The 72,089-nt window shown below is 38.9% G+C and overlaps 2 protein-coding genes across 2 annotated transcripts; one reads left to right on the top strand and one right to left on the bottom strand.

The window, feature by feature from the left end:
• Positions 1-25,363: 25,363 nt before the first annotated feature.
• On the bottom strand, positions 25,364-49,702 carry LOC139725353 (uncharacterized). The gene is made up of 16 exons (XM_071636440.1): positions 49,635-49,702; positions 46,117-46,287; positions 45,326-45,434; positions 43,720-44,050; positions 42,515-43,623; positions 41,641-41,858; positions 40,675-40,750; positions 36,835-36,978; positions 34,857-34,966; positions 33,247-33,352; positions 32,254-32,391; positions 30,296-30,501; positions 28,947-29,088; positions 27,407-27,600; positions 26,712-26,821; positions 25,364-25,975 (listed from the first exon to the last, which is right to left on the bottom strand). Exons 2-16 carry the CDS (start codon positions 46,263-46,265, stop codon positions 25,797-25,799), a joined length of 3,321 nt encoding a protein of 1,106 aa, XP_071492541.1. The 5' UTR covers positions 46,266-46,287; positions 49,635-49,702; the 3' UTR covers positions 25,364-25,796.
• A 305-nt stretch (positions 49,703-50,007) lies between these two features.
• Positions 50,008-72,017, top strand: LOC139725352 (coatomer subunit beta-like; the record flags this gene model as incomplete). Its single annotated transcript, XM_071636439.1, is given in 17 exon segments — positions 50,008-50,045; positions 57,261-57,382; positions 58,362-58,480; positions 59,206-59,316; positions 60,999-61,168; positions 61,750-61,864; positions 62,126-62,218; positions 62,839-62,976; positions 63,412-63,531; positions 65,631-65,738; positions 66,441-66,587; positions 67,065-67,210; positions 68,568-68,716; positions 71,455-71,574; positions 71,893-71,918; positions 71,920-71,956; positions 71,959-72,017. Coding segments are annotated over 16 exon segments (1,752 nt in total), but the record flags the coding sequence as incomplete, so codon positions are not given.
• Between the last annotated feature and the right edge of the window lie 72 nt (positions 72,018-72,089).

The following is a 72,089-nucleotide window of genomic DNA, read 5'->3' as shown; positions in this document are numbered from 1 at the left end:
ATCTACGCACGCAGGGTACAACAAACGCACCAACGGCCAACAAAGACATCATTGCAAGTAGCATATTAGTAATGGTAAACATTACGGCCTGTGTGACCAAACATTTGAAGTGGCGACTACGATACCGAGTTTACACAACTGTGAAATTTCTATGATTAATGAGGGTCGATTTGATTACTGAGTACAATTATCAAACGGATACTATGGCGTGCAGCATGCATCGAACGTAATTCTCCAGCGTCACGACTTTCCCTTCTTTACCTAATTTGAAGTAGTGGTGTCATATTTCGTATTGAAAACCAAATGGAAGTCCGGAAGGTAGAGAGCAAGGCATTTTACAAATATTTCGGGCGGAGTTTTGCCCGGTATTTCTATCAAGTGGCATATGGTTACGCAAACGCTATCCATGGCTATCAAGTAAAGGGGAGTCTTGAGTTACTCAAATATTTTATCAGTTGACGAGCATATGTCTACAACTCCCCAGTCAAATCAGTTGAGAAAAAGGTCGGAAATATGCATATTATGATAATATCATATTTGAGTCTTTCTATCGAGATATTTTATGCATTTTCATTTTGTTGAACTGTCTGCGCTTGATGTGAATATCCAAGACATCAAGAACTTCCCAAAATGGGATAGAAAGCAATTAAGTAAGAGACGAATATGAAGAGGGAGAAACTGATAAGAAACATATAAGATAGGGGCGGGATAAGGAAATGGGGAGAGAGATGGAGGGACAGGAGAGAGAGAGAGTGTGTGTAAGACGGAGAGAGGCCCGGGACGAAGGAATCAGCGGAAGGAGAGGAAGGATTTACTCTACTTTTTTTTTCGCAAATAAGAATGAATTAAAGACTTGAAATCCTGTCTCTTATTGCTCCCAACAAACACATAACGTTTGCAGAACGTTTCGTCAACGTTTTTACGAGATTCCGTACATCTTCGTCAATCAAAACGGACGTATCATCAAGCCAAAGTTTGGACTTAGCACTTACAGCAAAGCACAGGTTTTTTGAAAAACGTTTTCAAAGATCAGAATGGGCGTTACAAAATGAAACGTTCTTTAAAAAACGTTTGTAAACGTTATCGGAATTCACAAAATTATTAAACGTCCGGTACTTAACGTGTACTGAACGTTTTTCCCGGACCTATTTTCTGCTGAAGGTTTATTAAACGTGTTAAAAACGTCCAATTCCAAGTTTGCAAGATTACTTGATGGAAATTATGCTTTGATTTTTCAGTAGGCAAGATGGGGGGGGGGGGGATAAGAAGAAAAGATGATTCAGTGGGTTATACAATTGAGTCAGGTGCATCGCTATGTCTGTGCATAAACTATTGGCATATTGAAGCTCTCAGTTAGGGCTGAAATTTACATTAACAAAAAATGCAGCACTCAAAACAGAGCAGGTCTATAAGCAGCAACAGAATATTTGAATAAGTAGTGATTAAATTTTCGAGTGTTAAGTCGCTCTATAATGAATATTTAGGATTCAATAGTGGTCGTGTGTGAAGCGTGTGCTTATTGAATTAACCAGAATAATTCAGTACTGACTTACAGGGCCTGCTTAAGTCATGTGCTCACTTTTGCATCCAACCTAGCGGAGAGCATATTCATAAAATGTTCCTGTAATGAATTAAATTCTATACGCACGATTTGTTCATGATAGCTTGCCATTAAATGGGCTTGCCCTATCTAGCAACATCTGATGCAGTTTAAGCATATTTTTTTTTTACGTGTAGCGCTTAAAGTTTGAGGGAGCAGATAAAAAAAAAAGTCGTTGCTCGGCTGTACGAAAAGAAATACCATGAATCTTAATACATTACAGAAACAATATGGATTAATATGGAAACTTTGCAGAAGCAGTTTGTAATGACAATTATGCCAAATATGGCAAATAATAGTTCCAATTGTATAGAGTTAGGAAATACGCCCTGTAGAGGAATTTCAGCTTGCGTGCAGTGGACCACGGAAAAAGCTGAAGGTCGTTTATTGTTCTCTTTCTAAGCTACATAAAATCACCTGTTAGATGTGGAGTGGAAGGTATGATTGGATGTTATGCACACCTGTATTCCCTTGAGTAGGCAAGAACCATAGATACCTTCGCTATTTGTGAACACCAAATACTATTACCGCAGTGTCTGCGTGGAAATTTCCCACAGTAACGTTCAAATATGTTCATAATCCAACGAGCATACAAAAAATTATGTATTTTCTATAGGTTTATGGGGTACACAATGCAGTATGAAATAGTACGTCTTGTAGACTGTAAACAGCCACAAGTTGTCGCAATCTTGTTTCGTGGCTAGAACGGATTCCTCTTTTCATCGAGAAAAAGTAGATAAGCTGTTCGTAAGTTCGAAAGTACGGGCATATTAAATTAATTTTAAAAAGCGCTTATATACGGCATAAAGTTTTGAGAGTTACGGTAGAAGTCAGCGATACCGCATATCCCTTTGTTATCACAACCCAACTAGTCTATCACTTGGCTTTATACTGATTAGATGTCAAAACATCTTCCATATTGCAGACACTCAAACACGTACACACCAGTCACGCATGCACACACACACGTTGCGTAAACCGCTTACGAATATGAAAACATCAGTCATTCTTGGCACTTCAAATAAATCGAATGCTAGAAGCGGTTTTACACTGTAGCTCTTAAACTTGACTGATTGAAAAGGAAAACATTCATTGCTACTGAAGCCGAAAATTTTCGGAGCCCGCTTCACTCATTAAAATCCCGCGGAATGGATGTGAAACGCGGGCGTAATTCGCCAAACGACGACTTTCTGTGCACATCACTCACTTATGTATCGAAAAAACCGGCGCTGATATGTGCCCAATCCATTCTCAAGTCAATGGCCTATGACAGAAGAATCCAACTTGATAATAGATGAATACCATGCGTTTAACACATTAAAACTTACCCATTTTCATGATTACCCGCTCCGTAAATGCTGAATATGATCACACTCTCTTCACAAGAGCTCGCAGGAGGCATCGTTAGAAACGAATTTTCCATCTATTACGGGAAAACACGCTGTGTGCTGTGGCCTCCTCCTCCACAAATGGGTTAGCCGAGAGCACAAGTGAAGCGGGAGCTGAAAAAAGTGTCAGATGTAAGTTGTGAGGCCAGCCCAACAATTTTCATAATAGAATCCTCTCAGTGAGCCAACTCCATTCAACAAAGAGAGATAAACAATGCCTAGTCTCTTATTTCGAGACCCGTAATGGTTGCCTCATTCAATGCATTCTGTAGGCCCCATACGTACGTATGTATATCCAACTGTGGACTCATTTAATGAGTGACGAACTCTGGCTTGGCTATGAACACATTGTAACGCACCAACAAAGTCAGGTTCGCATAAATTGCTAGTTTGAATGCGCGGTATCATTAACAGGAAACAGGTGTGACATACTCTCTTTCACTACAAAGACAAACATTTTCATAATTATTCATGCTGATTTTGGAGTGTGAACCGTCTTTTATATTGTTTGTTTTGCGTCTTCGTAAAATAAACAAATCATCGAGCTGGTGACATATATATATATATATATATATATATATATATATATATATATAATGCGCACTTGACACATCCGTGTTTGCAGACACAAAATTAACATGATTGATTTCCATTCTTGTCAGAGTAAAAGATCTATATAGTGTAGTATCCAGTACTATAGCAGTAAATAGTATAGTATAGTATACAGTATAGGCCTATATGGTACATCTGGTGACAGATAGCGATATTGCTACAATGAAGTAAACTTGTGTTCAACATAAGAAAGATTTACATCATTTTCTGTAATAAGACATTTTGATGTCAATATCAATGTAAAAAATAATGGCACTCCCCAATATGTACAATGGTGACATATCGTACGCTAATAATGTCTCGTGTGTAATACAGGTAATGATGTATGCAGCCTATATTATAAGCTTTAAGCAGACAATCCATGAAGCCTGATACGATCGATATCTACTCACAATGGCCTGAACGTGATGTGATTGTTCTCGTTACTATTTTGTTTAGTCTTAATTCTTGAAGCAGCGATCGATTACGCAAATCGGATCAGTAGCTACAGTAGCTGTTGCTCGCATATTCGTGTCGTTTGCCGTGGTCGAATCCCGGGGGTCGAATATTAAAGGATGTGATGATACCGTAAATGAAGTCAACGCAATTAAGACAGCAAAGATTACACTAATCACACACCCGTGGTATCTTAATTAGCTTGATGATCAAACTAAATTGATTTGAGTCCTGTCAAGCCAGCAATCATGTGAAAGAAGTCACTTTAAAATCCAATTAAAATCGACTGCTAAACTGCACGGTTGTGCTGTTGACGAGCGGCGTTTTCCTCCAGAACGTTGTTGCCCTACACTTGTCAACTGAATTCCCTTCAAACTCAAAATACTGACCATTAAGGCCCTTGTATGTATAATAACGACGTTTACAGTGGGTCAGTGAAAATAGGTTTACCTCAGAAACGGCGATACAGAACCTTTATTCTCTGCTTGCTGAGAGAAAATGTAAGAAAAGACCATGCAAATACGCGAAAGGTTCTACGGTGTGCATCGGCTTCGGAAAGTAAAATATGGAAGAAAAATCAGACACCTTCAAACCAACTGTCAAGGTATATTTGACGCAAAGGTTAGGCGAAGTCACAAAAAGCTATGAATCTCATCTTACTCATTCATTAAAAATGCATTCGTTGTACAACCCTCTTTAAAGGTCAGAGAAGATAGAGAAGAATGACAGAAAAGGGGGAAAATAATGTAGGTCGGAGGCAGAGGAGGCTTTTTTTCATTAAACACTATTAGTAAAACCAGAAATCTTCGCGAATTTCACGAGGAGCCAAGATCCGCAAATTAGAAATGCACGCGAAAGTTCTTGTCTACACTATTATTATATTGATTGAATACCAGTTGCAATTCGCGAAAATTTCATGCAGCGAAAAAAAAACAAAAAAAACATCGACTCCAATTCGCCAAAGTTTCATGTAGCGAAAAATTTCCGCTTTTACCGTATACATCTGAATACATGACCTAGTTCCAATAAGCATGTTCCTTCCCCTTTTGTGCTTCCCGTATTAATAGGTAAGGACCTCCACGATGGCCAAGAAGTCATAATGGTATATGGACGTAAAATGAGATTCCGGCTGCGAGATGTCTGAAACACGTTTGGTTTAACCAAAGATTTGAATGGGTGTCAGTGTGGCGACTCTCCCCCTTGGCGCCATCACAACATCAACCACGAACATGACGAAAGGGTGTCTTTCTCAGAAGAGTGACAAAGAAAAGAGTGGGATGATGGGGTGGGGGTGCTGGGGGGAAGCATTTCGTCTTTAAAACACTAGTAGGGCCTATGATATACCTACATAATCATGTTCCTTGCTCTTGGTGCTTCCTCAAAACAACAACGACAAAAAATACAGTTAAGGTTCTCCAAAGATGGTCAAGAAAATGATAGTGATGTCTGGACGCAGCATGAAAATCGACCATCCGGCTGCGAGATGTATGAAACACGTTTCACATAACCAAAGATTTGGGTGTCACTGTGGCGCCTCTTGCCCGCGGCGCCATCACAACATCAACAACGAAAGGGTGTCTTTCTCAGAAGTACTCTTCAGTGGCACCCGCAAGTTTCTCCCTATATTCAGTGCCCCCACGGTAATCCTGTCAAACTCAGTTGTTTGTTGAACCGGACAATCATTAGAGATCCCAGTTGGTTAAAGCGTTCTTATTATTTGACCTACACGAGTTGCTTCGTGTTACACAGAGTATTAATGACAATCGTTTTACGACCTCCACTCACAAGCAACCAAACAATCGTTATTTACATTCGGCGACGGTCTCACGTTTAAAAATCTAAATGCATCTAAATGCTAAGGTCATGAATTTATGGGACATACACATCGAAGAGCAAGAGAAATGGCGTTTGCTTTTTTTCTGCGTACATTTTTTGTCAAGTAATCAATTCAATAGTTGCTAATGCCTATTTGAAGCACTGTCAGCAAAAAATAACAGGGAACTGCATGTGACTGATTTGTTTGTTTGTTTGTTTGCTTGCTTTTATTTCTGCATTCAATCAGATGCAATTTGAATACAAACTTCAAAAAGTACAAAGATAAAGAATAGCAAGTGCAGTGAAATAAATCGATAACAGTACATAAATAGATTCACATAGGTGATTGCATTGAGCAATGTAGATACACAGAAACATAAAATAAAATATACAGTATTTTTCAGTAAACAACAGAGATAATTGAATGCAGGAGACCACCATCATAAGCGATTAAGCTTGAAATGGATGGAGGCCTCATAAAATGACTATCCAACGACATAACTCTCTTGGAGGAAGGTGATCAGGTGAGTGCAGTGCAGTTGCAGGTGAGAGTGCAAGATGCAGTTGGAGGAAGAAAATATAGATTGACAATTAGATGACAATCTATACTATAAATATTTGTTAGCTCAATTGGTTTGGAGAATATAATTGTATCAAATATCGTTTAAGTGAAGCTTTCAAAGAATAAATACTTGAACAAGACTTTATATTATCCGGGAGATTATTCCAAATATCCGGACCCGAATGTCTTATAGATTTATGTGTCACTAATAATTTGGGATTCAAAAGGTGGAAATTTCTACATATACGAGTAGGGTACGAATGGACAGAAGTATTGAACCTAAACATGTTATCAAACGATGATGGAAGTTGATGATGTATATATTTGAACATAATTACTGCTACTTGAATAATATTCAAATCAAAAACCTTCAATGTTTTAAGCTCATGAAATAAAGAATCAGTATGAGCCAGAAAATGCGATCCTGTACAAATACGTATAACTTTCTTTTGTAATTTAAATATAGAATTTATTTTGGTAGAGCCGCAAGTACCCCATACAACATTGCAATAACTTATATATGGGAGAATTAAGGAATTATATAATAGAAATAAAGTTGAACGAGGAAGAAAGAACTTCAGCTTGGAAATTATCCCTATATTTCTAGAAATACACGTTGTAACATGATGTAAATGCTCATTCCAAGTCAAACTTTCATCTATATATACTCCTAAAAATTTTGAATTCATTTTCTTTTCTAATGGGATATCATCAATGTTAATATGTATCAACGTATCTTCATTATGAGAATGAAGTTTGAAATGAATAAAATGAGTCTTTTTTATATTCAAAGAAAGTTTATTAGACTTAAACCAATTTGATACTTTACTAATTTCAATATTTAAAGTGTCATTTAAAATCTTAAGATCTTTATGAGAATAAAATATATTTGTATCATGATGGATGTCACAACGAATAAAAAATATCATCAAATTCGTATCATGATGGATGTCACAACGAATAAAAAATAATCATCGTGTGTTATGATGAGACAAGAAAATGAGAATGCAATCACAGGGGTCGCTCAGAAGGTGGTTATTTCTTACATTCTTTCTTGTCTATAGAATTAACGAAGAAACTGTTGAGACAACCTTTATATATTTTGCGAAACGTGAGGATTTGTAAACTCTCTATAGATCACCTTTTTATACAAATACCGGTTTGTCTTTATTCTGATTTCAGACTGATACAAGTCGTCTGGCAGATTCACGCTTCGTTAAAGCGTTGTATTGTGCTGCTGTGTAAAACAACTGCTCCTTGAGAAATTGTAAATCCCAAAGGAGTTAAATGTATGGTATAGTATATATTAGTTGAGGTGAGAATTCTTTTTGCGAGATATTTAGAAACCACTCTATGAAATGTTAAGAAGCCTACTACTTTATTCTAAGAGGACTTAGAATTATTTTGTTGAAAATAACAAAGTAAAACAAAGGGATCCTAATAAAAGGTAGGTCCCACCGCACTTTTATTAGGATTCATTTGTTTAGGATATCTCAGCTATTTCAGAACCAATTTTCATCGAATAAACTCTGAATTTCCCTTAGAATTATAAGCTCTTTCATATTTCATAAGAGGTTTCCTGACTCTGAAAAAAAAAAACATCATCGAAAAACGTTGGAAACCTCAAACCCCATCTCAACTGGAACTGGACCATCCCTTTAAAGTAGCCTACTTGTTACTGGTATGGTACATTATGGTACACCGTGTTTACACCATCGCGTGTGTCAATGAAAGCTATGATCAGTAAAAGAGCAGAAAAGAGTAAGATCTCTCTCAGTTACATAATATACGCACATACATAATACACACATTCATACATGCATACACTTACACATACAAACATGCAAACATGCACACGTGCTCATATGAATATGCACACACAATACATGCATGTTATAGAGTGTAATCATTATACGGTAGCCCTGCCCATTATACTTTTGCTCATTCATAACATTAGGCGCCTGAATCTAATCACTCACTTAACACGATAAAATTATGAATCTTTTCACACGGAAATTAGAACACCTTGTTAAGACATGATACTATAGGTTTTCCCGGCCAATTTCGCACATTTGTCAGTCCATTTGATAAAAGGTTCATTCAATTCAGCGAAAATCCTTGTCACTGCACATTCTGTCATTCAAAATTGCAACTTGTTCATTCAATTTAGCGTTTCGATCAATGAAATTCGCACATGTGTCTTTCGAATTCGTAAAACAGGCATTCAAATTAGCACGTGCTCTTCAGTCATTCAAATTCGCCAGCACTGGCAGAAAATGGTATTTCAGTCATTCAATTTCGCGTATGGGCAGTCAAATTCCAAACATGTTCATTCAAATTGGCGTAATGTTATTTCAATTTTGAAAATGTGAGAACCGTGATTTATACGTATTTGAATATGAATTTTTGTTTCATTCACACACTGTCAAGTATATAGCAAAGGTATCTTTGACCATAAATAACTCAAGTTTTTTTTTATCTGTAATGCAACGCCCCTCTTCTTTCATACATGTTATCAGAACTATGCATGCACCAGTACCATAGATTCACTTCACTTTCTTATCTCCAGTCATGGCAGCACGAGTTAGATAAAGGCGCATTTCTCAAGAAGACAGGGAAAGAATCATAGAAACAATTGAGGGTAATAACCTTGACAAATTGGTGGCTATAAGAGCTGATCCAAGAACTTTATTCCTAATGATGATTAACGCAATATAGCACCCAAATAATGAAACCTGTAGATGAAAGAAATAATCACGATGTAAATTGAAACCTCCTTCTCCCAATTAATGTCAAAACAAACTTAAGAGTAATGTATCTGTGAAGGAAATAATGCTATCGAACATTTTAAACAGATACACATACATTGTATTTTGAAATTACTGTTGCAAAGATGATATCAGAATAAAGAATGAACACGAAAATAAATGTTATGATGCTTGCAAACAATATCTATGATGAAGGAAAATGAAAAAAAAAAGGAATGAAAGCATAAACGCGTCTGCTAAATTGACTGCAGTAAATGCGAAATTGGATGCCCAAGAATGAATTCGAATGAACGAGCGCAGCGTATACGTGATCACGTGACTATATCATGCTAAATTGAATGAACGATTTTCGAAATGGTGCTTATTTTACGAATTTGTATTGAAAAAGTGCTGATTCGAATGATGTTAAAGGTAATTTGAATGCTCCAAAATGAATTTGAATGAAAAGAGTATAAAATTGAAATACCGAACATGCTATCTATATAGGCTAAATTGTGCTAAATTGAATGCAGCAATTAGGAATTGGACTGAAAAAAAAGTACGAAATTGGCCGGGAAAAACTATATCATTTGAATGTCGGCGTTGCTATAGCAGACTGCAGATTCATGTGATGGAAATCTATGTGGAACATAAAAAAATTGCAATCGAAGAAGAACGTCGAGAATACCCAACGAAATTGATTTAAAGGATGGGCCTCCTCAGCACAGAACTACAAATAGACGAGAAATAAACTTATTCAAACACAAAGAACCATTGCAGTGAATTACAAGTGGAGCATTTCACCGTCCGGGCCTTTATAGGCCTACCATCTTAAACTTAATAATATTCACTTATGGATCTATAGTAAGTTAATTCTTAACAAGAAAGAGCAAGTTGTTGGCCCTTTGATTTAAGTTCAAAAGTTCAAAGTTTCCATCAAATAAACAAGGATATCACATACAATGTATAAACAGAAAATATTTGTAATAATTGCAAAAACGTGAATTAACAAAATGCATGTGAAAGTGAGTAACAAAATGGAGAAAATAAAATTGTATTTTTTGTATATTATACAAAGTACAAATTAGATACTCAATAAAGATGGGAATGGAAAAATGGAGGGTCCCACTTAAAAGCGTAGCTTGTGCGACATGGGACCCTTGAGCGAAATTATCAGTACAATCCTCAAACAATGAACAGATAAAAGTAAAGATAAACTCAAGTACTGATCAAATATCATACTTGCCAGAGTGGATTTAACGTCAGTTGATGTGTGACAATTCCTGGGAAATGCATAGGCCTAAATGCCTCAAATTATGCTGCGTGTGTGTGCAGTATGTGCTCCTATTCCTCGTCCTTGGGGTGTGTTTGCGCGAGTGTGTGTGAGAGACACAATAACCAGAGCAAAATATACATATATCTATCCAGTAAGTTCCTCCAATAAGTGTTTTCGCTCTTCAGAAACAACATGCAACCTAAAACTGAGTGGATATTTTGTACTGGTAATACTTATGTGTGAATGCTCACAAGAATGAAAACAACGAGTGTGTCCATAACGTATAGCTATAGTTATTCTCATTGGTTGAATACGCATCACGTGGCATGAATCGTTTTTTTTTTATTGTCATATGCACTAAATCCATTGGAAATCAATGTTATATCTACCTGTATCTTAATACAACAAACATATAGTACATATTATGCTCTGTTATTCACCTCAATCCTACACTATAAACATCAAACGAAATTCAAATGTTTATTCGAAATGATTCTGCTGGTATATAGGCCTATGTGTAGGTTGCATGGTGTGGTATGTTGGCTCATATATTTTTTATGTGACGCTACGCACGATTATAACTGACAACAACGATTGGTACTGGTACCTAGATCCTTATATCGTGTCGTTTAGATTATAAAGACCGTTTATTTGGTACATGCTGTTCAAATTAACTTTTACAAAAGATAGAATGGATTGAAACAAAAATGAATGTGAGAATTCAATTCAATTCAATTCAATTCATTTATTTTTCATTCTTCTTTTTCCAACAAAACATAACGCATAATATATTTGGAATTACATCTTTTACATAAACATTCGACTTTGTAAAAGATAAATGATACAAATAAACAAAAGAATGCATACTGGCAAAAAAGTACAAAGTTATGCTTCAGTTGAGAAAAAAAAGAACTGAGAGGTCCACTAAAAAGCAAGCTTGTATGTTGTGAACCACTCAATTCATCAGAATCGGACCAGGGAGGTGAGACGAAAAGATTAGAAAAATATTCAAGTCAAATCTCACATTTTTCCATCTACTGTGCAGTAGTTAGCTGAGGTGATGATGTCAAATTACTTTCCCGTTGGTTTGTGCACGAAAAATATAAGAAAATCATTTTTTCTGTACATACTATATACTCAACCAACCCGTAAAGCAAGCAAGCAAACAAACAAACAAAAAACAAACAAACAAACAAACAAACAAACAAACAAACAAACAGACTGGTTATTGCAGCATACCAAGAATCTGATGGGAGCAGGAAGGACATCGGGTCATGATATGGAATCATCTCGTTAAATTATAGTATGTTATTCGGTTACCAGGTTCACTACGATTTTGATACATGCTTCTATTCGCTCCTGTTCGCTCTGTACGGAACAGTAGGCACCTGTACGGTGCATAATATGATTTGAGCATTTTTGTTGAGGCTTCGTTTTGAAACGTTTTAGGCGTGCTTGCTAGTCTATGCGACGCTTCATTTTGAAAATTAATCATCTAAATTAGAAACGTAACGAACAATTCAGGCGAAAATATAGTCTCGCTGTAATTAAAGCAGCAGTCAATATAGAGCGCAGCCTTGGCAAGACTATATCAAAGGCAATTAATATTGGGTTATATAGGCGTAAGTCGAATTGATTCTAATTCATCTGTTGTTCCCGTGATTAATCATCTTTATTCTACACCCAGCAAAGAAAATATATCTAGGTTTTCCCACTTTCGCACTTTCGTCAGTCCAATTCCTAATTGCTGCATTCAATTTAGTAAACTGTAGTGTAGACGACATTTTCGGTAGTTCAATTTTATGATCTCTTCATTCAAATTCATTTTAGAGCATTCAAATTATCTTTAGCCTCATTCTAATTAACACTTTTTCAAGTGAAACTCCTAAAACAAGCACCATCTCGTTATTCGTTCATTCAATTTAGAATGATATAGTCACGTGATCATGGGCATGCTATATACACTCGTTCATTCAAATTCATTTTTGGGCATCCAATTTAACATCTTTTGCAGTCAATCTTTATCACGCATGTTTATGCTTTGGTTCTTTCTTTCTTTCTTTCTTTCTTTTTTCAGCATAGTCATTGTTTTGCGAGCGTCATTACATTTCATGTTTTCGTATTCATTTTAGAGATTTTGGCAACAGTTTTTTTCTTTTCTTCAATGTGCTTAGTGAGTCTTCCAGTCCGAAGATAATGCATCATTTTTTTTGGCCACAACTTATCTGGCCGTTGAGCGCTTTATTCCGAGTGTGTCGGCCAGTTCTAGATAGTCAGGGTTATGATCATCAAATGTTCCTAGAATTCTTTTTCTGTCTTCTTGAGAAATACGTCTATATCTAACTTGTGCTGTCATGACTGTGAGAGAATGAAGTCAGTCTGTAGTATTGGTACACGTAGGCCTAGAATGACAAGCATGAAAGAAAAGGGGCGTCACAGAACAACAAACTCGAGTTATATAGAGTCAAAAATAATTCATATGATACTTTTACTGCTTAACAGTGCGTGGAAGAAACAAAAAGTCACATATTATACGCGTTTAAATGTTATCACATTTTCAAAAAAGAAATGGCGTGACGTTAATTTGAATACACATGTTTGGAATTTGACTGCCCATACGCGAAATTGAATGACTGAAATACCCCTTTCGACCAGTGCTGGCGAATTTGAATGACTGAAGAGCACGTGCCAATTTGAATGCCCGTTTTACGAATTCGAAAGGCACATGTGCAAATTTCAATGATCGAAATGCTAAATTGAACGACCAACTTGCAATTTTGAATGACAGAATGTGCAGTGACGAGGATTTTTGCTAAATTGAATGAACCTTTTATCAAATGGACTGACAAAAGTGCGAAATTGGCCCGGAAAACCTATATTAACTAGCCCTCTAATGAAAAAGTTAGCAAATTTTTAGCGAAAATGTTTCAGTAAAACAATTTGGCATTTAAGTTTCTGCATTCTTCTACATTTTGTGTGAAAGTGCGAATGGTGTATTTGGTTACGCATGAGTAAGCACAAAGACAAAATTTTCACTTTTCAAAAATCACAGAGACATTTTTGTAAACAAGTTACACATCTTGGACATATCGTTAAATGAATAGAGCATATAGATAATTTTCACCATATTAGCAGTGCATTTTTAACGCATCTTTAAAATAATTTGACTCAACCATGATATCAGGACTCACTTTTATGTTCACACAACATGTGCTGTTACATGTTGGTAATGTGATATCTGATGTCAATTCCCTAAAAAAAATGCATGGATTTTGCAATCTTTGGTGGTTGTACAAAGACATTTTTGACCCCAATCGTGAAAAAAACAAAACCCTGAAAATGTCAGGATAAATGTGAGTGGTCAAAGGACGGATGATGACTATACAACACTTTACATACATTATCACAAACAAAATTTGTCCAAATCATTTCTCAGATGCCCAACATGACTCTTGTGACTTTTGAGAAATGATCATTTGTCTGCTAACGTGTACTCACTGCTCATCTATACCTGACTAGAAAGGTCATTCGCATTTTCACACAGAGGAAAGTATATACAGTCAATACGTGCATTAACATCCATGCAAATTATCATTTTGCAAAAGACCTTTTCGTTAAAAAATTAGGACGGAGCTAATTTTTTTTTTTGTGCTTATTAAATGGCTAATGGAATCTACACGTGTATGCAATCTCCCTCTTTCTTCGTCTTTCTCTCGCTATCTTCCTCTTTGTTTATTCTCACTTTTTTCCAACTCTCATAACAATGTACATGATTCAAAGGAGAAAAAAAATTATACATAAATTCCATTACCAAAATATACATAATCATACATAAGAAGAAGAATTACAAACAAACTAAGATACGGAAGTCTAGCTAACCCGAAAAAAAGACATCCTGGACAAATCTGAACACTAAGTCGCGGTCATGCAGTAAGAGTATAATGATATGAATGCATGAAGAAAGTGAAAAGGAAGCTGCTTAAAAACAAATATTACATAAATGAGATCTAACATGACTATTCTAAAGACTCCATTTTTTGGTTCTCTTCCTCTCTTATAGGTCGTATACATTTGAGATAGATCTGCTAGAGGATCCTTCGATACTCTAGAATTTCCAAATTCTTTTCTTGCAAGTCAATAAACATCCCCAAAATAATAATGTGCAGCATTATCATGTAATTAGCACGCATTGCAATGGAACGATTTAGCAGGGATGAGACTTTCAAAGAGAGATGTCACCCGCATCTCTGCTATCGATTTTCTCATTGTTACGCAACATTCTGGTTCGATTACCGGTGCCCGTGCCCGTGCGCCTGACCAATTAACATAATTGAGTGTGAATCCAATTTACACATTTGATAGTCCTGCATTGTGCTTGGCATCTGAATCATAAAAGACGGATTAACCAGTATACGGGGAATGTTTCCTTCTCGAGTAATCTTACATAAGTTTATTTATTGTGGCGACGACTCGTCGGAATATCAGTGAGGAATTCTGCTTATTGAAATTCATGACCCATCAGAATAAGCTACTACATAGGTCTATGCGTTACATTTAGATATGAATATAAAGGCCACCACCATTTCAAGCATTAGGCTTACGATATGCGGTCTGTATTTCTCCCTTCGTGAAAAGTCCTTGTTTTTTAGACATTGATTCGTCGTATTTCGTAACAAATTTGCAAGTTGTGTTTATGTTGTATTCTGTTGTCAGTGCTGTTGAAAATTATTATCAATGCTGTCATTTTGTACTGAAATGTTGAAGAATGCAGTTACAAAACCAAACCAAACTGGAACGGCCCAACAAAGTATAACCGAAAATCCACACTGAACGATTCAAGGTGTAGGCAAAGTATCTCACGGGCAAAAGCCCTCACATATACAAAGATGATATATCTCACGCGCTGTTTATGGTCCTTAAAAACAAGCAAATAAACTAACAGACAGACAGATATAGACAAACAAGAAGTAGGGGGAATCAATTAACGACCTAAAAAGGAACTAGTCATCCCAGTGTGTAGTTTGCCCGCTTAGATTAATACATGTATATCTCGCAGTGGTGCTGATTCTATATCATACAACTGAAATTTTACTGAAAGAAAGAAAGCACTTTAAAGTTGCTGGTTTCTTTTTGGGCGTTATTGTATATTTTCCATAAATGGAGAAGGGAGTGGGAGGGACGTTCATAGTTTTGCTTTACGGTGATTTATCTTAGCGCCTTTTTAAATTTACCAAAGAGTGAGATATACGTTCGCCCAGTTGTACTTACTCCCTTCACTAGCATTAGTGAATCCGTTCTGTGTGATTCCCTCAGTACACTCGGAATGACTGCACATTGCCGAAGTCTTGATGAATATGATCGCATTTATCCCCACCTTTTCGGGTTCTTCTTCTTCTTCTTCTTTTTTTTTTTGTCCCGCACCTCTCTTTCCCTCGAGAAATCAAGAAATTACGTGAACTTCACCCAAAGTGACACGAAAAGCACTCAGCATGCTCGATTTAAAATCGTACAATCAGACCATATCATTATGTGCCGTCTCTGCATAACGTGCAATTTCCTGGTCGTTCCGGAGCAGTATAAAAAAATCACAAAACGCAAATATTTATGCAGCGCCTTACGGCAATGTCAAAGCGTTGTTTTCATTATAATTATTATCTTTTCTTTTTGGCGTCACATCTCCCGACTTAAGCTGGTATTGGAGGCGGATGCTATTATGACTTGCGGAAATAGACAAATTACATCATTTCTGATTATTTCCTTTCCGGAAAGAGACAAGCGGACGTTGGGCCTGTTACAAAGAAACACATCCCAAATCATCCACATGATCAGCTAAGGATGATGAACAAAAATTCTATACGTAATTTCTAAAAGCACCACACTCTGACCCTCCTAACTACTCTGATTCAAAAATTTGATTAGAATGATGATGAAATGATTTCTTTTTTTATTATCGTGGAAGTCTGTAGCTTTCATGTGTTTCGTAATAGCAAATAGTTTGATTATAACCATTTTACTAATCATTGCTAGATAATGATTACTTCGAATTAGATTACATTCTAATGTTCAGACTAGATAAATAAATGAATACATGACGAATAAACTGATGTATACATCGTTGTCGAGTTCTGAATCAGTATATAATCGGAGGGAGGACGTCTATTTATTGATGGTGTATACAGTGACGCACATATTACTTTGGCAACAGTTTATCAACACACACACACTCTCTAATACAACAACAGCAACAGCAGCAGCAGCAACTACAACCCCAAATTTCTCAGCAAAAAGAAAATCCGCGCAATTTCTATGCTGCGCCAAAGACTATATACAATCTTATCCAATGATATTCAACTCTCATCGCAGGACCAAACAATGTTAAATAAAACTGAACATCAAGCAAATATTCAATTGACGGAATTGGGTTTCGAATAATTTTTGTAAGTTGTTGTTACAGATACTGCCGATTAAAGATAATAGTGACAGCTAAATTTGCAAAAGCTATGAAAAATTAAGGAAGAAAATATTTATGTATGTAATTTAGACGGGTGTAAAACTATAACCATTTAAAAAAAGAATACGCTGTAAACGATCACGTTCATTAAGGTGAAACTTTTCGCAGAAACGATATAAGTTTACTGTTGCAATATGACTCATGATAATTCGCTTATGATACCGGGGATACTATACGTATAGTTTGCTGATATTCAACATTAAGCATTCGTAAGAGTACGTTTACGCGACATTACAGTTCTAGTCATTCCCTGCTGATGTATGTGGTGCATGATAAAACTGGATTGCATTATTACAAAAACAAACAAACAAACAAACAAAAAAACCTAGCAGTGAGAACATTTTGTTCACGATTCACTTATCAAATGCTTATTCGTTTGATTGGTAGAGTGGAGGCGATAAATTCTAGATTTCAGGCTGCTATTACAACGCAATTAAGTTAGTCAGGACATTGTGATGTGTGTGACGTATGGAACCTCCCACTGCACTTAATATAAGCCCAAACTGTAATGCATTACGCTGGTTTTTCGTCGATTATCTTCTGTACGGAAGCTTGATCACAAAAAAAAATTAAACGTGAAGTTTCGGGGGAAAATACTTGAATTCCTTGAATTGGATGTAGCATACTCGACAATCTGGCGCTTACAATAATTTTCATGCTCAAAGATGAATTCGCTCTCACTCTTATTATCAGGACGATGTGTAAGCAAGTGGAAAATCCAGTCGATCCCAGAGGTTAATATACTAGACACACTTTAGTACATCGATGATAATAATATAGGCTTTAATCATAATTTCTACACGACTGGACAGGAAGAGGAAACGTGAGTAATTACTTCCTATATACCTGTGATGCCTCATTTCATTTTTCTAATTTCGTTAAAAACAGAATTGTACAGATACGGCACTCGGGTTTGAATAGATGGAGCGTGTAACCGTAAAGTGTTTGTCGGTATAATTCCAACGCGGGTCAATTTGACAATATTTTCACCGTGATCATTAATATGAAGAGATAGATTAAAGAGGGGGAGGGGGTGAGGTACTTTAATTCAATACACACATACACTCACACACTCACGCACACACACACACACACACACGCAAACACACACACAATGCACACACAACACTTTGTTTATATAATTCTTTATTCGAATTTCGTTCAATTTCATATCACAAATTTCACGTTTACAGAAACAAAAACAAAACATTATACAAAGATAGAAAACATTATACACAAATATTGTACAATCACACACACGCACAGAGACAGACACACACATACCTACACTCACATATACTGTCACAATACACACCACCTCATCACAAGTAGATTCACCAATAGCTTCCTCGTCCTGCTCTCCCATTACACCACCCATAACTCACTACTAGTATACAAGATTTATGCAAGCAGTGACTCGTAAAATAGAGACTTAATCAGAAATCTACGTCCCAGGCATCCTACGTGGTGCACTCGTTTCACGGGCTTCCACAGCCACAGAAGAATCATTATGCTCCCGGTAAAACAGTGATAAACTGTATACTGTAGCCTACGCAAGAGATAATTGTGCAATAATTAGTTTTTATCACACACACAAAAAACCCACAAACAAACAAACAAACAAACAAACAAACAAACAAACAAACAAACAAACAAACAAACAAACAAACCAACTAACCAACCAACAAACAAACAAACTACCGTACATGCAGTACTCGCCTACTATACCCCTAAACTATGCATGCTGTAAAAACGTTACCATGTGGGTCTCACATTTATGTGAACTACAACTGTATTATACAAGATCCGTAACACACATGTTTGTAATTACATAATGAACACACACACACACACACACGCACACACACGTACACACACACACACACACACAAACACACACACACAGAGTATACACAAAAAGTACTTCCCCATCAAAACAATTAACTTCTAAACGAAAAGATTTCAAACAAAATATATAATTTTGCAGGGATATTTTTACACTTTTGACTAACTTCTCTCTGAAAATGAGAATGATCCATTGAGTCACGTATGAGCGAGCAAACATCAAAATACATGCTCAACATAAAGGCGTGAGATTTTTTTTTTTTTTTTTGGGGGGGGGGGGGGCGTTATGAAACAAACATACTTCCATTTCTCTGACTCTCAGAACAGTGAGCTTTTCCAAAGTAGTCATTCTTTGTTTTTCATTATCTCACAAAGATTCTTGTCATTGCGCCCTCTTAACTAAGAACCGCGCGTGCCACTCCTTTATGAATTAAGTTGTTTAGTGTTTTTTTTTTTCAACTTTGCCCTGCACGTGGATATACCTACGCGATAAGACCTATAAAGCCATCGTAATGAGCGGTCAAATCATTGTTGATCTTGAGATCTTTAGAAAGGGTCAAAGTGTGCTGTCACACACAAAATCATGAATGGCTAGAAATGAGAAGACATGAATGAAAAAGAAACACAGAATAAAGAATACAAAAGAATACAAAAAAAAATCAGTACAGATACAGAAGGTGATCCGAGAGGATACTTGAATCACCTAATTACAACAACGTTTGCTCTCAAATAAGTCATGTGTATACAGATGTTGTTTTTTGTATGGTATAATACGTATGGATAAGCTTTAAGGTAGAACATAATCAATCAACGATTGTCGCTGTTAACATGATGTTAAGATTTCGTATCCTTTTCTGTTCCCAGGTTTCTGTTCAAAACCTCGTAAGGCGATATAGTAGACCATGAATCAGACCTGTTTATTAGATTACACGAAAGTTGGTGTCCTTTCGAAACCAACCCGTTTGTTCATCTTCTCTAGTGCATGAAGAAGTGCAGGGTTAGTCAACTATTGTTGCAATGCAATCATATTGATCTGAGAAAAAAAATAATAAAGTGATCCCTTCACATTTTCTGTAAGTGCTCAAGGCTTTTTGTCCAATATGTGTGCCTTCGTTCTTTCGATACCAATCCTCCCCCCCCCCCTTCACTGGATGATAACGAAATGTCCGTGGTTAACTAACTATAGGTAATTGTTACGTACAAGTGTAGGACTGGATATGAAACCAAATGAAAAAAAGTAAACACGATCCCATCTAATTTTCTGTAAGTGCTCTATCAAGGCTTCCTCTTTCTAATAGCTCTTGTAAGCGCCAATCTGAAGGACGCAAAGGTCATAGATTGATTATTATGATAAAGTCTCACGGAGGTCACGTGTAGCAGAAAAAGGGCCATGTCCTTTCGCAGCCAGCCCAGTTCTTGTCATCCTGTTCAGAGGATAATAGCAAAGCATTTAAATGATTGCCTACAGTCCACTTCCAAAAGGTGGAGGTTGTTAGTTTGTTGTTATGCGACTATATACACGCACATCCCCCTTTCAGACAAAAGAGTTCTCGTAAATGGACATATTTACGAGGTTTTTATGTGTCTGGATGCTAGTATATCCTAAAACGACATGTATTCATGTCTGAATGTTCTCACGGTCAAGCATTACATCAAGCGATCATCAAACCTTAAAGGGATGGGATCATTTTGGTTGAGAGGGGACTTCACGTTTTTAAATTTCTTTTTTTTTTTTTTAATAAAGATAATGAGAAACCAATTATTAAATTTCATGAATTTGAATAGAACATGCCCGTCCCAACTTTGATTAGGATCACTTTGTTTTTGGCCCGGGAGATCTCATCCATTTCAAAACTGATTTTCATCAAATGAGCTTTGAATTCCTTTTCATCTCTAAGCATTATTTTCGTGCAGATGGCCGTTTTCCATTCTCTCTGTTCCCTCAACACGTTTGGTATATCCCATGACTCTCTTGTTATTGTTTTAGTTGTTATGTAAGTCCATGTTCACGTCCTAGTCAATGTCCATATTAAATTATGCCACATCTGCCCTTGTCCCTGTTTTTGTACCTTCAAATCTCATAATTCTGTATATATGTATAACGTTCACTTATGAGTGATAAACTCGCCACATTTTTTTTTCATTTTCTAGAAATGTGCCTGCATTAAAACGATCGTGTTATTATTTATACTCATGTATATTGTATGCAGGAAATAAATATCATCACACTGAACTGATCTATATAATTTCTTACAGGTTTCAAACATTTCAACAGCAACAACAACACACACACTTCTGATACATAGTGTATAATGATGTATACAATAATGTACACGTATCTACATGTATATATATACAATGTATAAATATACAAATTTTGTATATTATGTACAAACAGGTAGATGTAAATACACATACATGTATGTAACTATGATGCATGTTTGATGGTTACCCGTGGTCACAATGTCACCCGAGTCTTTACAGACTGGAATCAGTGAGGCTTCCTTGATTTATACAATAATTCTGCCATATTGTTCTCCTCATGTTTCACTGAATGATCTATTACTTTATTTTGTTCTTAATTTTAATTTTCATGTACAAAAAAAAAAGAGCTTCTCTTGTTTGTTTGTACATTTTCCATCTGAGAAGATAGCTGGATAGCCCATATTCAGCTATGCTAACCTGGTCTTCCATGGGGTCTATGTCCTTCTCATTATCATACCATCATACAAAATTCATCACCCATGGGAACAGTATAATACAATGCAGTACAAAAACTAAGAGGAGAGGTTGTTTGCAAGATGATAAAATTATTCATACAGTATTTGACAAAATGTTGAATAAGGACACCACATTAGCTTGACACAGTGCTACAGAGTGCCACAGTGAAGGTCTCACAAATGACATTACGGATGTAGATGTTGTGGCCGACAGTTCAAGGGAGGTTTTCAACACACACGGACAATCAGGAACGACTTGTGAGTAACATGCATCTCAAAAAACGAAAGTCAATTCCAGATGGGGCGAAGCTGTTTTGGGACATGAAAAATGCAGTCAACCTTGCCTAAGTCAAATCTATTTGAACTGAAGCAATAGCTTTGACTCAGAGAAAATTTGACTCGTGAGGGATTAGAATCAATTATAGAATATAAAGAGAAGATGGCTTGAAAAGACCTTTGACTTTGGCATTATTCAATTTATGTGACATCGAGGTAAGCAAGGCAGACTGTACGTTATACATTTTATTTTCAGGGAGTCTAAGGCAGAATAATTGGGAAGACTTAGCCACTCCTAGCTTTCTGTAGTTTAGGGTCAAAGATTTTGAATAGAAATGTGCACAGTATAAAAGTAATTACTAGTATTCTGTGCACATTGTGATGTTCATCGATTCAACTTTGTACTTTTTGTTTTTTAACCCTAACTAGGCCGGGGGGGGGGGGGGGGGGGGGGGGATCCGAGGCCCCCCCCCCTCGATGTTCCGCGCGATGTATCGCTAACGCGAAAAGCTATCGCCACGAAGTTTCATGGCTTTTTTTCTTTCGAGTCTCCTGCATCTTTTGACACCAAATTTGCAATGCCCGGACGCGTGGTTCCAAAGTTGCGCATAAATATGTATGTGCATGTCAGACCAAAAATTGCTCAAAAAACGTGAATTTGTGTACAATTTCAATGCAAACTGTGCTTACAGGCAAATTTCATAAAAGCATGATTATTTGGGGGTTTTATTGACTAAAATCAATTAATAACATAGTTTCTTGTTCAAAACAATGAAAAACATAAAGTCGAAAAATCATAGAAATACATAAGAAATTAAAAAAACAATAAAATACTTAAGAAATTTTTTCTGATGGCACAACTTTTTTTCTCTTATATTTGCTCAGGACACACACAAAAAAAATGTGCTCATTTTGAGCATTATTAAGTGAGTTACACCAAATTGTCTGATTTCAGGCATCATTATGCATAAATTAGCATAATTTAGCATAAATGATAATTTTTTTTTTTTACATTTAACTTTGTGGTACTTTAGACTACATCATAGGCAATGTGTGTGCCAATTTTCGCCGCGATCGCGATAGGGTAACAATGCATTTAAGATAGGGTAAGTGTCAATTCGTGAAAATAACAGCTTATACAGTACTCAGATTAGACACACATGAAAGACAATCAAGCAAGAGAATAAAGACTTGTTCTTGACATGTTCTGCAGGCATCAGTTATTATTCAAATCGCAGCAACTACATCATTCACACATCATATTATGCACATCTCATCTGTTAGTTTGGTTTAGTAACAATTTGATGGTCATTAAAAATAAACATCAACACCACCCCACCCCCACTACTTTGATAGCAATGACTTACCACAAATCTACTCCGACCAAATGTATGTACTACACTATGTACAACAGGTTATATCCATCAATCCATTCTTTTCTTGTTATAGATTAATCAATAAAACAAAACAAATCTAATGCCACAGCTGTTCTGTCCTTTGTGCGTGCAAAAACAATATAAAGTGTAATGCATGGACATATACAATGCATTTGCAGTGTTACAATCTCCCAGGATGCATAATTTTCATGGTATATCTTCAAAGTTTTGATAAAGGAAAACCCTGCTATTACAAAGTCACTGGGAGCACTCATTTTACCTCATTGTAATTGGACCCTCGTAATCTTCCAGCCATATACGTGTATAGTACATTTAGACTGCGATGGAAAATGGGAACAGCTGAATTCACCTATAAAAGGTGGTGCCTCGCTTGTAAGCAAGCCTGTTATAGCGGCGTTTTCCCTTAAACAACTTTAATCCTTTGCAATGTTTGTAGGTACAGAGGAAAAAATATTCTGACAGATATAAACTACTATCAACCTTGCCAAAGTCGAATCTACATTTATTTGGACTGAAGAAATAGCTTAGACTTTGAAAAAATTCGACCTATGAGGGATTAAAATCGCTAGCATATAAGAGCAATGGACTTGAAAAGACCTTCGACTTTAACAACTTATGCAAGGTTGACTGCGTGCCTACACATGGAGATTGTTAAACGTCTGCTCTTCAGACCTGCATGATCATTTCTGGCACGAGTCGGAAAGAGAACAAAAGCCGGCACTGGGGATAAACTCAAGCCATATAAGGGCTGCCAGCCATTCACCAATCAAATCAGGGAGTTCCTTGTGTGCAACATGCATCTCAATGTGCACAAAATAAAAATTATGCAGCACTTGATTCCCAAAATCTGGGCGATTTCTATATTCTTTCATCCATACTTGAAGAGATATCAAAGTTTTAGGAAGTATCCTGCAGAGTGATAGAGACTCGTCAACCCTGCTGTATCATTCTCCTCGCTATCATATTACCCAGTGACCTTGTCTTTTTCTCTTGGAAAATACCTGACTGTTGCAAAGGGCCCTTATCGGCCTGTTAACCAAGTTGTCAGGGGCCTCCTGCACATGGAACACAGGTATCATTTTCATTTGCTTTCAAACTAATGGTACCAAACATATCATATTACAAATGAAATGAGAAAACGTGTGCAATGCAAATCTGGTACAGCCTAGAAATGAATTGATTGTACATTTTGTGATAAAGTACTGGGGGTGTCAGTATCTGTATAAATGAAAAATATAAATTCCGGCTATACAATGTAATAATGATAGCAATAATAACAGCTAGACTTTATCCAAGCTTCACATACTCTTGTTTGTTTGTGTGTGTGTGTGTGTGTGTGTTTGGCATGTCAAAGTCTGAAAAAATGCTTTAAATTTTCTATCGCACCCATATGATGTGGACATCACTGCAAAGAAACGGCAGGAGTCCATGAATCACCCAGCAGCTGGATGACTAAAAACTATTCCATGCTTTGATGGACTCTGGGCACATTCACATCCTATTCATCTACATGTACTCTGAACAGCTTTGAAAATTTCTGCAGAATGGTGCAGGCACTGTTACATCACAAGATGAAATAAGTTCAAGTATACACACGTACAAGGGAATATTGTTATGATGAGCTGTCAGGGACCACTGAAACTTCCTATGTTACAATCAGTTTTATAGGTATATCAGGGATAAAAAGGAAAGAATATAAAAGGAATGGCACCTTCAAAATTATCTCACAATACCAGGTATCTTGCTTTATCCGACCTCATTACTATGCAGTTCAACTGTATCAACAAACCACCATCTGAGACACCATCACAAAGTGTTTACTGTAGTGAGACAGGTCATTTTCAACAACAGTATGGAACATTTTGTTAAATGACCTAATTTCTTATGAACGGTAACCTTGAGAGTGGTTTCAGGCTTCAATTAAATACTTGATTAGCAGCAAAACTGATCAGAGAAAACACACACTACTGTAATCCATCACTTGCACATTTAACCCCCCCCCCCCCCCACACACACACACAAAAGAGAAACTGTTAAGTGTTTATACATACATATAAAACATTACATTTAAAAGTATTTTGCTAGTCTTAAGTGCATTTACACTGAAATATCTTAAAAGATTGAATGGTTATATAAAATATAACATTTGTACAATATTTACAATTTACAGTGTACCAAAGTGTGTGGATATGATACCATACACAAATAACACCCTGGCAAAAAACATCACAAAGAAGTTTGCAAATTAACCAGAGCATTACCTGTATGATCAGTCGTCTAAACTCCTTGCCTAAACATATCCTACACAAGCTTGCTGAAAATGGCGACTCTTCTGTCAAACACAGCTCGGGATAGTCTTGATTCAAGCTTGGATAGTCTTGATTCAAGCCTGCAGTAAATTTCAGGAAGTCTGAAAGACACACTGAATTCCCACTACTGTGTCCATATAAGATACAAGTTCATAATTCCACAATAATCGACGCATGTACCCAATATCAATTCCATAAAATGGTTGAATACAGGTAAAAATAGTTTATAAAAATACAGCTTCAAAACTGCAACTTTTTGAAGAAGGTGAGGGAAAAAAAAAGAGTAAGAGATAGGGAGGTGCCTCATCGTAAATGGTTGATAATGGGTGAGTCCCAGACGGCTGAACTGGTGCGTTTGAAAAACCGCGCCCTCTTCTTGGCAAACATGACCTCGAGGTCGGGGGGATCGATCATCGGGAAGAGGGCGGTGAAGTTGGGCGGGTGGTAGTGCTGATTGATCAGAGCCGTCTTTAGTGAGCCACCTGCAGACAGTGCAGAAACATGTGACACATATGTCAGCGTCTTGAATATGCATTGATGTAAATTAAGTGTAACATGTTCAGCCCACGTGGAGCTGAAAGTTTCGGACTGACTATGGCACTCAAGGGGAGGAATGATGTTCGGTTGCTGTTACTCCAAGAAAGTTTGGTGGTGATCTGTTTGGTGTCACCGATGATATGTGTGACATGTTGAGTTGCCACCATTTTTTCCTCCCCTCCATAACAGTCAGCGACATAAAAAGAGAATACAGCAATACACAAAACAAAATTTGCTAAGTATCAAAAGGAGAGGATTTCTCCAAATTCTGTGTGATTTACCATCAGATTATGATTATGAATGAGTCCATTGTACAGTTATAGTATATAGTATTATACACTATATGTGATCATTTGGAACATAGGATTGGAAAGAATGAATATCTCACCCCCCCCCCCCCCCCATAAAAAAGGGTGAAAATACACATCAGAAACATAGAAGAGATAAATAAAAGGGTCATATCTAAAGAATAAATGACACAATGATATAGAAATTTTAAATAACTTTACAGACTTGCATGCTCTTTAGTAGCAGCTACAGAAATAGTACTATGTAAAGAAAGGGTTATTTCACACAGAAATGAAAAGCTGTGAAATGAGGATTCTCTGGCATGACCATGTGACCTAAGTGAATGAAATCTAAAGAGGAGCAGGACATTACAGTAGGGGAGTTGACACAAACCTTGGGCCCAGCTGGGGATCTTCTTCTTAGGAGCCTCTTCGTCATCTGTGCTGTCATCACTATGCATGTCATCGATCCCATAATTTTGATCTGATGCGGCAACATAGATTCTGTCACGAATAGAAATGGAAGAACGGACTTAAATGGACCTAATCTCAGTTTGAGCCATCTCATACCAGCTAATAAACAACAAAAGACTTGTCTATTAAATATCCAAAAGATAATTGAAAAAGTTACTCTCTGAGTGTCAAAGTGCAACAAAAGTAAACTCTGAACTTTTCAGTGAAATAATCAATCTCAAATTCTGTGGTATTCCTGCAATAAAGAGATGATGTCCTACCTACCAACCTAGGGGCTGCTAATTTTGACACAGCAATGCTATTTGATTTTGAAATGGCTGAGATATCCAAAATAAAGTGATACTAATGATAAGATGGGACACACCTGTTTATTAGAACCCCTTTGTTTTACTTTGTTTTTGCACATCTCAGCCATTTAAAGACAGATTTCCATCAAACAAACTTTGAATTCCTCTTAGAATTTTATGCTCTTTAACATTTGATAAAGTGGTTTCTAAGTATCTTGCAAAAAGTAAAAAGCTGAATCCTCATCTCAACCAACACTATACCATCCCTTAAATCTGTAAGGGAGGTTCCTGCTGGATCAGAGAGCATAGGTAGGTAGGTTTGTCTCACCTCTGAGGAGTCAGGTCATATGACTGCGGCGAGTTCTCCACCTTCTCCTTGTTGAAGGTGGAGTTGAGGGTGCTGCTCGTGTTGTGCTGCTGCTGGTTGAGTGACGTGTTCAGCTTCAGGATGTTGGCCTTCAGACGCTCGTGTTCCTGACGCATCTTTTCTTTCTCCATGATGGACTTGAGATGGGATTCCTCCTGATTAACACAAGGGGGAGGGGAGGACGGGTCAGGACGGATTTTATGCCCATTTGGAACTTACATGGATTATATCACATGGTCTACAGCATCAAATCATATCAAAAATGTTGATAGATCACATACCGTCGCTGGGGCGACAAGACCTTGTATCTACAAAATGTCAAATGTTCAGGAGAGCAAAAAAAAAAAACAAAACATGGCAGCCAAAGCACTGTATCCAATGGGATAGACATTCCTTTGACATGCCGTGGTGGCTTCACTTTTTGGGTAAGACATCTAGGATTTGGACAGGACATCACTTATCTGATTATCTGACCATCAATCCAAAAAAGTCATTTTCAGCAAAATTGCAGATAAAAGGTCTTGTCACCCCAGCGACGATATATATTCCTACAGGTACTATCCCATTATATCGTAGTCCTTGGGACTGGCAATTTTGTTCTGTTATATCAGAATGATGCAACAACCTAAAGGAAATTTTCCTGCCATACACTTCAACAATTATAATTTTGAAACCTATTTTTTTGTTTGTTTGTTTTTCACTTCATTGTATTAACAACAAGGTACTATCCCTGTATTTCATACATATGTGATCATAGATTATGGTTGATTCACCTGGGTTTGAAAATAAAATCACACTCTGATCACAGATCATGTCCCTCTATTAAGCATACCATGTATTGACAGATTTCATTTGAAAATGAGGCTAAGAGATCAAGCAATGCTTCCTTTTCATATTTGTGTTGCAGTGAACATATAGTGCCACCACATATTAACTTCTTTTATGCATAAATTCTGTCACTACCATTGGATCCGGGAAACTCTGTGTCAGAGGCAGCATGGCAAAAGCAAAAAATAGTACAAACTCACTGCTCTGGGTGGGTGAAATGCCAAGAGCAGTTACTTGCGTCTGCTTTTATTACTCATGACAATGATAGGTAAAATATTGAGCAAGGCTTTGCTGCTTTGTGAGCCCAAAGATATTTCATGTACTGTACTTATCCTGATGGCTTCATAAAAATTTGAGCCATACAAGCATCCTAAATATAAGGTTGACTTATACTGTGTGTAGGTTCAATAGTGCTTTTCTTAGGAATGTATAGTGCATCTTTGGTTGGAGATTGATTAATATCTGGTAATCAAACTGATTTTAACTTCAATAGACAGACCAAAAAATTAACATCAGACACAAGAGAACATCATGATGTTCAAAAATTAGGAATAGTGACCTGGTGCTACGTCCCGACTTCCTTCCGACGCGCTGCTCTATCTCTTTTGTTGAAGTGATTTGCAACTTTTGATGAGGAACACGTATAAAACCTCTAAATCTCTGACTGACTCACCTCCTGTCTCTTCTTCTCCCTAACCGCCCGCTCGGCGGCAATCTGGCGTTGCCTCTCGGCCTCTTCACGGGCCTTCTTCTCCTTCTCCCGATTCTCAGCCTCAAGGACTCTGCGCCTCTCAATTTCTTTCTTTTCTCTCTCCCTGGAGGATGCAAATGATGAAAAATATTTACAATATGAGACACATGCATATATATATATATATCATCACCTTTTCCTGCATGACAGAATGTGGATTATTCTGAGCGCAATAGGTCTTTCTATTGCTTGACATACAGTCCTACCTCTCCTATCCTGCCTCCCTTTATCTGGATGCGATCTCGGCATGATTAAAAAAAAAAAAATTTCCCACTTCTAATAATTACAGGGGAAAGGGGGATCTCACACTCATACAAAATTTCTACACAAACTCACATGAATTACATATCATACTCAACAAAATTAACATACATTCACATCTAATTTTCATCTAAATAACATGCATTCAGACATTCACTACCCCAAAATCATCGCAAGAACGTGGACAGAAAACTTTTCATTTTCAGGGCACAGTACAGATGATCGTTCTTCTGCAGCTGTGTGTATCAAACATTGAGTCTCCCATATCCGGCCAAATCCCTTATCTGGATTAGCGCTGGTCCCAACTTGTCCAGATAGGCAAGGTTGGGCTGTAATTTGGGCTCGCATGTTATGTTTTAAAATTAATCTTAACCTTACAATGACCTTAAATGAAACTCACAATGAAAAGGGCACATAAAAACTAAGCTAAAAGTGTTCTCTCTCGTTTTTGTTTTGCAAACACTCACAATAATGCTTACAGCACTTCAGACACACAATTTTCTGTAAACTTGCAGGATGTGTTACAGTATCATCAATATACTGCCAGATATACTATTTGAAAAATGAATTCAGGGTATTGTTTGATTACAAATTTCAAATGTTCTTGGGTTTTATTCATATGTTCAAGCACAAAGTATACATACTTTTGTGGGGGGCATAAAAAAAAGAGACACATAATTGGTGCTTGCTTGTACTGTAAGGCATATGTACAAAAGTGAGATCATTTTGTACTTGAAATACACCAAATGTAGGTTTCTACAGTCAGGGTAATACAAACAATAGTTTTCAAACTTTCCCAGACGGTCACTGGAGCTAGGGCTCTCCAAATATTTTCACAGGCAAATTCTTATTCACATAACCTGCATGATAGTGGATATCAGTTGACCCTTGACAAGCAGGCAAGGGAGTTTGTAGCCACCTGGTCAGCTGATTGATGGGTTACTGTCACCCAGGGACTTTCCTCCAATCCACCATTCCACCACCCTCCACCTTTGACCTTTGACCCTCACCTCTCCTCCTTCAGCTTCTGCTGCTCCTTCTCCCTGGCCAGGGCCTGCTCCCGCTTACGCACCATCTCCTCCAGCCGCTGCTTCTCCTGCCGCAGCCGTTGCTGCTCCACCTGTCTGCGGGCCTCCTCCGCTCGACGCTGGCGCTCCTGCTCCTCGTACTCCTTCTTGCGCTCCAGCATCTGCAAGTGCCGACGCTCTGACTCCTCCTATTGAGGGAGAAGAAGAAGGGGGTTAATGGGGTCATTGGTGATCAAGAGTGCACAGTCAACCTTGCATAAGTCGAATAATCGCCCAAGTCCAAGGTTTTTTCAAGCCCTCTTCTCCTTATATTCTATCATTTTTAATCCCTCATAAGTCAAAGTTTCTTTAACCCTAACTAGGCCGGGCTATTTAGGTAGTTGATAGAGCCCGGGGGGGGGGGGCCTCCCAGGCCCCCCCTCCAGATCTCGGCCGTCGACCGCGCAATCGCGACGAAAATTGGCACACACATTGCCTATGATGTAAGCTAAAATACCATGAAGTTAATTTTTCAAAAAATCATCATTTATGCTAAATTATGGTAATTTATGCATAATGATGCATGAAATCAGACTATTTGGTATAAATCACAAAATAAAGCTCAAAACAGGCACATTTTTTGTGTAAATATTCTTTTTAGTGTCCTTAGCAAATGTTGTGAAAAAAATTGTGATATCAGAAAAAATTCTTAAGTATTTTATTGTTTTTTTGAATTTCTTATGTATTTCTTTGTTTTTTCGATGAAATTCGTCCACGACATCGCTCCAAACAAGAAAATATGTTATTCATTGATTTTAATCAATTAAACATCAAAATAATCATGCTTTTATGAAATTTGACTGTAAGCACAGTTTGCATTGAAATTGTACACGAATTCACGTTTTTGAGCAATTTTTGGTCTGACATGCATGTACATATTGATGCATAACTTCGGAACCACGCGCCCGGGCGTCGCAAATTTGGTGCCAAAAGATGCGGGAAACTCGACAGAAAAAAGTCATGAAACGTCGCTTTTTGCGATTGCGATACATCGCGCGGAACGTCGAGGGGGGGGGGCCTCGGAGCCCCCCCCCCCCCCCCGGCCTAGTTAGGGTTAAGTCAAAGCTATTTCTTCAGTCCAAATAGATTCCCCTTTTGCAAAGTTGACTGTATATTCATGCATTATTATGGGGTTTGTACAGTAGAAAAGATTGCGATCAATGCAGACAGACATCAAGCAATCTGTAGAGTGAAGTTGATGCTGCGGTAACTGCAATCATTGCAAGTTAAAGGGGAAAGTGACCCCAATATACATGTGGATTGAGTAAATGCAGTAGTATTAGTGGAAGACATCAGTGAAGGTTTCAGGAAAATCAGGCAATCCCTTTTAAAAAGTTACACATTTTTAAAGTTTCGGAACTGCCACTACTGGATTAGACTTTGACAGTTTGTGGAGTCATATGAAAAACAATGTAAAGAAAATGTAAAGAGAATTCCTCAAAATATTATTTTTTATAAAATGTGCACATTCGCTCAAGTTGTGACTAATATAATTATGTTAAGGGTAATATCATTTCCCTGCATTTTGAAAGAGGTAAGTCAGGTGTTCTTTCATTACAATACAAAAGTAAATTTTTTTTGAATACTCTTCATATTTTGATTTGATTTGATTTTGTTTGATTAATTCTCTCTATGCCCTGTAATGTTCATCATAAAGACGCCACAAACTGCAGTAGTCTTCCTATCCAGCAATTGAGGCACCACAATTTTATAAATTCATAACCTTTGAAAAATTGTCCGATTTTCCTCAAACTTTCACTGATGTGTCCTAATTTTGCTGCATTCACTCAATCTACATCATGTATATTGGGGTTTCATTCCCCTTTAACGACAACGGAGAGCATTCTTTTGACACCAGCCTCCAAGAACAGAGGAGCCATCTTCCTCGCCAAGGAGCTCACCTGCTCCTTGTGCTTCTTTATCTTCATCTCCAGCTCGAGTTTTCGACGCTCCTCCGCCTCGGCCTTCTTCTTCTCCATGGCCTGCCTCTTCTGCAGCTCTTCCTTCTTACGTTCTTCCTTCTGTCTCTCCGTCAGCATCTGCAGGTAATGAGTTAGTTTCTCGGCCTTGGTGATTTGTGATTTCATTCAAAATAAAAATTGCATTTTCCGATGTCATGCAGCAGCAGTATTGTACGCAGTGAAGTTTTAGGAAATAGGGCAAACAAAATTTTACATGGAAATTGTTAAAATGATGAAATAATAAGAACTCAAAGCATGATGCATAATTTTTTGTTTAGAAAAAAGGAAGTAAATCATGTCATCAACTCAAAGGAAAAGAAAGCAATCAGCAAAAACATGAAAATTGTGTGTTACATTAAGATTTTGTGCAATTTTGCAAACATGCGGAGGAAAAATAAATGAAAGAAAAGGGAGAAAGTGAGTTACTAGATACACACATCAATTTCATTCATAAATGATCTGCCTATGTACATTCCATGATCATAGTGATGAAGCAGTAGAAATTCATAAAAGTTCCCTGCACAATGAGATGATAAAACTAGCAAAAATTGATCTGAGTCTAAAATTGCATGGAAAGAACATTTACTCTCTTGTGATAGAGTGTTAGCATGTGTATAAAGTTCATAATTCCAGTATTCCACAGTGATTGCTATGTGCCAACTCAGCAAAAAAAATGTCCACATAAATGACAAAACTGAATCTACAGTGCTGAAAAAAACTACCTACATACCATGAATCTTGTACCCTTACCTGTGATAAGCCTACGTTATACTGGTGCAAACTCGGAAAGTAGGAAAGTAAATGATCGCTTGAAAATATTTAGAGACCAATATCTCAATATAGCGTCTCGTGAAATAAGGTCATTACTGTCTGTTCCCTACCTCATAAAAACACGTACAAAAACAAATTTTTTTTCTTAGGTCTGTGGCTTACCTGCTTCTGCTCATATCTCTCTTCCATTTTTTGCTTCTTTTCCATTTGCAGTTGTAAGTTCTGTTGCCTCGCTTCTTGGACCCGCTTCATCCTTTCTTCTCGTTTCCTGGTGAACAACAGCACAAGAGGGTGTCGGTTTAAATATACTGCTTTTACTACCAACACACTGACTCGATCACTTTATGCAGACATTCTTCTTTTCTGTCCATTACACTGCACTCCCATTATAATGAATACAGTCATAAAGAAATTCTCATTAAATTGAAGTAAAAATTCAGGTCACAAAATAATCACCCATATTATATCTATTTATATATATTTTACTCTTCATTTTACTGTTCAACAAAATTTCTATATGTGACCATGCACCACAAAACAAAAAGTCGCACCCCTTGATTTTAAGTGAGGACTCAAAAAGGTGAAATGGTTCAACCTAGTCAATCTTGAGTTTTTCATATTTTCTGAAAGAGCTATCCTTCGTCTACATTATTCTTCAGTTTGGTATATTAACATGAATGGGAAAGTGTGTTTTTAGCAGTTTTTCTGCAACCCTTTCTGGGGGAAGAGTAGAATGATCAGGTTTGTCTTAGAGGCCGCTTTTCTTGTCTTGAAATCCTTTGCGCAATCTTCACATTCAAGTCTAATAACTTTTGAAAGGATGACGCTACTGCTTTGAAAGTTAGCATTAATCATGGGCAGAATGTGCTAATAGAACATGCTTAATTACAGCTTAATCTGATTATCTCTTCATTGTTGCTGCTCCCGTGGTTTACATCCTGTGTTTTGTCCCTTTCATGGCACAGCTAGCATGGCTTGGTAAAGATTAAGTGCTTGAATAGACACTGTACTTCAGAGCCTCTTTTATCAATTCACACTTTTCCAGAGTGTTTGCTTTCTTTCCTGTATTTAGGTAGGTTAGGGGAGTCCATTTGAATTGAGTTATACATCATTTTAAAGCGTAGCGTCTGGTCTTTCAGAATCTGCCCTTCACTGAAAATCCATGTCGGGCCACTTTTTTATTGGTTTTGTGGTGCAGAGTCACATATAATGGAAAGAAAACTAGTGGTCCTAAGGACTTAACTATAAAGGGAGTCACCTACCTGTATCATTCAAGTAAAAAGTTACACAGGGCTAAGATAATATAGTAGTTATTGTCCCGGTTTGTTTGTTTGTTTGTTTGTTTGTGTGTGTGTGTGTGTTTTTTTTTTTTTCCTTTTTTTTGGGGGGGGGGTGAGGGGTCACAATATCTACTCTGTACTGACCGTTTTGAAAGTGGAGTTAATTTGTAAATGGTATTAATGTCACATAGATTTCATCTATATAAAGATGCAAGGAGTTTTACAAAATATGATATCAAAGGAACATGCAATTGTGTCTTCTTAGCTGTGCGTGTCATTTCAAACAGTTGAGCTATTATTTAACCTACACTGACTTGTACTAAAAAATTCTGAGACAATAAAATGTATTATACATAAGAGGTTGTGATTTGAACCATCTGCTGGCTTACTATTAGACACAACCTTGTAACAAAATGCTCCTGACATGGCGCTCCCATGGACCTAAACCATCCCTACCAAGTCTGAGTTTGCTATTAAACTCGGGCAGCTCACCTCTTGACCTCCTCCCTCTTTTTCTTGTTGGCCTCTTCAATCTTCCGCCGATGCTCCTCCTCCTTCCGGCGCTTCTCCATCATCTGGGCCTTCATGCTTTCCTGCTGCTCCTGGAGAGGATGGAGGGAGTGGGTGTTTGTGGGGAAGAAGGCGGTCATTCTCACATACTTTGCTCTATCATCACAACATAAAATACTTTGATAAATCTTTGAAGGCTTCCATGGCAGTAGAACATTGGGTGGTAAAAGGCTTATCGGTGCACCACATATTCTTTCTAGGGTATATGTTTGGCCCTGAAAAGGGTCTATCTAGTCCCGTCGTTTCGGCAAGCATGTTCCGACTGTTCTTTTTTCATACTTTGTCGCGTGGAAACCTTCATAGATTTTGCTCAATGTAATACCAATGTGGTACATCAAAAACATGCAATCATCTTATTATGATTGTTCCACATAAATCTTACATCATTTACACTACTGCAAGTGACTGTGTCAATAGTGGGCAATATTGTAAAGTGTAAACACATGAAATCCAAACAAAATTGTGAAAACAAAAGACTGTCTTCATCTACGGTTAATATTCACTGTCTATATCAGCAAATGCAATGCAATTCCCATTCATATCTTTATTGACTTTCATAATTAAGTTCAAATCAAACAAGTGGTTTACGTCCACTTTGACGAGATAAGTGTCATAAAAAAACAGGCAAAAAGTAAAGTTTGGACAGTTATTGTAGTGTAGTAATGACCTCATAACTTTTACTGGGGAAGAGGTTGCATTTGTTAACTACTTTTATATCCCTCATGTAAAGTTTCTTGCCATACGATTATACAGAGCACGAAAATGGTGTAGTTTTATTAGCTAGCTACGAGCAGCTGGATGCGGTGCAAAGAGTTACTAGCCAGCGTGATATAGTACTTTTTGGGAATCTACGATCTGCACCCAATAGTGATCGTGTGATCGATATCTACAATTCTCACTTTAGAATGCACACAGTGTGCGTAGTAGCGATACTTTAGTTAGCGACAGTCCTGTGGTTTGAAGCTAGCTAGCGCTAGCGCGGTGCGCGACGGCATTACAGAAATCTGTGGTGCGATGGCGTGTGTGTGTATTGAACGTTAGTGTGATCAATGCAGTTCAGCTCAATTGACAAAGTGACTGCTTCAAGTAACAGAGGAATGATTGCAGCAGGACAACATATCAGGTACAAATTAGGAATGAATGAAAACTGATTTTGAAGATGATCTGGGTAACGAAGCCGCTTTAGGCCTACTTCTAGTCCTCGACCTCCTCGATCTTTCGGAGTTTTGCACGCTGTAGTGTAGCTCGTGCGTAGGAATCAACAACGGTTTAATACACGGTGGCCTATACAGTGCAGCGGTGTCGTTCGCTACGCGCTGCACGCACTGCTGCTGCACTGCCACGGCCTAACGTTAGATTTAACGTTAAACCTACACATTTTTCCAAAAGGGAACCTTGTCATCACTCTAGTAAAATGCTCTGGAGGGATATAAAACAAATATCGACTGCTTCCTTTCAGGCCATGGTAAAACTATTTGACCTCGGTGATTTCTCAACAGTGCCATGTCCCTCGACTTCGTCTCGGGACATGGCATTGTTGAGAAATCACCTGGGTGTAAATAGTTTTACCATCTCCCTCTGTAGCAGTTGATATTTGTATACTATACACTGAATATGATACTTAAATTTTGCAAAAACTGATGGGAGAGCTACGAGGCAATGATATCATCTGTATCTTCTCTTCTTTGCATTTAGTTCCTACCAATGCCACTGGTCTGCTGAAAAACATACAAAAGTTTCAATTCTCCATTTTATGATATTTTGAGACTGAATCTTATACAACTGAATGTCATGACATGTCTATCTCAGTTTGCTTGATCTATTCATGTCAACTTGAAAATGGGGAAAGCCACCGCACTTTAAACAGCTTGCCATAGGTCATACAATTTGCTGCACGTACCTTGAGGGTTTTCTTCTGTGGAGTATTCCTCTGGATGAACGAGGTGATGACACCAGTCATGTTGCTAGGCGTGCCTGTAATGATGCTCGCCTTCTTCTTGGCATTCAGGGTGTTCAAGAATGATTTTGGATGCGGACGCACAACCTATTGAAAGAAAGAATCCTTCAGACTGCAATATCACATCACTATTTCATTCATCTGAACTTTTAGATGAGAGATAAATCAGTGTACAAATTAAATACTTTTTACTTAAAAAAATAATAATAGCATGACAATATGACATAAACTGCATTTTAGTCATCTTTTATCATTGATGCAGACTGGAGAAATTGGAAATATTATTTAAAGGCAATCGGTCGTCGCAGGCGATTCGCAGCTCAGTAGAAAAGCACGACAAGCTGCTCCTCCCGTTATTGTACCCCCGTACGTACCGAATGCCGAACACGACGCTACGCAGCGCACCAGCGAAAACCAGATGGGGCACGAGAGCCGTGCGAGCCGTCCACTGTAATTTCAACATGGACGCCCGAATACCTACCGAATGGGGCCGAATGGGTGCACGCACAAAACCGCACAACAGCCATGTGCATGAAAATCTCTCCTACGGGTCCCCGTCGCGACACAACAGTAGAGCTGTGTGGTGTACGTACGTACGTATCTGGCTGCAGTCTCTGTTTATTTGCACTATGGTGCCAATTTCAGCAATCTAAGCAATAATATTTTAAAATGTCTGAAAATATTATATAACAATATTTTAAATCATTCATATATTACGTTGTTTAATATTTGGTATTTATAAATATGCTTTGATGAAGAAATATTAAAACTCTAAACTTCATGTATAGCAAGTTGCAATGCTCATGGCCATATGGCGGGTTGTTTTGATCTCATTGGCAATTGTCTGCTGCGTCAGCTGTGTTACAGTATGTTGGGCCGGATCGGAACATAACAAAGTTGGTATAAAGTCGTCGGTACCGGTATGTCAATATCGATAATGTGTGTGGTATGCGTGTACTGTTTCGGATTAGCCTTGGCTTTGGTTTAGTAATGAAACCTCACAATGGAGATCAAAACAGCCGTCCAACTCGAGTAAAACGTATCTACTTGTTTGACGCTATCGACGAGTGGAGAACGCAGAGAGACGTGTTCTTAGCATGCTTAGGACAGGGAGGTTTCCTCTCACCTCCCTGCTTAGGACAAGTAAGAGACCAGTGGCAGAGGGGGAAGCTTCAGCGTCAGTGTGCCGATGAAAAATTTGCTTTCCACTTGCTGGAGGTGCATGAACAGTTTTGCAGGAATTTAGAATGTGCAAATTCATGTTACGGCATGCACAGTGGAATTGTAATGCCACGGCTTACGCCAATCAAGCAACCCCAGCTGACCAAGTCAACAACTTCAAGGAATCCAGATCCAGATGATGTGTAAGTAACGTTAGAAGTCTATTACATGAATCAATGATTGAAGTGGAATGGCTTTTTCTAATCTATCTTTAACTGCTAGGGCCTTTGCGTTTCATCGACAAGTAGGCCTATTTTTCTATGTATAATTCCGCGAAAAACTTCTCTAAGTTCTCATTTATGTCAAATTATGATAACGCCGTAATCGAAATGACATTTGCTGGGTCAGTTTATCGCTTCTTAAAAACTGACCCAGCAGTAGGCAGCAAATGTCATTAGTCAGGGAATCGCAAGTAGTGGTAAGTTTTTTGTCATCACAGTATTGAGAATTTAAAGTATTTCATGTGCAAATGTAGAATCTAGATAGATACAGAGAGGTCACTTTCCTGAGCAGCTAGCGTCAACAATCCACGTTAAATTTGCATAGCCAGATTTCATGGCTGCGATTCAAATACTGTTTGTCCCCATTGATTTAACTGTATAGCAAAGTCTCCTCTTTCATCATATTTAGGGGCCCTACATTTTAAGTTTGGTTAAGGAATTTTGATAAAGATTGTAATTTTCATAAGCTTGGCAAAAGTTTCAGGCATCTATGTTGCATTTATAGTCAAACTTCCAATGCATTTGGTCCAATAATTTGAAACCAAATTCAAGTGATCCAGTGAAGTGTACATCTTTTCATGTGAATTTCTACAAGTATGTTGAAATGTAAATTCTGAAGAAAAAAAAATTGATCCTTTACAGTTGAAATTCGTTAAAGTTTGGTTACACCGACAGTGTCAGGTCAGTGGTAGTAACTACAGAGTTACAGTAGTGTACGTACAATACCCTTGTACGTGAAAGTTACAGTTTTATTTACCTTCACATCTTCATATAGGAGTGTCTAATAGGGATGTTGATTGGTGTGGAAGTTGTTGATGAACAACAGTTCATAAGAATCCATTGTTTTAATTCTAATACAGATATTGGTCATAGGTCAAGGGGCAATATGAACCTATCAGTTTGTAACATGCTAATATGTACAGGTATGAGCTTCATCACGTACGATTAATTGGTATCCGTGGCACATCCCTTATTTGTTGATCAAAGGTACGCCTCTGATTGGTATTTTAATCAGTGTTTGGTAGAAAGCTAACCCATTACAATGGCTTTGTGATGTTACACTGAGTTGACTATGGACAAAGGTCTACTGTCCGCGATTTTCATTAATTTGTAGGGCATTTTTCACACATAACCTCAAATACTGATACCTGTGATAGGTTTATTTATAATGGTTATCCTTCACACTGTATTGTTGAGACAATAGTGTTCTGTTTGTTTGTGTAAGAGGGAGATAGACAATAATTTCTTTATGCTCCTGTCTGAAGAAGGCATTACATCTTATTTGTCATGTACTTATCTATGAGTTTTAATGTTCACTTTGTGTGTGTGTGTGTGTGTGTGTGTGTGTGTGTGTGTGTGTGTCTTTTTTTTAAAGATTATTCACACCAGGCTAAGCTGACAGAACTATAACTGTGAGTTTACCTAGTCAAATGAAAGGGTTTCGGCATTGCTTCTTACATATAGTATATTCCAGGCAGGTGATACAACGCTCCCCTTCTTCATATTAGTTAGTAAAACAATGAAGAGTGCAAAAATACTGCATAAATGTGCAGTGCAACTGTGGCCGTTGGCCGTTGGCCCTGCACGGGCACAGTCGCTTCCCCGTCCTGAATTTATGTACACACGCCAGGGCAAGTACATGATACAGGCAGGGTCTCCGACCCAATCGTCCGCGTTCAGAATAGACAACTCGGCGGTAATATCCGCTACCCATGACGATGTGTCATCGTCCATGATGGCCACCCTATCTATTATAATGTGGTCTGCACTCACTAATCTGATCTGATCTGATGATTACAGTATAGTTGACGAGTGACGACGATCGACGATGCGATGAAGAGAATGCGAACATCACTCACATCACTCACATTACACAAAACGTACTGTCCCGCGCTCAGCAAGCGATCGCGAGCAATCGAGATACTATAGCGCGATATATTGCTTTAGGGATGTCTTGCGCACACACACATTTCGCTTCGTAGCAACAGGGAGGTGAGAGGAGTCTCACCTCCCTGGTAGCAACTTCGGAAGCGAGTTTACGTGCTGCCGCCCGCGGCTGAAATATGTCCATGTATCCTCGCGACTGGGTGTCTTTAACTTCCGTTTTTCGATAAATTAGGCAATGTTCAACAAATAATTCTCACAATGTAAGTCATATCCATGCTCAAAAGAAAAGGGAGAGACCATCATCTCATTTCATACTTATTTTACAGCATTCATAATTCAGATTTCTTGGTGTACATTCTTCCTGCAACTTATGCACAGTAATCTACAACACTTGCAAAGACTTTGAACTCATAAAAGATATCTCCATTCATGGTCAAGATGTATGCACACTGACCTTTGAAGGTGGACAGTCCGGAGAGGGGGTCTTGTCAATGATGTTGTCTGAGCTGCTGCTGCTGGATGACCCAGGGCTGCAGAGTTTTAAAAAGTTTACGAATACACAATGAATCAAATAATTATGTATACAACTGAAAACTTCTATTCTGATTACCCAGTCAGGAATGGTAAACACAAATATAAGTGTAACAAACTATCACACATAATGTGATATACCCTGTTGGGAAAGATAGAAAGATGCACAATAAAATGATGTTTGGATTGAGAAGTTCCAAACCTGCACAAAGTAGAAATTGTACATCAGTCCCTGACACGCATTTGTAGGCACTTCTTGTTGAATATTGAATGTGTTAGTTGATAGTAACTGTGCTAATTCCATACTCTTTTTTGACACTCTTTTTTTTTCAAATTTTGTGGAATGATGGGTGATACCTAGCTGGGAAGGCTTCAGCCAAGGCTGAACATGAACGGTGGCCCAGGACCACTGAAAATTTGTATCGGGCCACCAAATTTATCTTTTGGTGACCCGACAAGGCAACTATAAGATTCAAAACAGAGTGTTATTTTTGCTTTAATTTTGGACCTCTACATATTTTTTGTTGAGCCAACAAAATTTCAGATTAAAATTTTAGTTCCCTAAATGGGCCACCAGATGAAAAAAATTAGCATAGAGCCGTGCCTTATCATATATTTCACAGGGTTTACAACAGTGAGAAATTACTGAGAATGCTAGAAAGTAGGTTTGCAGAACCTTGTGATGGGCAGCAAACTGCAAAATGCTGTCATTCATCTATATGGCATAAAAGAAATGTTCAGCATATATGTCACTTCCAGCATAAACATTCACTTGCCACAAATTACTTGGATCATATTTGGGATATCTGAGCATGATTATCACATGACAGCAACAGTCAAAGACACAACAATGAAAGGGAAACTGCACACTGGTCGGCCATCTTGTTACCTTGAGGAGCTCTCTGCTGTCTTCTCTGCCTTCTCCTCCTCTAGTGAGTCATCCAGGTTTAGTCTCTGTGCCAGCCGTGGGCTGCGACGGGGTGACCTCTGGGACTTGGTGCTCTCCAAGGAGTCCCTCTCCATGGGTGTGGCCGCAGCAATAGTGTGAACGTTTGACAGGCGCTTGCTGAGACGAGTGGATCTTCTCATTCCAGACTGGCGTATTGACTTGAGAGAGAAAAAGAAAAAACAATAACAATAACCCAGCAGTCATAATAAAAAGTGTAAAACAAGATGGGGTCTGACTTACACAGTATCAATATTCAATCAAGAATTACACAAAACTGATATTTCTTTTAATTTCTACATTGGCAGATCTGTTTTTAACTAATTCTAATTGTTTGACACAAGATCTTTGGAAGCAGTGTATTACAATTTATGCTGATGACAATAACTTTTGATAAAGCTACAAACTGCCCGAAATATACAATATTTCTTCTCTCCCTGTTCAAATTTAGGGGAAAACCTGAACATTAGATATGATTATATTCATCTGTTCTTATGTCCAAGTAAATTAGTCCATTGGAACTTTAATATGAAGCAAATACCTGGATATTCCACTTCATCCAATTATGTCTATTGACTATAAACTATCTTTACACACAAGTGCTGCTGCAAATTACTCACACAATATTACTTTCAGAAATGTTATGAATGTAGAGTTCACTCTGATCAGTCCACACACAGTAAAATCTGTCAAGACTGCTGAAACAAATTGCTCACAATGGTCGTCATTCTACAATATCCAGTGCATATTCTCACTCATAGATTGGTGAGGGTACACTAGGAGACTAATTACACTGCATGGGCCTCAGGTTACTAACCTGTCTTGGATGAAGACGGAGGTAGGTTGATGTGCGGCGCTTGGACTTGCTCACCGAAATGGAGGATCGACGGCTGGAGGCCCTGACACTCCTCCTAGGCTGCAGACTTTTCTCTTCCATGAGGCTGTCCTCCTCCATACTCAAGGATGAGGATGAGGATGAGGAGAGTTCCATCTTGGGGATCTTTGATGAGGAACAGCCATCAGTCACATCCTCACCGTGCACCTCCTCTAGGGAATCTTGTGATAAGACAGTGTTGTCTGCGGCTGCCCTTTCTGCCTGCACATCACTTTTCGGTACCTCTGCCGTTGGGGTCTCATCTTCTACCTTGTGAGGTGAGGGGGTAATGGTTTCCTTCACTGATTTCTCAGCACTAGCTCCTGCAGAGTTCTCTGTGTTACCAGACTTTTGTGTTGGTGGACTTTTTACTTTGGGTTTGCTCTTCTCCTCTTCTTCATTTTTTGTTGTTCCTTGATTTGTGTCGGTCACGGAAGTGGCTCGGGTTGGTCTTGTTTTCAAGTTGGCAAAGAAAGCTGTCACTTCCTTGGCCTTCTCCACTGCAATCTCTGGCTTTTCTTTCTTTTTACCCTTATTGTCTCGCTTGTTGGAAGCTGCTGTGTCTGTCTTCTTTGCAGACACACAGAGATTGAGGATGGGGCTGCTACGGAAAGGGCTACCACTACATGACGTGGGTGTCTTTGGAGTCGAAGGGGCCTGACACATCCTGGGGCGCTTTGGAGAGCTTACTTCCTCTTTCTTCTTGGCAATGTGATCCTCGTGCACTTTGACAAGACGCTTCACGTGGTCTTTGTACTTGGATTCCCCCGACGTAGATGGAGTTGGTGGCGCGCGAGCTAGTCTGGTCTGCAGTCTGCCGACAGCCTTCTTTCCTGATTTCACACTGCCAGCAGTCTCTGCAGCACTGGACTCTGAGGTACTCTCTGCACTACGCTTCTTCCTGGCCAGTCTCGTTCTTGTAGACTGCCGTGTGGCGGTCTGGGCGGTTGACTGGCGCGTAGCTGCTCTCGTTGAAGCCCGGGTTCCCCTGGTCCGTGGCACAGGTGGTACTGATCTTTTCTCAGTCGTCTCAGACTCTGACTCTTTCTTCTCTGTAACCTTCCCTGCCGTCTCCTCCGGGGGTTTTTCTACCGCCTCTTCTGAGTTTGCCCCTGCTGTCTCTTCTGTTGCTGTTGTCGGCTCATCACGAGATTCTATGCTGCTTTTTTTGCTGCCCCTGCCTTTCTTTGATACTACTCGTGTTCTTGTTGTACGTCTTGCAGCTGTCTGTGCCGTTGAAGCGCGAGTGCTGGCTCTTGCTGACCTGGCATTTCTTGTTGATTGTGGGGAGGGTTCTACTGTAGGTTGTGCCGTGTCCACTGGTGCTAGGATCTCTTGTGTGATATCAAGAGGAGAAGCCCGAGGAGAAAGTGGTGGCTCCTCCTTCATCTTCTTTGTGGGAGGTGTGGCTAAAGGTGGACTGTGGCGTGAGGCAGCCTGAATGGCTTCCTTGTAAAAATCAGACATTGGCTGCGTGGACTGCCGTTTGGAAGCGCGAAGAGAAGATTTTCTGTTGGAGAGAGGAATAAGTTGTGAAATATTTTTTTCTTTTTTTCCTAAGTACTGACATGTAGACTTGTATTTTGTTATTTGGGTGACTATTTGTTTTGCAAATGTCCAAATGAATAAGACAACAAAGATAATACATGTAAGGCATCTTGATGAGAGAATAGTAGGCCCATGTTTATCAGACTGGCATAAATTAAAACCAGTGTATCAGGAATTGGTACAAAACACATGTGAAGTACCGATTGAGAAAACTCTAACAATGGAACCACACACAACCTCTTTTGTGACAAGGCCAGGACACCTTGTCAACATCTTGTCTTTTGTTGCCAGTCACTTGAAAATTAAAACATCTAAACCCTAACTAGGCCAGGGGGGGGGGGGGCTCCAAGGCCCCCCTCGACGTTCCGCGCGATGTATCGCTATCGCGAAAAGCTTTCAACGCAACAGTTCATGACTTTTTTCTTTCGGGTCTCCCGCATCTTTTGACACCAAATTCACAATGCCCAGGTGGGCGGTTCCGAAGTTGCACATTTATGTGTGTGCATGTCAGACCAAAAATTGCTCAAAACTGGGAATTTGTGTACAATTTCAATGCAATCTGTGCTTTACAGGCACATTTTTTAAAAGTATGACTATTTTCGGGTTTTATCAATGATTAAAATCGATTAATAAGATATTTTCTAGTACGGAATAATGTCCGTGACAAATTACATCGAAAAAACAATGAAAAATATAAGGTAAAAAAACCCCCAAGAAAATACAAAAGAAATTCAAAAAACAGTAAAATACTTAAGAAATTTGTTCTGATAACAAAATTTTTCCCCTTAATGCCACTAAAAAGAATATCTACACAACAAATGTGCCTGTTTTGAGCTTTATTTAGTGATTTATACCTGATTTCATGTATCGTTTTGCAAAAATCAGCAGAAATTAAGCATAAATGATAATTTTTGTTAAATTTAACTTCATGGTACTTTAGATTACGTCACAGGCAATGTGTGTGCCAATTTGCGTCGCAATCGCACGGTCGAGATTTGGAGGGGGGAGGGTACCTAAATAGCCCGGCCTAGTTAGGGTTGATGTGTAATTGCTGCCCATGTTTACTGAGTAGCTTTTGCTTATCTAATGCATTCAATATCCCCCTTTTAAAAAAAAATACATCCTTCAGAAATACATGTAAATCAAGGCGTAAGTAATGCACAAGCACAAGCACCAATGTAAAAAGGGGCTGCAGACGGAAGCTTACCTGAGTGGCGGTGAAGCAGCAACAGCCACTGAACTCCTATGGACACGTCGCACTCTACGGGCATTCTTCTTCGCGCATGGTGTCTTGGGAAGCAGTTTAACATCCTCCCTAATGAAATGTAAAAAACCGGCTGTCAGTAGAATGCATTGTACAATGTACACTTTTAACATGATTTACATGTACACAGAACAAGTGGCTAATAAAGAAAACAGGTTCATATATGCACTGACCTTCAAATATATTTGTCAATAAATTGTAACAATTTTATACCAAAAACTGACTTTTTCAGTAAAGGATTACTTTTCCTTTACTTCAAGAGCAGGTCGAAGCTAATCATTATCATGAAATCAAGACAGTTAATCTTGATAGTGTAATGAAAGAAAATGTGACATGCCAAATGTAAAGTGATCCATGAGAGCATTTATATAACAGCTTAAACACAGTATTTTAGTATGTTGAAAAGTATAGGACTGTTAGAAGCTACACCATACCTGCCAACCCTGAGACTTAATAAATCTGAACAAACAAAGAAAAATTATTCAAAAATCTAGACTTTCATAAACTTCATATACTTTACTATTAAACAGATATCTCCAAAAATCAGAACACACTGAAATTAATGCATTTTCTTTCAGTCTAAAAACCTGAATATTCAGATTGAAACGGAACAGTTGGCAGGTATGCTACACTTGTAGCTTCCAACAGCACTGTTTCATTGAGAAATGAAATGTGAACCAAAGGGGAAAAAGACATTCACAATTGTACGATCCAAATTAGGACCAAAACTTACTTCCCAAAGTCCTTTTTGGCCACCTCCAAAATTTCGACCAGCCATTGCATGTACTGTGCTTCAAACTTCTCCAGAAACAGGGCTGCCTGACTCTCCCCTTTCTCAAACACCTCAAATCCTATGGGTCCATGTGTAATTTCATCCGCCATTGCTTTTGATGTTTGGTTAGACCTGTTGTGTAAGAGAAAGAAAGTCAATCAGTAAAGGGCTTAGTTTCACAGTCAAACTCCTTGTAAGTGGCCCTCATCTGCATATTAAATGTAGAAACATGAAAAAAAGAAAAAAAGAAAGAAGCAGAAACAAACCAGAAAAACCCATCAAAACTTTTAGTCAGATCAGGCCAACAGGTGCAGCAGGCCTGCATTGAATGAACCTGATGGCACCCGTGCTTCGGTGGGCCAGTGCACATTGATTGATTAAAACTTGATTTTTGTCAAAATGAACAAACAGATACAAACGTTGTACGCTGGAATTGTGACATGCTGCTCACCTCTGAACCATTTTGAGCTTAGCTACATTGATTGTACGAGGTTGTGGATTTGTGCGGGTCCCATATGGATGCAGCATCTAGCGTAGCTTTTTTACTGTAGGATGGGCAAGGGTTGTCGTAGTAGGCAGCTGGCTCCGTTAATTTTTTTTTTTAATTTAAAAGAAATAAAATAAGAATTTAAAAGCGCACTGGATGTGCCCCCCTTTAATTTTTGGTTCTCTCTCTCTCTTTTTTTTACAGACACCTCCCTTGTCAGCCGATTGCATCAGAGATTGCGCTTAGTGAATAGGTGAAGGTCTACAAAGTAGGCTCTATTTGTTTGTTTGTTTGTTTGTTTGTTTTTTGTTTTGGCTTGTCAGCTGATGAAACCTTGACAGAAAGATTGGTCTGTATAGTTTGACCTACCACTCATCGACCACCTTTTGAATGAATACCTTGAGTTGTATCTTAGAAAATATCCCTCATTTTCACCTTAATTTCATTCCACTCGAGGCAGAGAATACCGCAGATTCATATCCCGGGCTCAGATTGTTGACTTGTACCGTACGCGCGGAATTCTCGGCAACAAAACCAAGTGACATTTTTCACTGTACACCGGCGCAAGCTCATCATTTTAATCGACCGCCTGTTTTCCCATTGAAAAGCACGTAAATCCAGTGAATGGGTAAATATGTGTTTTAAACATATTTAATTACGTGTATAATGAGAATTTTCTTCAATTCTTTTTCTCAGGTCATTACCTGTATCCCCCAATCTTTCTTGATTTGTATTCATGTTCGAATGTCCCACGTGTATTTTCTATTTCATACGAGAGAAAGCCATTGTGCGAGGGTGGTCGATAAGTAGTAGCGCATGCGCTGGCCGTCAATTCAGTCACATTAAGTCATCAATTCGAACAGAAAGGGACTATTGGCAGAACCAAACGTAGCCCGAAGCCTGTTGCCAATAGACCCTCTACTTCAACTTCACTGGTAAGTCTTCAAATTGAAGAAATTTTTCGATTTTAAGTTGATATCTGTCAATGATACTACCTTGTCAAGATCCTGAATGCTACAGTCCGCCGCCCCATTACGCTAGATGCGTATTTAGTGATGAGCTAACCTCAGGATGGATTAACCCTGGGCGGGAGCAAATGTTCAGGCTGGTCGCAGTTTAATAAGGATACAGACAGATCTAGACTAATATCATTAGCAGTTCTAACATTATATGATTGAATGTGTCATTGGTCAAGTTCGATTAGTCACTAACCCCGGCGCGGGGCGCTGGTACGGGTTGGGGTTGACCGACAAGTACGAAAAACTTCTCATTCATAATAGAATGACATTTGCTGGGTCAGTTTTTTCGCTTCTGATACCCCGTTTATACTGCGAGCGGGTTTTCGAGCCACCTCGAGGAGGTTCGAAAACCCGCTACGATAAAGCGTGCTCTCGTCTGTTTATACTGCGCGAGCGAAAGCAGGCCCGAGCAGGTCTTAGCAGGGTCACGGCTTCCGTTCCTATGGTTACCGAATTCCCCTCCGAAAACCGTCACGCGCTTTCGTGGCATCACTTTCGCGCGGAAACGTGACTGCTGAGCGCGAATTTATAACAACATGGGTTCGCGATCCGGTGCAGTTGCTTGTTTACATCATGAACGCGCGATGACCTCCAGTGATAACTTCCGGGTCGGCAAAAAAGTGGCTTTTTGAACCCCCTAGCGTTTATACTGCTGTCGAGCCTCCTCGAGCCTGCTATAGCGGGTTCTGAAACCTCCCCCCGTAGGAGGTTTCAGAACCCAACCGGACCCTACCCGACCGGATCGCCTTTTCTGAATTCTGTCTGTTTATACTGAGCTGAAAGCCTGCTCGAAGCGGCTACAGGGGGTTTCATAACCCGCTTTTTCCTTAGTATAAACGGGGTATTAGACATTCATCGGCACCTTTGTTTGGAAAATGACCGCACGAACGTCTATGGCAAGCCAAATGCTCATTCACAATATTTCGAAGTTAAATTCAGCGCTCGAACAACTTACTAGTAATAGTCAATAAACGTAAGTGTACTGATAGTGATTGTATGGAGCATTTGGCTTGCCATAGATGTTCGTGCAGTCATTTTTCAAATGATGGCGGCAATAATGCTTGGGGAGCGCTGCAAAGAAGTGGAGGAAACAGTGGAAAAGGGAGGTGAATCAAAATGTTTACTGATTAATCCTGTAAGTAATGTTATATAATGGATTGGTTTGAAAACCAAGCCGGAAAAAATATTATTATTAATAATAAACATTTTTATGTGGGGGGGGGGGGGGGGGGAACTGGGTCAAAGTTGCGTAACCAGAATGGTTGATGGTTGAAACCGTCACAATTAATACTAGCAGTGTAAGCATCCCAATGGTGTCTGTCTATTAAAGGGAAAAAAACTGACCCAGCAAATGTCATTATTATCAATGAGAAGTTTTTCGCGGAATGAGACATAGAAGTTTACAGAACGTCTAGAGTCTTACTAACTAGGGCCTAGGGTTAGGGTCGCTGGTGCGGTTAATTGTCACTGCATCAATGACAATGTTACAAAAGTAAAACAACAAACTATGAAGTATAACCAATATTGTTACAGACACTGTATGAAATAAAAATCACATGATGAACATATAAACATCCCCTGGCCAGCATTGAATGTCTTTATACTGCCTGGTGTAGCAGAGCAGCTAGTACAGTAACATTTATCTAGATTCTATAGCAGGACCAGACAGTAGCAGTACCAGGATGGCCGATGTGATGGACCGGACCCCCCAAAGTGCAGTGGCGTAGCTGTAGCCCGCCTGATTCGACGTGAACCAAACAACGTACAAATACGTAGAACAGTAGCTTTTTATACGCGAGTGGATGTGCAGGGTCACAAGCGTGTGAAGAATGAATGAATTTTTGTACGATAGTCGGTACGACACAGTGTGAAACTGCACTGTTTTCGCATCAATCACATTGAATTACAAGAATCTTGCGGAATTTTGCTGTTACAAAAATATTATCAAAATATTGTTTACTTCATATACTTACGGCTTTTCCAATCATCAAGGCACAGTTGTAAAGAAATGATACCGCATTCACATCGCATTATCTCGCATAGCGCGATGCGTGAATGTTCAGTGGTGCAGTGTGTACGTACGTGCGTGTATGTAGTGTGTGTGTACTCGAGTAGCATGTAGTTTAAATTGTCGCTGGAGATAACAACCAATCAGGGATCAGTCCTGAAAAACGTCACGAAGTGGATTCCTTCACCGCATCAATAGATGGCGCTGTTGTTCTAATGAAAAACGCCCATACACAAGAACGCCACGTTGATATCGCAACCAGCTAGCTAGCCGTACATTGCACGTACAATATTCATACTGCTGTAAGTACACTACGAACGTACAAAGTACTAGATCTAGTGTAAGCGAAGGAGGATCTCCACACTGAAATTTATTGGTATGTTTTACCTTTTCTGTCTGTCATTTATTCATAGATCTTTATTTATTTTACGTTTTCTGCATAAAGATTACAGTTAGTACCAGACGCCTAACTAAAAGACAAAATTGGACCCTTCTTTGATTGACAATAACATATTTTATGGGGCATTTTATGTGTGACTGTAAACCCCACGCCACGGCCGTCGTACTGCCGACTTCAGTGACGTGTATTTATACTACTACTACTAGAGTTCTATACCATAGGATTCCCACCGCAGCGCAGTCCCATCTACTGAGTATCGAGTTGTGTTTGTATTACTGGCGGTTAGAGCTTCAGACCCCCAGAAGCTGGATGAAGGTCCAGAAAATGTAAATTTGCTCCACGTTAGTGAACCATTGTTACGTAAGGCACTAATCATGTAACGTTTGTTAAGTGTTCTCACCTCCTACAGTTGTCCCCTACCCACCTTGCCTGGTCAGTTGATCTCCAGAGTCCAAACTAACTTAAGTAACTAGCGACTGTAGCATCTAACTGCTAGACCAATCTAATTGTTAGGCTTAGACACTTAAGTTAGCTCTAAACTGTTAAACTAATTGTAACGTTACACAGCCCAGTCGCTGTACTTACGGCGTCTGGTCGGGCTATCTCCAAACATGCTCAAACTCAGTCACTGAGTGAGAGTCATCTGTGTTCTACTTCTACTAGGGTTCTAGAGTAGTCACTTTAAGTAATTAAATTTACATCATGTTGTGTGTGTACATGTGCGTGTAGCCCGACCAGACGCTGTAGCTGTAATTACGCCGTGCGACGTAATATTCAACAACCATGTCGAAATATCCATGATGGCATGAATGAATTATTTGCATCAATCGTGGACAGAAAAAAATTGGTAATCATGTAGAAATGCACACCTACCGTTCGCTTCGCCGTTTGTCAATAAAATTTTGTGCAGCTATTGGAGATGCTAAATTGAACCATACCAGAGAGTTTTCATGGAATTAGAAAGCTGAAGAGGTAAGAAAAATGAGAAATTGGAGTCGAAAAGTACGTCGGTCGCGAACATAGTCTCCGATGTAAGCAGTGCACCGATTTCGCTGAGAACGATGTCAACGATTATAATCGATTCTGGTAGTCTCTAATTAGCCGCTTGAACTTGACTCGTGCAATACGTGTAGCCCCTATTTTCTTTTTCGTATTTTTTTAGTTAGCTCACCTGAGTCGAAGGTCCAAGCGAGCTATTGTGATAGTTCTTTGTTTTCATTGCCACTATCATAATTATCACTTTTCAAATTATTGATACAGATTATTCATACCAGGATTTAGACATCGATCCTTTCTCTAAATATTGTGGCAAGTATTGATTTTATCATGACAAAAGTTGATAATAATAACTTCATTTGAATAGTGTTGAAGGGAATAGAATGAGGTTGAAGGAAAAGTGGAAGAAAAAGGTTAGGCTATTTATTACGGTATTAGGAGGGAGAGAGAAAGAGAAAAGAAGATGAGAAGGAAGTTGAATTCAAAGGGGATTTGTTTCTAGTTATCTACATAATTTATAGGCCTAATTTAAATAATAAATTAATGAGAATAGTATTACAAAAAGTGCATGTTATGTTATACAATCATGTATTAACGTTAATATTGTGGACTTCTCATAAAGTGCTCGTTTTACCTAAAAAGAAACAGAATATTGAAATTGAAATAGTAATGTGTTTTTAATTGATAGGTTCAACTTATACAGTAGTAGAAAGTAATTGTCTTTATGATAGTATTTACTTTTCCCATTTCATTTTTTTAAATTATGTATACAAAAACTGCAACCCCAGTATTTGCTTTTGTTTTGTAGTAAAAATCTATTTTATTGTGCAATATTCACGATGGATAATTCCAATTTTTTCATATATCTTTTACTGACATTTTGTACACATATTATCTGTCCATCATTTAGTCAGCAAAAATGTTGACAGATATACAGTCACACGCAGGAGAAAATTAACTAAAACGATAAAAAAACAGACGCATCGAGATCACTTTCTTCCACATTTTACTGTCGAGCCGACGTAATTATTGTGGTTAAACACCAAACAAGCGGCTGTATCACAGACTACTACGATCGATTATCATCGTTATATCGCTCTTCCACATAATCGATCATCCATCATGCTACGCTGACACAGCCGTCGATCGGCGTACTTTTGAGTCAAAATTAGCTACTTTTCTTCTGTAATTGACTATGAAATTTCATGAAACCGTCAGATATGGTCCATCTTGACATTTCTGAAAGCTACAAGAAGTTTTCATTAACAAATTAAGGAAGGAAATGGTAGATGTGCATGGTGTGCATTTCTACATGATTACCAAAAAATTCAGGTTGGGATTTGCCCAACCTGAATTTTTCAAGGTTGCGTACATAAGAATGTAAAATCTGTTGCATAAAAACTCTGGTTGGGAGCTTCCAACCGGAATTTTGTGATTTCAACCAGAAAAAAAATCCGGTTGGAGTTTTATGCAACGGGCCCCAGGTTAGTACTGATTTTATTTTTCTCGTTACAAATTTGTGTAAAAAGATGTCAGACTTCAGCTTCACGAGGCTGATTCGCGCACGGAGAGGTGAGAGCCGCAGAAAAAAGCACCGAAAATATTTAGTCGGATCAGGCCACTAGGTGCGGCAGTCTTGCATTGTGCGAACACGCTGGCTCCCGTGTTTTGATGGGCGCTCTGCATCGGTTGAATATAACTCGATTTTTGAAGAAAAAAACAGACAGGATTTTTTCCTCTTTTCATCACGGATAGTGGACATGTGTGTGTTTACAAAAAATCACCATGCAAAGTTGTGAAAATTTATACGTCAGATGTGAGATGAATAAGAAGTGAATAGGGGTCCTCTTGAGGCGTTCCCCCGGGGGCCTCATGAGGCGTTCGGGCGGTCCTCATGAGGCGGGGCAGTCCTTGTACGGGGGAGCGGTCCTCATGAGCTGGTTTCCCGGTCTGATAAAGGCTCTATTAGTACCCACTGTACGTACAAAACACATTCATCATTGTTCATCATGCATGTACATAGACAAATACTAGTGCGCACGCGCACGGCAAGTGCTGCTGCGATTGATCTGAATATACTATATAGCAGTCTCATAATAGCGATCACAGCAAGTTCCTCTATCCTATGGTACCTTCAAAAAGATAAACCTGTTTTCCTGCTTTTCCCTCATCTTGTTTTGTACCGAGTCTTACACTAATGACTGATTGAGGTTTGGGGTCGTTGTTCATGTATGTGTTTGTGTGTGTGTGTCTAAGAAGATTACGAAAAATGTTTTAAGACAAGCCAGGAATATAATGAAAGGATAGGAAACGGGTGGAGAAAATTAATGAACAGGGGTAAAAAGGTAAACCTTGAAAAAGAAATGAAGCAAAAGGTTTTTGAAATAGAAAGTACACTTAAAATGAAAACAAAAAATAATGGAAGGAAAGAAAGAAGAGAATTACAATATAAAGGTCAAGGAGGCAATGGACAGATGGATATGTTTGAAAAGAAAAGTAGAACCAAAGAAATGTAAATATAAAAAAAAACACTCCATAGAATAATACCGCTTTCTTATTGGTATCCTCGGATGTCACGCCAGACTCGCGTCTGGGATGAACACGGCGTGACTGCCCTCCCAAATCCTTATGTAAACATGAGGTACAGCTCGTGGTACCCTTTCATATTGATCTTGAACACAGCACGAACTCGGCACACGTTTCCATAGCAACCCACTGGGGACACGGTCCCGTGAATAGTTGCGGCCAGCTTCCCGCGCACAAATTTTTTTTCAAATGCATTAAAACAATACATACATTTTACAGCTGACAGCAATCAGCACAGTGTACTTGTATGTATAGCCACTGATGGCAGTCGTCAGTAATCATGTCAATTACTAGTGCAGACTGACCCAACTCTAAGCAGGCGCACCTGCTCACCTTGCAATTTCACATGTGAAATGAGTGTAAAAATTGTTTAGACATAAATAAAACATAAACTATATTATTTTGTAGTAGTAATGATAATAAAAATGATAATGATACAGGGTGCTTATAATGCGCCAATTCCACATAGCTAACGTGCTCAAGGCGCAGTAGAAGTAACTTATGAAATACAAAAATTGAAATCCTTACACAAACATGCACATGAAAATGAATGACACAATAATGATAATGAAAAAAAAAAAGATATTATAATTTACAATTCTACTGGAAAATGGTTACGAACAAATGAGTCTTAAGGGCAACTTTAAAGGAGTCTACATTCGAAATTTAATGGATAGCTTGAGGCAACTGATTCCACAGGTAAGGTCCAGCATGTGCAAATGACCGATCCCCCCATGATTTCTTCGTTTATGGAACAAGCAATCTACAAGCTGATGACCTTTGCGCACGAAACATTTGGGAGGATTATAAAATGTCAACAAATTAATATTGTACTCTGGGGCAGATCCGTGTATGCAATGAAAAACAAATAGTAATAGTTTAAATACAATGTGAGATTCAACGGGTAACCAATGCAATGAGGGATTCAACAGGTTAGAATTGGTAACCAATGCAATGAGGTTAAACAAATATCTATTTTTTGTATTATTTAATCATTTGTTGTTCTTACAAATTTGATATCTCTGCAAGTCGGCAAACAATTTGCCATGGCATACAATATACGATAAATAAATGATCATTGTACGTTGACAAAGCACACACGTGTAACTGTATACATCCTTGCATGCTCTCAGTTGTGTTTTATCTGAGATTTCTGGTTTCGGTTGTATGTCATGTCCGTTCATATTGGCAGCGTCTAGCACAAACATGGCACGTCCTCCGGAGGACGAGCCGTGTTTGTGCTTGACGGTCTAGCACAAACTTCACGCCGTGTTCATCCACTGTTCGTGCTGTGTTCACGCCGAGTCAAGCTTTCATATTGACAGTGGGTCTGGGATGACATGGCACGTCCTCCGGAAGACGTGCCGTGTTTTTGGCCAATATGAAAGGGGTATGAGAGAATGAGACATGAATCAGAACTAGATGAAAGCAAAGATGTATAGGAAGGATCTAGAAAGAATGATTGTACCGGTGAAATATTTCTTGATACCATCCCAGGATCGTTCCAAGGATCTTCTGAAAGGGATTAATACATACTGTACTTCAAGGTTTATACAGGGTCAGCGTTGAGTGAAATCAGCTTACTCTCATTTCAAGATCTTTACAGTTATCATTTCTGAGTGTAAATGGTGAATTTGGTTATGTGGTCACTTTTACAAATTGCAGTAACTGACACAAAGATATTTCAAACTTCTGTACACCCTTGATTGTTGAAAAGGAAGGTGAAAGTATGCAGCTAAAAGTTGTCCAAATGATGACATGAAACATGCACAGGCCACACAACTTTGACCTCTAATTTGTGATATTTTGGGCTGCCGAATTTCATTCTCACATCTTTCAGCCTGCAATATGTCATAACGGTTCAACTTTGATCAGAATAGTAAAGTTACTGGAATATATTGACATGTGCATGAAGAAATAAAACGAAATGTATTCGCTCACTACTCATATGACCTGTATGCGTACATGTGTACTACAGTATGTGTGTAGAGTGTGTGCGCACATGCTGGTGGTACTGGCCAACCATTTTGCCGGTGAGCTACATTGTACGGGCGGGATACAGCTGATTCGCTGATTGGCGACCACAGTCCAAGCTTCTGTGAACTGCTCTAAAGAATGTACCAAATTTCCGTGGAAAGACTTTGCGGGAACATGGCTGAGTTCGCCTGACGTCCTGCAATTTTTGAACCTTGTAAGATGCCATCTGACAATAATTAACAATTGCACTGAGCCTGGCATAAAGAGCAGATGATTACACAAATTACGCACGCCTAGCATACATACAGGGTACATTTGTATACGATCCTAATATGGCGGACCGCCTGTACATGGCCCAGTGCAATGCAGCAGCTGGGGAGTACATGTACGTAGTGAGGGAGAAGCTACTTGGAAATACTCGTACGCAATCTTGCAAACATCTGGCAGCATTTGTGGCAATAATTAGTTTTTCGATGGCCATAGTTTGCTCACTCTAGGCGTTTTCACATCAGCCCAATAAAAATCCAAGCTCGAGATATTTTTCGCAATTGCGAATAAGCGCGCTATTTCATTTCTTATTTACATCAGCCCGAAGGGAATTAGCCCGAAATTTTTTCGAGCTAATTCGACAGCTGAGCATGTGCAAACAGCATCAGTAATGTGTGCAATTTCAACAATTCCTCATGATTTGTGTGTAGTTTGCCTCGATCGGTCGGGTCACACACGCTAGGCATAATGGGATGCATCGCGCTAATTTCTGGAGTTGTTTTCACGTTGTCAAATATCGCGCTACTATCCCGCTATTTCAGAAATTTCCCGAATTGGACTCGAGAAATTTTCTCGACCAGAGCGATACAATTAGTGCGCTAATTTTTGTTCACATTATCAAATAGCGCGCTATTTCGTGATCGGGTTAGTTTCCCAAGTCAGAAAATAGCGCGCTATTTCGAAACATCGGGCTGATGTGAAAACTCGTAGTGACATTGTTAAGAAGCTGAAATGTGTTATAATCTATGTCTGTAGCATACAGTGTAAAATACCAGTGAGTGTCATTTTAAGATCATAATCACATGTATCATGTTTCACAGGTGCATGCTTAGTACACACTTCAGTGCATTTGTTTGTCCTGTAAAATGGCGTCATACTTGGTTGTTAAGTCAGTTGTGATGTCAATGCATAAGGTCTATTCTAGGGAACCCTTCACGCCATTACAGGCCACGCACGCTTTGTAACCCCTTAACTTATAAAAAGATAGAACGATTAGAATTACGTCATCACGAATGGTGTAATACATGTTCACACAATCTCTTTAACTAAGATGTTTGAACGATTGCTCTTGCATTTAATGTCAGCAATAGCAGGCTCTCGGGCAGTGTATATCTCCTTTTACAAGCATTTTATCGTTTTCTGTGCATAAAACAAGAAGGGCCATGATTTTTCATACAAAAGTTCAACATTGAGGCATTGGTAAAATATGATCAAAATTGAAAAATAAAATGAATAAGGTATCATATAAAAGGGGATAATTTACAGTACTCCACGTGTTTACTCTAAGCATGATTTGAATGTGGTTTCTGGTGTTGTTGTTGTTTTTTATGATGATGCATTGACAACTCCTTGGGTTATTGACAGATTTGATTGAAGCACGCAAGAACCCAAGATGTCGACCGCACTGGAGCAGCCATGCTACACACTGATTAACATGAACATGGATGTGGAGCCCCCGAATGAGATGCAACTAAAAAATGACATAGGTAAGTACAGTAGTAAAACACACATCTTGAAATACATGCACTGTCAAGGGTCTTTGTGTTTGGATGAATGGCATCACTCTGCGACAGTGTGTGTGCATTCATAAATGTGTAGGACAATCCAAGCAACAACTGAAGAGTTTCTTCGCAAAAACCGATAAGTCCATATTTGCCAAATGGAGATATTTGCAATTAAAGGTCAAGAAAAATAAAGAGAATAAGAAATTTTTGCTTCTTTTGACCATAACTTCAAAAATGTACCTTTATATGTAGTGACCAGTATATCATTTAAAAGGTATTATTATGTACTTTATGACAAAGACCGTACTTCAAAATCATAAAAAATGGACTTATTGGTTTTTGCGAACAAACTCTTCAACTACACACAACAAAACAAGAAATTCTGTAAATGGGGGAAAATAGGTAAAAGTCCTGCTTGTGTGTCTCAGATGATTTTGTCCTGACATACACTGTAACTTGGAAATGAATAAAACAAGATATATTGAATGAACCCATTCATACACAATAATAAAAAGAGTAAATGCTGACAAGAGTGTCAAGTCACTTTGGTATCAGGTGTTGACGTTGATACAATCAAATGCAGAAGTAGGCATATTGTAGTTCTTGATTCTAGTGATTGATGTAGTTTGTATGCACACGTGAGAAACTTGGGCAGAATTTCTGCTAGACAGTCCTTTTATATGTCAAGAGGTTTATTCATAATTTGTGTTTTTAACAACATGGATATCATGAACAGAAATAAGAATATTTCAGTCTCTTATGAAAACAAAGATGAATGAATGCAAGTTACAGATCCTTCAGTCATTTTCTGTGGATAAATTCAGATGTAATCTGTTGATTTTTTTTCCTTTTAATGTTAACACATCTTCAATTTTGTAGTTACTGCTTGTGCCTTATGTTTGTGTTAACACATCTTCAATCTTGTAGTTACTTCTTGTGCCTTATGTTTGATTGTCTATAGAAAAGGGGGACACCAGGACAAAGACAGAGGCTCTCAAGAAACTCATCTACATGATTCTCAATGGGGAGAAATTTCCTGGTATTTTGATGCACGTCATCCGCTTCCTACTTCCTCTGAAGGTAAGCATAAAAATGATTCCCGAGTTCCAAACAAAACATGACATTTACCACACAAGAAACATCAAGAAAGAAAATGTAACTGTTTAAAAAGTTAAAGGCATAATTTACTATTTGCAGATGAAACAAAAATCCAGCATTAATGGTTCAAAATAGTTCTAAAATATGAGTTAGAAATAGATACAACCACTGTAAAAATTTGAACCCGTGTAATCGATGTTAAGTATTGTTGAATACACAAAATATGAACAATAGTTATAGTAAAAGAAATTCCAGACAAAACCGTCTACAGTTATGGTTTATTGAGAAAAATACTGATATCTCTGTATAATTTAGGCTTTATTGCGAAAATTTTATAAGTTAGGAATTTTTGAGACACAACAGACCCATACATATGCATCAAATGTGATATCTTGAACATTTTTTTTTTCTAATCACTGCTCCCAAAGGTAAAGAGGACCTTTAAGTTTGATTAGATGCTTGGTTAAACAATCACATAATCAAAATCATACATTAACAAACTTTCTTTTTGGTCAGAAACCAATGCCAAATTGGGTTTGCCTGTTTTTGCAGTGACTCTTTTTAATGCAGATCTCATATTTCTTTGATTTTATTATCCATTAAAACATGGTTCAGTTTCTTCTTGGACATGCCTGTCTTTGCCTCACCATTACTACAATGTATATTTACTGTAACTAATACATCTTCCATTATCTCTTCCTCAAAAGGACCACACAATCAAGAAGCTTCTCTTGATCTTCTGGGAAATAGTGCCCAAGACGCACCCAGACGGGAAACTTCTGCAGGAGATGATCCTTGTCTGTGATGCATACAGGAAGGTAAGTCATCCCGTCACCATGGTAACTGCTACCTGGAGGCCCGCAGCAACTGCAGTCCTCTGTGTAGGTCTCTTTGCTAATGACCTGTGTCAGTGCAACATTATTGATGATACCAATTGCAGCTAACACTATCTGTCTTCAGAATAAAATCCCTTGATTTTGCAGAAAATGTGAATTGTGTAATTCAAAGCCTTATCAATCAACATTCTGAATTTTTTTGAGTGTGTTCATGTATAGAGTAAGCCAGCAGATTGATGATGGTAATATTTTCTCTGCCTCCATGATCAAACTGCTCAATCTTTTTCACTGAATGTTTGTATCTGTAGCTAAAACCTATGTTGCTACATTATCCCGTAAAGAAAATGTATTTCACCTACAATTCAATTCAAGTTTTTTCCATTCGACATAAAATCATCAAACAATTCATACAATGAAAACACATAGATACAAATATAGGAATATCAAAAGAAATACACACACATACACAAATCAGCAACAAGAACAAAAACCGATGCGTAAATTCATGTGAATGGGGGGTCAGCAGAGAAGAGCAATAAGCCTAATTTTGATGTATACATTATCAAAAACAGAGTGATACTTTTTCATTCCCTCTTCTATGCTGTTTTGCATATTTAAAGGACAGGTTCACCTTCATAAACATAAGGATTGAGAAAATGCAGCAATATTAGTAGAACACATCATTGAAAGTTTGAGGAAAATCAGACAATCCGTTCAAAAGTTATGAATTTTTGAAGTTTTTGTGCAGTAACCGCTGGATGAGGAGACTACTACAGCTTGTAAAGTCATATGGGTACAACAGTATAAAGAAAATGTAAAGAAAATTCAACATATTTTCACTTTTTTCGCATAATAAAAGACCACTTGACTTGCCTCTTTCTAAAGGCAGGGGGAATAATATTACCCATAACATATGTCGGTAACGAGTCAAGGGAATGTGTACTTTTTTTCAAAAGATGAAATTTTGTGAAATTCTCTTTATATTTTCCTTATATTGTTGTACGCATGTGACATCTAAGTTCTTTATACACTGCGGTAGTCTTCTCATCCAGCGGTTACTGCACAAAAACTTCAAAAATTCATAACTTTTGAACGGATTGTCCGATTTTCCTCAAACTTTCAATGATGTGTTCTACTAATATTGCTACATTCTCTCAATCCTTATGTTTATGAAGGTGAACTTGTCCTTTAAAAATATAAATCATTTACAAATGTACTCTGATACCCAACAAAGACAAATTTCCTTTTCTTTCTCCAACCAGGGCAGTGAGGGGCCCACTTTGTAACGTATCTGCCTTGCAATGAAATGGCAGGGGTTCGAGTCCCAGTAAGTTTGCTGAGTAATGTTATGTGTTGTCATACAGTCCCTTGTACTAGAGGCAAAGCATTCTGGCCCCTTGGTAAGAACATAAAATGGAGGTCCCTTGCAAGAGAGTCACAACCCACGCGTGTAAAAGATTTTGCTTCATTCACTCATGGGACAGAGCAAGTTACATAACATGGGAGTGAAGTGGTTCACTCCAAATACACACAATACATCAGGGAAGACTGGCAGCACTATAAAAGTGCAGCGAAGTATGGGTTATTCATATATCTTGTATTGTCATGAGGAAAGCAAACAAACATTCACCGAGCTTGGTTAAATTTCTCCTTGACTGGTACAGGACCTCCAGCACCCAAATGAGTTCATCCGTGGCTCCACTCTGCGCTTCCTCTGCAAGCTGAAGGAGGCTGAGCTCCTAGAGCCCTTGATGCCCGCCATCAGGGCATGCCTGGAGCATCGCCATAGTTACGTGCGCCGCAACGCAGTCCTTGCCATCTTCACCATCTACAAGTAAGTTCTGTGTGAGACACTTGTGACTGGATGCACTTGTGTATTCAGGCTCATTCGTAGGACAGGGTAGCTGGTACGGACATACATATTATGTTGCCTGTCCCATAAACATTTGAGACTTATGTTATCTTTGCTTTGTGGTACATAGAGCTTTTGCTAATGTTACAGTTCACCATTTCCAAGTCTCATAAACAAGATGTTCAGTTTCTGCATTTTTACCCACTGATAATTGTGGGCTTGATTATATAGAGAGTTGACATACCAAGGTTATCATTCTACTAGGTGATCATCTTTTGTGTGACATTATGAGGCAGCAAAGGCTTGAAACATAATCAAGGTTTAGTAGTATTTCACAAACTGTTCTAGTCTTCTCATCTAGCGATGGGGCACCAAAACTTCAAACTATCAAAACTTTAGAATGGATTGTCTAATTTTCTTCAAACTTCACTGATGTATTCTGCTGACATGGCTGCATTCACTCAGTCCTCATGTTTATTTGGGTTTCATTCCCCTACAAGACCCTTTAAGTCAGAAATCAGTCAGACATTAATATTAACTGAACTTTTATCTCTGCTCTACAGGAGCTTTGACACCTTGATCCCGGATGCCCCCGAGCTCATCCACAACTTCCTGGAGCAAGAGCAAGATGCATCCTCCAAGAGGAACGCCTTCATGATGCTGATTCATGTTGACCAAGTGAGCCACTAGAAGCAGAAATTTGTGATTGATGCATGAATTTGCTGGACTAGAGTTTATGGCTAAGGCTTTCCATGAAGCTGTATTGTGAGAGTCAAACATCAGAAATTTTCACAATATTGAGTTTTCATACTTTAATGTTATGTGATTGCACATGTGTGTAGCAAGAATGGCATCTGCATGACCACATGTCAATATTACACTTGATATATTCAGACATGTTATTTTCTAACACACCTACCCCCCCCTTTTTTTTTCTAGGAAAGGGCCCTGGACTACTTGAGCACCTGCATTGATCAAATCCACTCCTTCAATGACATCCTTCAGCTTGTCATTGTTGAACTGGTGTACAAGGTATGACATAGCTTCCATTTATCATTATATACCGGTACTTGTAAAAGAGTTATGGCATATTTTGATTTTCCAGTTATGTATGAATTATTCACAAATTGGTAGTTTGCACCGAAATTTGTCATTGTGTCTGCTTTTGGATACAGCATGCTGCTCTTTGTTTATGTAATTATCATATGCTGTAAGAGTGGAATTTTTTTTTGGCGCATTTTGTGCAACCAGAAACCAGTGTGAAATAAAAACATGCAAATATTTTTGCACACTGTGTGTTCAACTAATAAATGTCTTGATTCCGCGGAATTAGAAACATGCAAAATTCATGTCATCCAGCCGAACGTGACAAATTTCTCACACAAAAATAACCACTTTTACAGTATTCTCCACTGCTGTTTAATCACTACAAGTAGAATGCATAATGTTGTGCTTCGGTTTGTCTGAATCAAATGTAGTCTTGTTTCCTTAATTTGCAGTAAACATTGTGCATTTCTTCATATTAATTCTGCATTCCATAGTCCTCCCGATATTCCACAAGGGTTGTAAAACCATTTGATACCCATACCAATGAAAGTGCACTGCTCTTCATGATGATAATACCAATGCAATGTTTACATATTTTCCCCAAGGTTTGCCATGCCAACCCGTCTGAGCGTGCTCGCTTCATTCGCTGCATCTACAACCTCCTCCAGTCGTCCAGCCCGGCTGTGCGCTATGAAGCTGCTGGCACCCTTGTCACACTTTCTAGCGCCCCGACTGCAGTCAAGGTAGGCATCGGATGGCCCAAAAGTAGTGACCACATTCTGAAATGACATTTTTTCTCTTTGTAAAAAAATAATTTTCAAGGTGGCATAACTCACATTTACATAGGCATAACTTTAAAGACTTCAATGGCTGCAGATTGTGCAATATTTGGCAATGTAGCATACATGTCCAACAACCTTCCATAGTACTAAGCATGTCCTTTAACCCATTGAGGACAGGCTGATTTTGCTAAAACACGCATTTCCCATAGACTCCTACCCGAGTATACTCGGGACACGTCCTCAACGGGTTAGTGTGTACCTTGCATGACAGTAGGATCTTGAATTTTACACGTTTAGAAAGGTGCGTGTAGAAAAGTGCATTTCCAATTTGATCAAAGAAGACCAAATGCATTTGCCAAGTAACTGACAAAGTATTTCTGCATCACTTCCTTCCAGGCCGCAGCATCATGCTACATTGATCTGATCATCAAGGAGAGTGACAACAATGTGAAACTCATCGTGCTAGATAGACTCATCTCCCTCAAGGATCAGCCTGCCCATGAGAAGGTTCTCCAGGTAAGAAACAAATTTCTGTGGCCATTTGTGACAAACAAACTGTTCGGACTGATTATACCCCCGCCAAACGAAGTTTGAAGGGGGTATATAGGAATCAGCGGACGGTCGGGCGGTCGGTCGGGCGGTCGGGGGCGGTCGGGCGGTCGGTCGGGCGGTCGGTCGGGCGGTCGGTCGGGCGGTCGGTCCGTTGCAAATCTTGCGTCGCGAACTACTTCCTCAGTTTTCAACCGATTCCCATAAAACTTGGCACAGATGTGTGCCTTGGGTTGTAGATGTGCAAGACGTATTTTTTGACAGTACCCAAAAGTACGTTGCCATGGTAACGGCATATTATGGGCAAAAATGGGTACAAATCTTGCGTCGCGAACTCCTCCCACAGTTTTTAATCAATTTTTATGAAATTAGGTACAGATGTTCATCTGAATATGTTAATGTGCAAGACACATATTTCCGCAGTGGCAAAAAGTGCGTTGCCATGGTAACGGCATGTTATTGGTAAAATATAGGGCAAAATGCTTCATGGCAAAACTGCTTCATCAGTGTTCTTCCAATTCTCATGGAATTCATATTGAATGTTTGTCTTAGGATATAGGTCAGCATGACACATTTCTTGACAGTGACAAAAAGTATGTTGCCATGGTAACAGCTCACATATTATGAGCCAAAATGATGGAAAAATTTGTGTTGCAAACTACTTCCTCAGTTTTTGCCCAATTTCCATGAAACTTGGTACAGATGTGTGCCTTTGGTGGTAGATGTGCAAGACGTATTTTTCGACAGTACCCGAAAGTACGTTGCCATGGTAACGGCATATTAATGGCAGAAGATCAAGGAAAGATCTTGCGGATTTAACTACTTCCTCAGTTTTTTGACCAAAGCTTATGAAATGTTGTTTGGTGGGGGTATAACCAGTCGCTGTAGCGACATTTCTAGTTTTGTTTGTGTTCAGTTCCCACTTGTATGATGAGTTGTAAATGCTGCATTTTATTTTTTCAGCTCACGTAAGTCCCCGAGCCAAAGGCTCAAGTGAGCTATGTGTATTGTGCCTAAACTTTTTACTTTTCCAGTTTCTTCTGGAAAACCTCTCAAAGTATTTTCACCAAACTTGACAGATAGCATCCCTAGGGTCATAGGATGTCAAGTTGTTCAAATGGGCACCATGCTCCCCCCGCCCTGATTAATTAAGGAAGTTTACTAAATCTTCTCTACTGTTCAAAGTGATAGGACCATGTTAATGTTATGACCAAGTACAGTTGTGACTGTAGCTTCAAGTCTATTCATGGTAGATGGGGGTGGGGGACAAAATTAAGGTACAATTTTCATATTTTAGTTTTCTTGAAAGTACATTGTCATATTTTTGGCCAATCCTGACAGGTATTATTACTAGAGTGATAGAATGTAGATTTGTATGAATGGGCACCATGTGTAGAAGATGAACTTGCGATACTCGGGTGAGTGCTAGACCCCCGGGTCTCTTGTTTTCAAATACAAGGCTCTTCTCTCAATCTTCACAAGTACTCCATGTCAACATTTATACATTTGATTGAACCAAAACTGATATAGGCCTGGAATTTTTGAATGAAATTGCACATTAAATTTGACCGTTACATCCCTTTTTGTGTAATGGGTTCCATATCAATATTGATACATGTGACTTACCCAAACCTGATATGGGCAGGGTGTCCACGGGGGTTTTCAGCATGTCGCTGCAACATTAACATCCTCAAAAGCCAGCAACATGCTATGCAACATCCTCAAGAATTTGCAACAAGCTCAAAGTAAAAGTATTCAAAAATGTGCAAAACATTATTGTGCATAACATGAGAAACATCAAACTACCTGGTACTTTGATATTTGTGTGCAAAACATGAGAGAGAACATTGAATGTAAGCAGCACAAAGAGAGATAAGCAGCAAAATATTGCGTACTACGTACTCATTGTGTGCGCTCCGCGCATATTCAATTTCTGCAATATTCTCAGATTCTGAGCTTGCAACATGCTCAAATTTCAAGTTGTGGACCACCCTGTATGGGCCTGGAATGTTTAAATGAAATAGCACACTCAATTTGACCATTAAATCCCTTTCTGTGGAATGCAGGAACTTGTGATGGACATCCTGCGTGTCCTCTCGGCCTCAGACCTGGAGGTCAGACGTAAGACCCTTGATCTCGCCCTCGACCTCATTTCATCAAGGAATGTTGAGGAGGTAAGTCATCTCCTTCATATACATGAAAATATATTGACTATAAGATAGGCAATGTTGAAATAATCAGTGACTTTCTACCAAATGCATTTTATTCACTTTAATACCAGGCATTTTTGTTTATCAGATTATTTGTTCTTAGACTATTTTATCAGATTATTTTGTTTATTAGATTATAAGTTATTCTTTATTTTTTGTACTTGTTTCGCCTACTACATATTTATTTTTTGTGTGAATGCAGTTGGTATGAAAAGAGGTTGTATCTTGTGTTGCTAAGCTTCTAATGACACATTGATGATGGAACTGCCATGCTATTACTGTGATCTAAAATGGGTTCATTTCTTCATGCTGTAGGGAGTTTTAGATATATTCTTGAAACAATTTCTCTCTCACTAAAGTGTGATAATCCAGAAAGACAAAGGGAATATGAGGAAGAAAATAAATGTTAATCTTTTATTTCTTGCCTAGAAATGCACACAGCATCTTTTTCCTTTCTGAGAGCAGTCCATTCTGGGCATGTATGAAAGCTTGGATTTACTTTTTCAAGAAAAAAACAACAACAAATAACCCAGTCATATGTGCATCTTTTACTGAGCTTGTGTAGTCCTACAACCACATGTATGCCTGGAGTAACAATGTAGCATGCAAGTATGGATAATGGTGTATCGATACTGACACCTCACTTCACCGATCCATTGATGGCAGATGGTGTTGGTGTTGAAGAAGGAGGTGAGCAAAACCCAGAATGTTGGTGAACATGAGGACACAGGCAAGTACAGACAGCTGCTGGTGAGAACCCTGCACTCCTGCAGCGTCAAGTTCCCTGACGTTGCGGCCACCATCATCCCTCTGGTGAGTGTTGCCATGGAGATTACAATCTAGTGTGTACTTCAAGTGATAGTATTGGTCAAGGGGTTTGAAAGGAAATTCCATCCCGATATTGAGTTGCTCTGTATAGAAACAGAAAAATTAGAGAAGTTACTTAGTGACAATTTTGGAACAAAATCAGACAATAAGAATAATTATGAATTGTAAAAGTTTACAGGAGAAGACAAAGTGGTATTTCTGTTTGATGAAGCTATTGAGCAGCTCTCCATTTATATTGAACACAAAATATTACCACTTGTTGTTTTCCTCAAATATTTGGGCACAGACAGAACTTATCTGCTGAACATGACATGCAAGAACAGCTCTGAAGAAAATGTCGCTGTGGAGAAAAATGAAAATGTTATTGTGCTGTATACTAATAGCAAGATGAAATATGGAAAGAACAATAAAGACAGATATAAAAAAGAAGGTCAAAGAATATTTGCAATGTTCTCTCCACAGCTAATGGAGTTCCTGAGTGATACTAATGAACTGGCAGCAGCCGATGTTCTGGTCTTCATCCGAGAGGCGATCCAGCGATTTGAACAGCTCAAGCCTCTCATCATCAGCAAACTCCTGGAAGTATTCCCAACCATCAAGGCTGTCAAGTGAGTACTTAGTACTAAGTATATATGGTTTATGCCATGTATTTCTTGGGGCTTTTATTTTTGCAAACTCTGTGAGCCGTGTGCTGTTCACGAATTTAACAACTTGTGAAAATATTAACTGAGCTGTAGCTGTTTACATAGCAGTACAAATATAACACATACATAGGGTGCCAATGTGATCTTGCATATGTCTAAATTACGTTTTTGTCTGTATTGGTACATGTAACTAGTACAAGTACAGTAAATGTCTGCTTCATTTGAAAGTGCTTGGAATTATTTAAGCAATGCATCATAGTGCCGGCAATTTGCAAAGCTTTATTTTAAGTTTATGAAATTTTTGCTGTCAAATGAGGATCAATAATTTTGCTCCATGAAAATATGTGACCAATATATATTTCTCTGTCAGTTTCTGTACTCAGCAATAACAGATTTGAGCACTTGTTAATCAGTTTTATCAATATCATACATATCGTCGCTGGGGTGACAAGACCTTGTATCTGCAATTTTGGCAAAAATGACTTTTTTGGATTAATGGTCAAATTATGGGTTAAGTGATGTCCTGTCCAAATCACAATTGTCTTACTCGAAAAATGAAGCCACCACGGCATGTTAAAGGGGATGGCTAGTAACCGATCAGTGTGAATCAGTGGGAATGCTGAGGGATGATTGTTCCAATCCTTGTGGGATTCATTTAAGAGTACATTATATATCTACTGTTGTGTGAAAATTATTTGCTTCAGAACGGTCTCATATTCAAGTAATGTGCAGATTAATGCCCCGTCACTGACCAGGCACGCTAACCTGGAAACATTAAACTGCACATTACTTGAATATGAGACCATTCTGAAGCAAATAATTTTCACGCAACAATAGATATATAATGTACTCTTAAATGAATTCCACAAGGATTGAAACAATCATCCTCCAGCATTCCCACTGATTCCCACTGATCAGTTACTAGCCATCCCCTTTAAAGGAAAGGCTATCCCATTTGCCACAGTGCTTTGGCCGCCATGTTTTTTGGCTCTCCTGAACATTTGACATTTTGTATATACGAGGTCTTGTCGCCCCAGCAACGATATATGTATACACGCATAATACTTTGCCCTGGAGTGCTGTATGTATGTCAATGGGAAATATTCTTTATCATGATGCAATGAATTAATCTTGTTATTAAAGGAATGGACCCAATCAAGATTAGCTTGCGTGGAGGAAAAAAAAAGTAATAAGGTATTCAATGATCATCCTTTGATGAGAAAAAGAGGGCATCCTCTAGGTTAGCTTGCCCAGTAATTATTCACGGAGCACCTCCATATGTCAGTCCCACCTATTGCAATATGCGTCGCCTTCTTTGCAGGATCCACCGAGCAGCTCTGTGGATTCTTGGGGAGTACTGTACTACCATCAACGACATCCAGAGCCTGATGACTGAAGTCCGCAACCTCCTTGGAGAGATCCCCATTGTGGATGATGAGATGAGGAAAGCAGCTGGTGAAAACACGGATGGTAAGGGTGCTTCCTCCTCCTCTTCCTCCTCCTCTTCCTTCTCCTCTTCCTTCTCCTCTTCCTTCTCCTCTTCCTCCTCCTCTTCCTCCTCCTTTTCCTCCTCCTTTTCCTCCTCCTTTTCCTCCTCCTCTTCCTTCTCCTCTTCCTCCTCCTCTTCTCCTCCTCTTCCTCCTCCTCTTCCTCCTCCTTTTTCCTCCTCCTCTTCCTTCTCCTCTTCCTCCTCCTCTTCCTCCTCCTCTTCCTCCTCCTTTTCCTTCTCCTCTTCCTCCTCCTCTTCCTCCTCCTCTTCCTTCTCCTCTTCCTCCTCCTCTTCCTCCTCACTCTTCCTCCTCCTCTTCCTTCTCCTCTTCCTCTCCTCCTCCTTCCTCCTCCTCTTCCTCCTCCTCTTCCTTCTCCTCTTCCTCTCCTCCTCTTCCTTCTCCTCTTCCTCCTCCTCTTCCTCCTCCTCTTCCTCCTCCTCTTCCTTCTCCTCTTCCTCCTCCTTTTTCCTCCTCCTCTTCCTTCTCCTCTTCCTCCTCCTCTTCCTCCTCCTCCCCTCTTCCTCCTCCTCTTCCTCCTCTTCCTCCTCCTCTTCCTCCTCCTCTTCCTCCTCCTCTTCCTCCTCCTCTTCCTCCTCCTCTTCCTTCCTCCTCTTCCTCCTCCTCTTTCCTCCTCCTCTTCCTCCTCCTCTTTCCTCCTCCTCTTCCTTCTCCTCTTCCTCCTCCTCTTCCCTCCTCCTCTTCCTCCTCCTCTTCCTTCTCCTCTTCCTCCTCCTCTTCCTCCTCCTCTTCCTCCTCCGACTTCATTCTCCTCTTCCTCCTCCTCTTCCTCCTCCTCTTCCTCCTCCTCTTCCTTCTCCTCTTCCTCCTCCTCTTCCTCCTCTCTTCCTCCTCCTCTTCCTCCTCCTCTTCCTCCTCCTCTTCCTTCTCCTCTTCCTCCTCCTCCTCCTCTTCCTTCTCCTCTTCCTTCTCCTCTTCCTCCTCTCTCCCTCCTCCTCCTCTTCCTCCTCCTTCTTCCTCCTCCTCTTCCTTCTCCTCTTCCTCCTCCTCCTCCTCCTCTTCCTTCTCCTCTTCCTTCTCCTCTTCCTTCTCCTCCTTCTCCTCTTCCTCCTCCTCTCTCCTCCTCTCCTCTTCCTCTCCTCTTCCTTCTCCTCTTCCTCCTCCTCCTCCTCTCTTCCTTCTCCTCTCCTCTCTCTTCCTTCTCTCTTCCTCTCCTCTTCCTCTCCTCTTCCTCCTCCTCCTTCCTCCTCCTCCTCCTCTTCCTTCTCCTCTCCTTCTCCTCTTCCTTCTCCTCTTCCTCCTCCTCTTCCTCCTCTCCTCCTCTCCTCCTCCTCTCCTCCTCCCTTCCTCCTCCTCTTCCTCTCTCCTCTCCTCTCCTTCCTCCTCCTCTTCCTCCTCCTCTTCCTCCTCCTCTTCCTCCTCTCCTCTTCCTCCTCCTCTTCCTTCTCCTCTTCCTCCTCCTCTTCCTCCTCCTCCTCCTCCTCCTCCTCCTCTTCCTCCTCCTCTTCCTCCTCCTCTTCCTTCTCCTCTTCCTCCTCCTCTTCCTCCTCCTCCTCCTCCTCCTCCTCCTCCTCTTCCTCCCCCCTTCTCCTCCTCCTTCTCCTCCTTCTCCTCTTCCTCCTCTTCCTCCACTTCCTCCTCCTTCTCCTCCTTTGACTCATTCATCATGTAGCAGGGGACCAGAAAGTCTGCCTTTGAAAAAATATTTTTGATGCTTAGATATTATGCCAGTGTGGAAAGCAGCATGTAATAGTATTAAGGTGCATGATGCTGCGCCTCCATATACTGTAGTTGTGCAAAACTAGTGAGATAGCTAACTGTGTGTAATGTGGACGTGTTGGTGATGCTGCTACATTACTGCAACAGAAAATTTAGAAGAGAAGAAGGTGATGTACAGTGTAGATGAAGCTGTGGCCTTCATTCTCAAAGTACTATGTTGTAACCACGGCTCAACATTAGCAGTGGACCCTGGCCTCTGAAAATTGATGTTAGACCACCAAATTTTCATAAAAGTTTATTCTTTGGTGACCCAATTGGGGAAACTAAGATTCTAAATGGATTGTTATGTTTGCATTTTATTTCGGGACATACCAAAATTTCAAATTCAAAGATTTAAAAAAAAAATGAAGAGAGAAAAAAAATGTTTGTGTCAAGCCCTGTCCTAACTCATATCATATGACAAAAGATGACTATTGTAACTGGGAATATGTCGGATTTAAAAGACAGCTTCATAAGAGTCCGTCAATCTCTCGAAAGCATTTTTTTTCAATTTCTTAAATGGATGATACTGTCTGTTTCCTTATATGCCAGTCATCATTATATAAGTAGTGCATCACTTGGACAAATGTATTACCCAATATATTTGTGTATATCCTGTGTGTTGTTATGTTTTGATTGCTGATGTTCCTTTGCATTTTGATAAGAATTTTCAAGTAAATGAAATGAAATGAAATGTATGAAACTGTGCAACATCACCATATCCTGTATCTTGGACAAGAGGGTAGCAATTTTTTTTTCCTTTTAACATAATCAGTTAGTGCATTTCACACTGCACTCCACCTAAGAGCTTTCATTATGTGGCAACATATATTTTCACCGTCTATTTATTATTGATTGATTTTATAACTGTACTGTTTCATGCCTTGTGTAACATGAATAAAAGTGAGAGTCTGAGTTCTAAAGTGTTGTGTAAACTATTGTCAAGACAAGTTAAATCTAATCTAAAGATTTAAAGATGTCAGTCTTGTGTTCCATTCACAGAGGAAAATATACAGGTTTCTGCTTCCAAGCGTCTGGTCACAGAGATGGGAACATACGCCACACAGAGCGCCAGTTACAGAGCCGCCTCAGTGTTACTGCCGTCAAGCCGGAAGAAAATAGGTCAGTTTTTATTAAAGATCTGTGCATGTGTGAGCGTATGGAAAAAACAATTGGAATCTTTTTTGATGCTGATTGAAAAAAATTCATATTTTGCTTCATGCAAATGACTTCCAGACAAACAAAAGATATAGCTAGCAACTATATTTGGCAAAAAAAGAAACAAGTAAGTTGCTCCAAAACATATATATCACAATTTCAGTTGTGTATCTTTTTGTGGTTTTTGGTAAGTCTATGCACAGTTCTTTTTTTGTTGTATTTGTCAGATGTCAGCCTGACCAATTAAAAATGTCCACTATTTTTTTTCCCCTTGTCTCTCAGACCCAGCCCTGAGGGGGTTCCTGATGGGACGGAGACTTCTTTGTCGGGGCTTGGCTTCTGGCGACAGTCTCACCAAACTAGCCTTGCGCTACCTGGAGCTAACCAATGACCAAAATAGACAGAATGTGAGACATATGCCCTCCCAGGGTTTTTGTTTTTTCTGCAGTATTAGGTGTATGCAAGCTCATCAACACAAG

Source organism: Diadema antillarum, unplaced genomic scaffold, assembly GCF_040938485.1.
Source record: "Diadema antillarum isolate AM-2024a unplaced genomic scaffold, OU_Dant_1.0 seq00000035_RagTag, whole genome shotgun sequence".
NCBI lineage: Eukaryota > Metazoa > Echinodermata > Echinoidea > Diadematoida > Diadematidae > Diadema > Diadema antillarum.
The sequence above is the reverse complement of the archived record's forward strand: the minus strand, read 5'-3'. Positions and strand labels throughout refer to the sequence as shown.

Excerpts from the sequence above, each read along its gene's own strand:
- LOC139725353 (XM_071636440.1), bottom strand. The coding sequence starts at position 46,265 with ATGGCGGATGAAATTACACATGGACCCATAGGATTTGAGGTGTTTGAG. Across the intron at positions 36,979-40,674 it reads CGGACTGTCCACCTTCAAAG|GTTGTGCGTCCGCATCCAAA; the intron begins GTCAGTGTGCAT and ends TTCTTTCAATAG. Across the intron at positions 33,353-34,856 it reads AAGAGGGAGGAGGTCAAGAG|GAAACGAGAAGAAAGGATGA; the intron begins GTGAGCTGCCCG and ends GTTGTTCACCAG.